This window comes from Oryctolagus cuniculus, chromosome 13 (genome assembly GCF_051225735.1).
Source record: "Oryctolagus cuniculus isolate XC-2025 breed Fujian yellow rabbit chromosome 13, ASM5122573v1, whole genome shotgun sequence".
Classification (NCBI taxonomy): Eukaryota; Metazoa; Chordata; class Mammalia; order Lagomorpha; family Leporidae; genus Oryctolagus; species Oryctolagus cuniculus.
The window spans coordinates 69,882,027-69,952,633 of NC_142879.1; the positions used below are offsets into that span (position 1 = coordinate 69,882,027).

The 70,607-nt window shown below is 47.8% G+C and overlaps 2 protein-coding genes and 1 long non-coding RNA gene across 3 annotated transcripts; all 3 read left to right on the forward strand.

Annotated features, from left to right (window-relative positions):
* The first annotated feature begins 1,383 nt into the window (after positions 1-1,383).
* Positions 1,384-19,139, forward strand: LOC127488880 (phytanoyl-CoA dioxygenase, peroxisomal). The gene is made up of 9 exons (XM_070055684.2): positions 1,384-2,414; positions 2,910-2,968; positions 5,231-5,341; positions 5,936-6,104; positions 9,539-9,620; positions 11,221-11,402; positions 14,734-14,883; positions 17,543-17,677; positions 18,823-19,139. The coding sequence occupies exons 1-9, from the start codon at positions 2,340-2,342 to the stop codon at positions 18,874-18,876; spliced, it is 1,017 nt and encodes a 338-aa protein (XP_069911785.1). The 5' UTR covers positions 1,384-2,339; the 3' UTR covers positions 18,877-19,139.
* A 29,256-nt stretch (positions 19,140-48,395) lies between these two features.
* On the forward strand, positions 48,396-53,710 carry LOC149122655 (phytanoyl-CoA dioxygenase, peroxisomal-like). The gene is made up of 3 exons (XM_089311259.1): positions 48,396-48,572; positions 51,908-52,057; positions 53,687-53,710. The coding sequence occupies exons 1-3, from the start codon at positions 48,480-48,482 to the stop codon at positions 53,708-53,710; spliced, it is 267 nt and encodes an 88-aa protein (XP_089167385.1). The 5' UTR covers positions 48,396-48,479.
* A 976-nt stretch (positions 53,711-54,686) lies between these two features.
* LOC149122656 (uncharacterized) lies at positions 54,687-56,615 on the forward strand. The gene is made up of 2 exons (XR_016219336.1): positions 54,687-54,821; positions 56,298-56,615. It is a non-coding gene; the product is annotated as an uncharacterized LOC149122656 (long non-coding RNA).
* The last annotated feature ends 13,992 nt before the right edge of the window (positions 56,616-70,607 follow it).

The window sequence follows — 70,607 nt, forward strand, 5'->3', positions numbered from 1 at the left end:
ATCCTTTGTTGAGGGGGGGTGTGGTCGGTGCTGTGGCATAGTGGGTAAATCTGCCACCTGCAGTACCGGCATCCCAAATGGGCGCCGGTTCAAGTCCTGGCTGCTCCACTGCCAATCCAGCTCTCTGCTATGGCCTGGGAAAGCAGTAGAAGATGGCCCAAGTCTTTGGGCCTCTGTACTCAGGTGGGAGACGGGGAAGAAACTCCCGGCTCCTGGCTTCGGATCACCGCAGCTCTGGCCGTTGCAGCCAACTGGGGAGTGGCCCAGCGGATGGAAGACCTCTCTCTTTCTCTCTCTGCCTCTGCCTCTCTGGAACTCTGCCTTTCAAATAAATAACTAAGAAAGAGAGAGAGAGAAAGAAAAGAAATCCTAGAGGCAATATGATGTAGACCATTGGTGACGGGGTCTGGAGTTCAGCATCCGGCTCGCTTGCTTTGCCACTCAAATTTAAATAAATAATTATTAAACACTTCATTTTTTACATTTATTTGACTGATAGAGTTAGACAGTGAAAGAGAGACAGAAAGTTCTTCCTTCCTTGGTTCACCCCCCAAATGGCCGCTATGGCCGGAGCTAAGCCAATCCGAAGCCAGCAGCCAGGTGCTTCCTCCTGGTCTCCCATGCGGGTGCAGAGCCCAAGCACTTGGGCCATCCTCCACTGCCCTCCCGGCCCATAGCAGACAGCTGGACTGGAAGAGGAGCAACCAGGACTAGAACCCGGGGCCCATATGGGATGCCGGTGTTGCAGGTGGAGGATTAACCAAGTGAGCCACGGTGCCGGCCCCCACTTCATTTATTTTTAATAAAGGTTTATTTATTTTATGTGAAAGTCAGAGTTGCACAGAGAGAGAAAGAGAGGCAGGGAGAGAGAGAGAGTCTTCCATCTGCTGGTTCACTCCCCAAGTGGCCGCAACGGCCAGAGCTGGGACGATCTGAAGCCAGGATCCTACCAGGAGCTTCTTCCAAGTCTTCCATGTGGGTGCAGGGGCCCAAGGGCCTAGGCCATCTTCTACTGCTTTCCCAGGCCATACAGAGAGCTAGATTGGAAGTGGAGCAGCCAGGTCTCGAATTGGTTCCCATATGGGATGCCGGCACTGCAGGCAGCGGCTTTACCTGCTACCCACAGCACTGGCCCCAGATAAACACTACAGTTCCTGAAGATGCTTACTCAGGAAATGTCCAAGTAGTCCAAATTGCTGCTTAAGAATGCAAATAACATCAACCAAATGACCCCTTTATTTAAAAAATTGTTTTAATTCCCCATGGGTTCGTAAATGAACACATTTGTTTAAAAATTGTTTTTTAAGAAATGTCTTTGAGAGGAACAGAGAAGGAGAGTGTTCCCATTGGATGTTTCACTCCCCCAAATTCCCACAAAGGCATGGGTTGCGCTGGCTCAAGTCAGAAACTCAATCCAAGACTGCCACAGTCCAGATACCCAGTGTGGAGGGCAGGGACCCAACCACTGGGGCCGTCGCCGCCTCTCAGGAAGCTGGAGACAGGAGCTGACGCTGGGAATTGAACCCAGGCACGCCCATGTGGTATGCAGGCATCTGAACTCCTAGGCTCAACACCTGCCTCCAACTGGAAGGAAGGAAGGAAGGAAGGAAGGAAGGAAGGAAGGAAGGAAGGAAAAGAACATCCCTTGGAGTTTAAACAGATGAAGGACGATTGTAGATGTTCAACGATTTTCTTCCTCTTGCGGTAACAATCATACATTGAAACATAATCTTAAAAAATGTTTTAACAGAGCCGAGGCGGGGATCTTCACACACCTGCTCAACGAGGGCATTTGAGAGCAGCATAACCAGTGCAGGTCTAAGTAGTGGGAAAGCAGTCACTGCCAGGCCCAGTGCGGGCCAGGTCTGAGCTCCAAGTAGGTGACAGGTGAGCCGCATTCATATTTTTAGTTTGGTTTTTTCTCTTCTTAGCAGTTCCTACCGCTCACCAGGCGAGGGCGGTAGGGAGACACCAGTTGGTCCGCTCCCCATCTGGTAGTTGCTCCTCCAAGGCTCAGCCTCTGAAGTGGGGCTCAAAAGCCAGGTGAGCCTCTGGGATCCCAGCCTGCCAGCTGAAGGATCAGGATCTTGCATGGGGTAACCGGGGCGGCGGCGGAGGTTAACAGGGAGTAAGGCAAGGAGCAGGCCTGAGGTCCTCTCCCCCCGGTCGCTGGGAGGACGTCCCCGCAGCCCGGTGGCCCGGCCAGCCCACGCCGGGGCGGCGAACCAGGGATCCCTAGTGCCGCGCGAGTCCACGCCCCGGTCTTGGGCGGGGCCGCCCCGCCTCCGGTGCTGCCTGCAGAGTTAAGTCCTAGGCCATGGGGTCTCAGCACCGCCGTCATGGATCAGCTGCGCGCTGGCGCCCGCCTGAGGATCGTGCTGGGACACCTCGGCCACCCCTCGGCCGCGGCCATCGTATCCTTGTGCCTGCGCGCGCTGCTCGGGCCCGGGCCCGGGGCGATGGCCTGCGTGCGCTTGTCCCCTCTAGGTCACTTTTCCCCCAGAGCGAGCCGGGCAGCGGGGAGGAGGCCATGTCTCTGCTCCATCCTCCGTGCGCCCTTAGGGGCTCCTTTTCTTGCTTTGCGGTCTCGGGAGGTGATCCGGAGGAGGACTTTGCCATTTTCTCTGAGGCTGCCCAGAGCCCTGCTCACAAATGCCAAAGCGGGGGGTGCTGCATCTTCCGGCCACCTCTAGGGTCCTTGTGAAGATGAAGTGAGGTGGTAGAGGCCAAAGCGCCTTAGCCGCGGTGTGCACCTGTCCGAGGAGGAGTGAAGTCAGAGCTCCCGCGTCTGTTCAGGAAGATGCCTGTCTCCTGAGAACTGAACTAGCACGGAGGGGTGGGGGGTGGGGCTATTTCTCGGAACGGCTTGCTCCTCGGTTTTACCTTATTTGCCTTAATTCACGTCCTAGGTAGCCCACCCCACTTCAGGGACATCTTCCCCTGCCAGTTTCCAGCCTCAGCAATTCCAGTAAGTAGATCTAACTGTGATTTTTTATTTTTTTTAAACGATTTATTTTATTTGAAAGAGGTACACAGAGAGAGAAGGAGACGCAGAGAGAGAGAGAGAGAGAGAGGTCTACCATCCGTTGGTTCAGTCCCCAGTTGGCCGCAACAGCACGACCTGTGCCGATCCGAAGCCAGGAGCCAGGAGCCAGGAGCTTCTTCGGGTTCCCAAGAGGGTTCTGGGGCCAAGCACTTGGGCCATCTGCTACTACTTCCCCGGGCCATCAGCAGGCAGCTGGTTTGGAACTGGAGCTGCTGGTATTCGAACCGGTGCCTATATGGGATGCTGGTGTCACAGGCAGATGCTTAACCTACTATACCACAGCACCAGTCCTCCAGAACTAGTTCTAATCAGTAAAGTTGGGGAAAATGTTTCGTGTGTTGACTTTAATTTTCTATATGTAAATTTCAGAAGGAAGGAACAGCATCAGAAACTACATAACTAATAACCCAGGCATGATATATATTACATTTAAATTAGCTTGTAGTTATATTGACATATTAGCTAGCTAGCATCTCTGGCATATCTTAAGTCACTTTTGATAGAGAAAGCTTTGACCTTCATAAATATTCTTCTTGTAATAAATATTATTAGCAATAATTCCAATTTTTAAATTGCTGGTTAAGATTTATACTTATTTATGGGATATGATATTGAATTTGATACATGTATGCAATATAAAATGATCAAATGGGGTAATTAGTTTTTCTACCTCTCAGATACCATTTCTTCTGCTCTACGTGGTTTCAAGTGCATAATTAATTGCTCTAGAGTCCAGGTACCCTGCTGTGTTACAGAGCAGAAGGGCTCACGTCAAGGAGTGGGTTATGTAGCTTGAGTCTGTGGACATGCTGTGTACTTACTTGGATGTTGTCACTTTGATTACTTCTACGAATGCACCAACCAGAAAATTAAAAGTGTATTGAATTGTTTCCCATCTGAAAAACCACATATATTCATTACACCAAAAATCTTATATACTCATCTATAATTCCATTGCTGAAAGGCACTCACTCTTACAAATTATTTTTGATATATTGTTGCAAGTTTTAAACTTTTCTTCTAAGTTTTTATTGATGTATTTTCATTTTATCTGAAAGGGAGAGAGAGAGAGAGAGAGAAAGACAATGGCAAAAAAAGAGAGAGTGAGCTACCACCCCCTGGTCACTCTCCAGAGGAACACAGTAGTTGAGACTAGGCCGAGGCTGAAGCCAGGAGCCCAGAATTCCTTCCAAGTCTCTGACGTGGGTGCAGGAATCCAAGCCGCTGAGCCATCATCTCTTGCCTCCCAGGATGCACATTAAGAGGAAGTTGGATCAGAGATGGAGTAGCCAAGACTCGAACCAGGCACTCAGGAATGGGATGTAGGTGTCTCAGGGGATGACTTACGCTGCTGCTCCAAACACCTGCCCCTGCAGTCTTTCCACAAGTAGTGTCTTGGCTTTACATCACGGTCCTCATATCGTATTAGAAGAAACATCATCCAAACTATCATATGCCCTTTATTTTTAATATTTATTTATTTGAAAGAGTTACACACAGAGAGGAGAGGCAGAGAGAGAGAGAGAGAGAGAGAGAGAGAGAGAGAGGTCTTCTACCCACTGGTTCACTCCCCAGTTGGCCACAATGGCTGGAACTGTGCCAATCCAAAGCCAGGAGATTCCTCTGGATCTCCCACTTGGGTTGGTTGTGGGGGCCCAAGGACTTGGACCATTTTCTGCTGCTTTCCCAGTGCATAGCAGAGAGCTGGATCAGAGGTGGAGCAGCTGGGTCTCAAACTGGCATCCATATGGGATACCGGCACTACAGGCAGTGGCTTAACCCGCTATGCCACAGCACTGGCCCCATGCCTTTTATTTTTAATGCTGGAGTCATAAACTATTGAGTGGATATACCGGGGTGTTCAAAAAGTCTGTGGAAAATCTAGACTGTGAAAATACTCTGCATAGATTTCAAAAAAATTCTTTGTACCTCAATAAACTTGTATTTTTACTCTATTTCCCTCAAACTGTTTGAAGTACACTCATAATGTCGGATAATTTTTCTTCTATTACTGCAGTTTTTTGGGGGGTTAATTACAGTCCTTGCTTTTTAGGTTGTTTTAGATTAGTTCCTTACAGTGAGGAACAGAAATAACAGATTGGAGAGTAGAGTATGAATCTTTCTTAGGTTCTTGATACATGTTGTTTTCTTATAAGGATATTATGGAAATCTTTTCTTCTTTAGGTATACTCTGGATAATAATGTTCTAAGCCTAGAACAGAGAAAATTTTATGAAGAAAACGGGTATCTGGTCATTAAGAATCTGGTGTCCGATGCTGACATTCAGCGCTTCAGGTACGGTAGCCCTGTTTGTTCGTTATGAACTGTGTGTTCTGTGGCATGAGGACCCGAGTCAAGACCCACCTCTCCCTGATCCGTGTTTGCAGTGATTCACTTTGTTAGGAGCTGGGTATGAGCTCTGGGCTAGACTGAGGGCCGCGTCCTGGGCCATCTGCCTAGGTTTCCGCGACTCCGTGTCCCCTCCCTGCTACATTTCATCTGTGCAATGGCCATCGGGACAGTGCCGCCATCCCAGTGGCTAAGACTAAGTACAGTGACAAGTAAGGAAAACGTAGCAAGTGGGGGCTGGCACGCGGTGAACGCGACTGGCGTGTGGCCATCATTTTTACCCTGCAACCAAAAGCACAAAACTGTTTCCCTGCAGGTTTGCCAAGCTGAGCAATGTTTTCATTGTGGTAGGGTGATCCCTGCCTGGCAGTAAGGAGGCTGGCACGTCTGAGGTGGCCGTGTCCCCTCCCTGTTGCCAGGACTATTCTGTTGTAGTGCAGGGAAACCCATCCTGGAGTCTGTAGGTTCCTCTGGAGGGCGGGGCCGGACAGGTGCTGGGAGCCCGCCTTCATGACACCGGATGCAAATTTATTTTCCTAGGAGTGAGTTTGAAAGAATCTGCAGAAAGGAGGTGAGACCACCGGGCTTAATGGTGATGAAAGATGTGGCCATTGTGAAATCGGAGCATAACCTGAGTGAGAAATCAGTTACCAAGGTCCAGGACTTCCAGGAAGACGAGGAGCTCTTCAGATACTGCACCCTGCCCGAGGTCAGAGGCTCTGTGTGCTGGGCTTGTGTGTGGCATCACCGGGCTGTAAGCCTGCACCCCTGCCCCCAGATCTGCTGCTCCTGCCCCTTCCCACATGTGGCTCTAAGCGCTGTAGTCTGCAGCTGGAGGTGCTTTGGGCCCCCAGTGGGTATTTGGCGGTTTTTGGTTGGCTCCCGTTGGCTTCTCCTGGGTGCGAGCCAGGGATGCCGCAGTAGCGGGGCTCAGCCACGCTACAGTGCCCAGAGCCAGAGCAGCCCCCTCCCCAGACAGAGAATGACCCCACCCCCAGCGCCAGGGATGGCAGCCTTGAGGAGCCATGTGTCTGTTGAGAAGGAACAGAATTCTGGGTGAACGGGACACAGCCCTTCCAAGACAACGGGCGTGAAGTTACTGGGGCCATGATACGTAAACTCATGTATTTTTTTTCTTTGGATTATTTACTTGAGAGATAGAAGTTACAGAATGAGAGAGGGAGAGACAGAGGTCTTCCATCTGCCGGTTCCCTCCCCAAATAGCCGCAACAGCTGGAGCTGGGCGCATCCGAAGCTATGAGCTAGGAGCTTCTTCCGGGGCTCCCATGTGGGTTCAGGGGCCCAAGGACTTGGGCCATCTTCCACTGCTTTCCCAGGCCATAGCAGAGAGCTGGATTGGAAGTGGAGGCCCTGAGACTTGAACCGGCGCCCATATCGGAATCTGATGCTGCAGGCGGCAGCTTTACCTGCTATGCCACAGCACTGGCCCCAGGATGCTTTGATTTAAAAATCAGATTTCTTTTTTTTTGAAAAAGAGTATTCTTTTTTTTTTTGACAGGCAGAGTTAGACAGTGAGAGATGGAGAGACAGAGAGAAAGGTCTTCCTTTCGTTGGTTCACCCCTCAAATGGCTGCTGCAGCCGGAGTGCTACACCCATCTGAAGCCAGGAGCCAGGTTCTTCCTCCTGGTCTCCCATGTGGGTGCAGGGCCCAAGCACTTGGGCCATCCTCCATTGCCTTCCTGGGCCACAGCAGAGAGCTAGACTGGAAGAGGAGCAACCAGGACAGAATCCGTCGCCCCAACTGGGACTAGAACTCAACGTACCGGAGCCACAGGCAGAGGATTAACCAAGTGAGCTGCGGCACCATCCAAGAGTATTATTCTTTAAGCATGAACCATATTTACAAAAAAGATCTAAACAGGCCAGCCCCTCGGCTCAGTAGGCTAATCTTCCACCTGCGGCACTGGCACACCGTGTTCTAGTCCCGGTCGGGGCGCCGGATTCTGTCCCGGTTGCTCCTCTTCCTGTCCAGCTCTCTGCTGTGGCCTGGGTGTGTGTAGTGGAGGATGGCCCAAGTGCTTGGGCCTTGCACCCGCATGGGAGACCAAGAGAAACACCTGGCTCCTGGCTTTGGATCAGCGTGGTACGCCGGCCGAGCGTGCTGTCCACAGCGGCAATTGGAAGGTGAACCAACGGAAAAGAAAGACCTTTCTCTCTGCTTCTCTCTCACTGTCCACTCTGCCTGTCAAAAATAAATAAATAAATAAATAAATAAATAAATAAATCAAATTAAAAACAAATAAGAAAAGGTCTAAGCAGTACACAAAGACATGAAGCAAAAAGGAGTGACCCCAGCTCCCCGGAACCTCGCTCCCTGTTGAGTGTATACGTCGGGAATTCTCTCACTTGTACACCTCCTGCCTGTGTCGGGGATCAGGAACCTCCTGGCTGTCACCTTGTGTTTTTCACTTACAGTGGGTGCCTGTCATCCTCCCATAGCCCTCTGCATGGAGCCACCTGGTAACTTTCAAACTGCAGTATACCAGGGTCTTAGTTTCCGAGCCATTTGTTGGAATGGCTCAGCAGGAGGCTTCCCAGGGAGTATAGGAATTATAAGCAGGTGCTGTTAGAGAGCTTGGTTCCCAGAGGTGGGCTGTACAGGGATGCCACCTGTGCCGTCACGTCCAGGTCCCAGACAGAGGACCAAGGGGAAGCGGCCCCCTGGACTGTCGTGCAGTCCTGTGCTGGAGATGGAACTCGGCTGCGGGATGGTGGGTGACAACTTGTGGTTGGCGAAACGCTGCTGTGAATACCTTGGGTGAATATTGGCAGTTCCTGTAGCGCCCTCAGGAGGTACGAGTTACGTGAATGGTTACTTCTCTGTCCATGTGTTGGGAAGCATCACCAGCACATCGAACTCAACGATTTTCAGGAAGTTAGTACTCGGGATAAGATTTAGAAGGAAGCTGATGTAATTGAGGCAAGTGACTGGCTAAAGAACAGTCCGGAAGACAGCAGGGATGGTGGGGATGGCTCTCAGCCGTGGGGGTTTATAAGCGCGAGCCCAAGTGAAGGTGCACAGTCCCAGGCTTGGTGTAGATGGAACCGTGAGGCCTGCCTCTCGAGCTGTTTGTACATTTCAAGTGTTTCAGGCTGTAACTGCCAACATTCCCGACCTAGCAGAGATCAGGCTGTGAGGAGGAGCGGGCCCTGCCTCCTGTTTTGGAATCAGACCCGGCCACGCTTGAATGCCGTCTTCTTCCCTGATCTGACTTCACCCTTGGCCGTGCACCCACAATGCTCCCAGGTCATGATTGAGTCAGTATCTTGATTCTCACGGGACCTCCAACTGCACAGGCACAGGACCTGCTTTTCTTGTCCACTGCTGCACGCTTGCTTCCTGTGACTGGGCCTGCTTCCCGCCTATGTGAAGACGTGGAGGGGAGGGCACACTGGTTGTGCAGTGTCCTCTGAGCCGCTGCCCTGCTCTGACCTGGCCGTAGCTGACAGCAGCGAATCCTGCTGAGCTCTTCCTTTCTTCTCTTACTGTCTGAGAGGCAGACTGATGGAGAAATCTCCACTCACAATTCTACTCCACAGATGCCCATAAGTGTCCAGGGCTGGGCCTGCCAAAGGTGGGTGCTGGAACTCAATCCAGGTCTCCCACGTGGGTGGCAAGAACCCAGCGACTTGAGCCATCAGCTGCTCCCTCCCAGCGTGTGCACGAGCAGGGAGCTGGAATTGGGCACAGAGCTGGGACTCAAACCCAGCTGCCGGGCCAGATGCTCCCCTTGGGCCCACTTAGGCAGGGTCGTTCTTGTGCAGGGTCTCCAAGAAGAAAAAGGAAGCCGTTTCTCCCTGGGCACTGTCTGTGGCTTTGGGTGGCAGAAGGGCTGGTCCTGGCCTTCTAGGCTGATACCTTACAGAAACGCACCCCTTTCTTGTAGAAGAGAAACAGGTTATATTCCCAGCTACTCAGACAAGCCTGCCCAATTCAACGGGTTGTAGATTTAGAGTGGTTTCCAGTTTCTGGATTTTCCGCCATGCTTTGTTCGCAGTGTTGTGAAATACTGACTGTTACCATCTTGCCTGTCATAGAGGAGTTGGCCTTGGTGCCACTGGTCTGTACTTCTGATTGCCCATGAAACTTTGTTCCTCCCCCTCCCCCTTATTTTTCTTAGATCTTGAAATACGTGGAGTGCTTCACCGGACCCAATATTATGGCCATGCACACAATGCTGATTAACAAACCTCCAGATGTTGGTAAAGGACTCTTCTTATTTTTTTTTAATTTAATTTTATTTTTTTTAAACTTTTATTTAATAAATATAAATTTCAAAAGTAGAGTTTTGGATTATAGCGTTTCCCCCCCGTAACCTCCCTCCAACCCTCTTTCTTTTTTTTTTTTAACTTTTATTTAATGAATATAAATTTCCAAAGTACAGCTTATGGATTACAATGGCTTCCCCCCCATAACGTCCCTCCCACCCGCAACCCTCCCCTTTCCCACTCCCTCTCCCCTTCCATTCTCATCAAGATTCATTTCCGTTTCTCTTTATATACAGAAGATCAGTTTAGCATATATTAAGTAAAGATTTCAACAGTTTGCTCCCACACAGAAACATAAAGTGAAAAATACTGTTTGAGTACTAGTTATAGCATTAAATCACAATGTACAGCACACTAAGTGCAAAGATCCTACATGAGGAGTAAGTGCACAGTGACTCCTGTTGTTGACTTAACAAATTGACACTCTTGTTTATGACATCAGTAATCACCCTGGGCTCTTGTCATGAGCTGCCAAGGCTATGGAAGCCCCCTGAGTTCACTGGTGGGTGGCAGGGGTCCAAGCACTTGGGCCATCTTCTGCTGCCTTCCCAGGTGCATCAGAAGGGAGCTGCGTTGGAAGTGCAGCATTCAGGACTCGAACCAGCGCTCATAAAGGATGCCAGCATTGTAGGTGGTACTTAACCAGCGGTGCCACCACAGTACTCCAGGACTCTTCTTATTAAGGAGAAGCAAGAAAAAATTGTTCAATTAACATATGTGAGGTTGATGTTCTGACCTTGGTGGTGCAGAACTTCCAGGCTTCTGGCTTCAGACTGGCTTTGCTCCTGCAGTTGTAGTGGCTGGTTCACTCCCCAGATGGCCACAATGACCAAAGCTGGGCCGATCCAAAGCCAGGAGCTTCTTCTGGGTCTCCTACGCAAGTGCAGGGGCCCAAGGACTTGGGCCACAGTAAACTGCTTTCTCAGGCCATTGCACAGAGCTGGATCGGAAGTGGAGCAGCCAGGACTGAAACCCCCACCCATACGGGATGTGGCACTGCTACTCCACAGTACTGGCCCCTTCGCATTTGATTTGACATCCAGTTGGTTGCTTCTCTCTCAAGGTTGATTTTTCTGTAGTTTTGTTTCATTTCCTGGGGATAGTTCATTTTTCTGGTTTTCTAGGCAAAGGATAAGGAATTCTGAGACTTGGACAAATGTCTTTTTAAGACATTAGATTTAATTTGATTATTTATTTAAAATTAAAAAAAATTTGTCTGAGAAGAAAAGAGAGAGAGCGAGAGCCCTCTCAAGAAAGAGCCCATCTTCTGATTCACTCCCTGATACTTGCAATGCCTGGGGCTGGGCCAGGAACTCAATCCAGGTACCCACCTGGGTGGCAGGAACTAAGGTACTTGAACCATCTTCACCTAGTGCCTTCCAGGGTGCAGAGTGGCAAGAAACTGGAGTTAGGAGCCAGGACTGAGTATCACACCCAGGCATCTGAATGGGGATGCAGATGTCCTCACCAGTGTCTTAACCACGGGGCCTCTTGTCTGCCCTTGAACATCTATTAACAGCAGGTTCTCTTTCAGGCAAGAAGACGTCCCGTCATCCCTTGCACCAGGATCTGTACTATTTCCCCTTCCGGCCCAGCAATCTCATTGTTTGTGCTTGGACCGCGATGGAGCACATTGACCGGAACAATGGTTGTCTGGTGGTGCTCCCCGGCACCCACAAAGGCCCCCTGAAGCCGCACGACTACCCGCAGTGGGAGGTAGGTCTATCTGGGAGCCGAATCTCCTTCCCGGTTTTAAATTTCACTCAGCATCCATAAAGAGCATACAGGGGAGAGGGCACTGCCTTTCTTAGCCAAGCGCTGTCCTGAGACTTAGAAGTGTGATCAGTTGGAGGATGTCAGAGCAAACACCCAGTGTAGTTGTCCTTTGAACACGTGTTTGAAAACCGGCCCAGGTGGGGAACTTGAGCAGGTGCTGCGGAGGGCCCGAGATGGCATGGCCTAATCGCAGAGGAAGACGTAAGCACTTCAGCCCTGGATGTGGGTGATACGTGCCCCCCGAGTCTGCTCGCTGACCGTGGCTCTGAGAGCGGAGAAGAGGAAGGGATCGTGTGCTCCAACTGCAAAGGCCAGCAGGGCTCTTCGGAGGGCTGGTCGGAGGAGAATGGTCCAAGCAGAGAGGCCTGGTTTAAAGGGCAGAGAGACAGAAAGAGAGGGGAAGGGTGGGGGGGGGAGAGGGTGCGAGAGAGAGAGAGAGAGAGAGCTCCTCCATCTGCAAATTCACTCCCCAAATGATCACAACAGCCAGGGCTTGGACAGGTGTCCCCAGTAGGTGGCAGGGACACACTGTACTTGTCACCTGCTGTGTCGCAGGATGTGCGTCAGCAAGAAGCTGGGTCCAGAAGCCTAGGAACCAGGACTCAAACCAGGCATTCTGATGTGGCATGTGGGTTTCCCAGTCATCATCTTTGCCCCAAACTGAGCATATTTTGAGTGTATAACATGATCACTTTGATACACACACACACACACACACACGCACCCCTGTGCAATCCCCACCACAATCGAGATAAGCTCTCTTAATCACAGGTAAACACTGAGTTACTTTCTGGCTTTGTTCATCCGTGCAGCTGTAGATGCTGGGGACTGGTATGCTCCTTTAAGCCAATGAGTGGCGGCATCAGATCGGTCCTTGAGGAAGAATAGGCTGACACTCTGGCCCAGGATGCACTAGAGCTGTGGGCGTCCAGAGCCAGAGGAACCAGAAGGAGATCATGAGCATTTGAGGCGTAAGATGAGGAGGTCGGGAAGGCCTGAGAGATGGTTGGGCTGGAAGAGCACCTGCGGCAGGAAGTGGGGGTTGTAGGTCTTTAGAAGTGAAGAACCTCTGAACGTTCGTCTCGTTAGTTAGAATTCTTGCACGGATAATTAGTGTCACGTGAAAATGTTTGAGTCTGATCCTGTTAGAAAAACTTGGAATTGTGAGATCATCCATGCAGTTCCGGTTTTGGTGAGAGTTAGTGCAAGTAAGCAGCAGGAGAGGCTCTGGATGCCTTAGGCCGAGGGATGTCTGTAGGACTCCAGGGCCAGGCTGGGGCTGTCCCCTCTGTGGGGCTCAGAGTGGTGGCAGCTGCAGGGCTGGGGGTCTGACTCGCTGAGCCTGGGTCACGTTTCCACCTTTTGCCAGAAGAGAAGGGCACTGGGTCAAGGTTCACCACTCTGCAGCAGGGAAGTGGGCGCAGACAGAGGCATGGGATTTGGGATCCCTTGGGAAGCTGAATGGGTGCTCCTGCCTCCCTGCCCCCCAGTGACCCATGTAAACTCCCACACTGTGAACTTTATTGTCTTTCTCGCTGTCTGTCTTTCCTCTCTCCCTTCCTTCCCTCCTCCCTCTCTTTCCCTCGCTGTCTCCCTCCCTCCCTCTGTCCCTTCCTTCCTTCTCTTTTTCTTTCAGAGACAAACACAGCGCATGCATGCACTCCCATCTACTGGTTCACGCTCCCCAGAAACCCGCAGTGGCAGAGACCAAGGAGCTGGGAGCTCAGGCCAGGTCTCTCATGTGGGTGGCAGGAACCCAAGTAATTTTTTAAAATAGGAGCTTACAGCTTATTATTTTATTTATTTTTAAGATATTTTTATTTATTTGAAAGGCAGAGTTACAGAGAGAGGTAGAGTCTGAGAGAGACAGGTCTTCCATCCACTAGTTCACTCCCCAGATGGCCACAATGGCTAATGCTGTGCAGATCCGAAGTCAGGAGCCAGGAGCTTTTTCTGGGTCTCCCATGTGGGTGCAGGGGCCCAAGGACTTGGGCCATCCTGCACTGAACTCCTGGAGCACAGCAGAGAGCTGTTCCGAAGAGGAGCAGTCGGGACTAGAACTAGCACTCATATGGGATGCTGGTTCTGGCTCTTCAGGCCAAGGCTTTAACCCACTGTGCCATAGCACCGGCCCCAGGAACCCAAGTACTTGCCCCATATTCTGCTGCCTCGCAGGGTCGGCATTAGTTGAAGCTGGAGGCGGGTATGGAACTCAGGCCCCTCATGTGGAGTGTAGGCATCTACACAGCTAAGCCAAACCACACCCTGAGGCTTGCAAGCTTTACATGCTTCTCACTTGTGTTTCTGCAATAAAGAAGCAACCCATTACCTAAAGCGATAACTTGCTTTGGAAACAGTTTTAAACAAACACCAACTGTATTCTTTTTGTTTTTTTCTTACTAAGGACGTGACATAAATGGTTTTGAGCAAAAAGTAAATAAAGTACAAATTGAGCATTTCCACCCTGCCCCTATTTCAGAAGGACTGGCTTCTCAGAGACGCGCCCCTGTAATGGAGAAGAATGTTCGCGAGCTCTGGGAGAGGACACTGCTGGCAAAGACTGTTACAGAGTCAGCTGGCAGGGTCAGGAGGAGGGCGGATAAGGGTGACCCCTGTACTGATCCAAAAGGCAAAGCCCGTCTGAGGCTTCCTGTTTGACTCAGTCATGAAATTTCAAAGATTTTAATACCAACACATGACTTCTCAAACCAGGCACCGAGAGGCTTTTGTGTATGGAAAACTTTGTCTTTCTGTTTTTTTTTTTTTTTTAAAGGTTCTTTTATTTATTTGAAAGGCAGAGATACACACACACACACACACACACACACAGAGCGCGAGAGAGAGTGAGAGGGAGCGACAGGGAGTGAGAGGGAGTGAGAGAGCACTTCCATCTGCTGGTTCCCTCCCCAAGGGCTGGGGTTGGGCCAAGCTAAAGCCGGGAGCTTCTTCCTGGTCTCCCACATTGGTGCAGGCACCCAGGTTCTTGGGCCAACATCTGTTGCCTTCTCAGACACATTAGCAGCAAGCTGGATTGGAAGTGGAGCAGCCAGGACTCGAACTGGCGCCAATATGGGATGCGAGCATTATAGGCCAAAGCTTAACCCATGTACCACAGTGCTGGCCCCTGAAAACTTTTCCAAGACTGATTCAGATGTCTTTTTCTCTTGGAAGAACAGAGTGCGCCCGTGCTCCCGTGGTGAGCCGTTGAACAAGTTTTTACTGATGCTGCTGCTTCCTCGTGTTTAGCTGTGTCTTCTCTTGTGTGTCGCAGGGAGGAGTTAATTTAATGTACCACGGGATCCAGGACTACGAGAAGAACAACGCCCGCGTGCACCTTGTGATGGAGAAGGGGGACACAGTTTTCTTTCATCCTTTGCTCATCCATGGATCCGGGCGGAACAGAACCCAAGGCTTCCGGAAGGTATAAGTTCACATTGCTGCAGCTCTCAGAGATGATGAGTTAGAAACAAACATTTTAAGATATATGAAAATGTGAAGGGTGTGGGAGTTTTAACTAAACTGGACTTTAGTCCAGTTTGTTTACCAGGAAATCAATTTCTGGGCCTTGTGCCTTTTTGGCTCTTATCAGTGAGAAGCCAGAGGACCTCAGGATCCTAATCATGTGGATATTACTACTGACACATGAACGTGCTCGGGATTGCTTCTTCTGGGGCTAAAATGTGGAATTTAGATGCTTGTGTAAATGATAACTGGAGGGAACTTCATGTTAATATTACTGCTGGGAAAGCAGTATTGATCCAATACACGTTGTATTGATTCTGAATTGATTGCCCTGAAGCCAGAATGAACTTCAGCCATACATATGTATCTATATATATTTATATCTATATAGATATAGAGATATATATAGAGATATATATGCATCTTTTTAATCCCTTGGCCTTAGAAGATTTTAATTTCATTGCTTGCATTCAAAAGGGAATGAGGATCCTCACACACCCCGGATGGTTGACTTCTTGGTCTCACAGACTGACGGTCCCGTGGGTGCACATTCTCCCAGGGTAACATGCTGTCCACACCCAATACTGGAGCTCCTTTGGGGCCCAGTGGGGCTTTCCAGTTCATGATGCTGTTCCCACCAATCCCTGAAGCCTCTCTGAGGCCAAAGGTCAGGGGTCACATTTCATGTTCCATCCATTCATTTTCTTCCCCGGGCTCAGTAGGGCCCAGATTGGGCTGAGGCAAGTTGAGGCAGCCTCCCCAGGGGCAAAATTTAAGGGGATGAGGCCAGCGCTGTGGTGTAGTAGACTAAGCCTGTGCTTGTGGTGCTGGCATCCGATATGGCTGTTGGTTCATGTCCCAGCTGCTCCTCTTCCAATCCAGAGTCTGCTATGGCTGGGAAAGCAGTGGAAGATGGCCCAAGTACTTGGGTCCCTCCACCCACATGGGAGACCCGGATGAAGCTCCTGGCTTTGGCCTGGCCCAGCTCTGGCCATTGTAGCCATTTGGGGAGTGAACCAGCAGATGGTGGATCTTTCTGTCTTTCTCTGTCTCTGTACTTGACCTCTCAAAAAAAAAAAAAAAAAAAAACTTAAAAAAATTGAGAGGATTCCAATAAAACCTCAGCAATCAAGGTCCCTTACATTTTTCCCAAGTCACAACGAACACAAACAACCTATCCTGTGCAACAATGCCAGAATCTTAAATAGAAGATGGGATTGGACTCTGCACTCACACAGCCCTCCGAGCCACAGGAGTGAGGAGGTGCAGGGACAGTTATGCAAATGTCGCTGTGGGTTTTACTACCTGACTGTGCAGTGTTCCTCCAGGATGTTTTCAGTAGCCTTAATGCCCTGGAAAAATATTAATCATCATGACATAACAATGTGAATGCCAGCGCACACATGTTTGCCTTTGCCTGGGGCTCTGCTGTGGCTACATGGGGGCTCACCTAAGGAAATGGAGTTTGTCACTCCACTCTCTGGAAGCTCCATGTGTTGGGCAAAGTAGTAAGTCCTCCTGCAGGGTGCAGTCACCTTAAGATATCTGACCTGTGGCAAAGACAGTGAGTTTTAACGTTGCTTTGCCACTTAGGTCTGTGTATAAGTTTTTCTGGAACGGGAAGAACCACATAACTTAAGCCTTTGCCTTGAAGGAAACACGGCCTTGGCCTTGAAGTGTTCCCTCTGATTTGCGAGGAGGTGGGCATGGGTTTTCTTTCCACGGTGTCTTCAGTTTTCATGCTTGCCATCAGAATACTAACCCTCCCAAATTTGGCAGGGGGCCTAGCCTTGGAACTAAGAAGATGACGGGCTACTTGGGATACCTGGCTTTGTGGGGCTTAGGAAAATCCCATGGCAAAGTTCTCTCACCTAGGGGATTGTGTTTCCTGTCCCCTCTATACCTTTTCTTTTCTTAAAGATGTATTTTTTATTTAAAAGGCAAAGTGACAGAGAAAGAGAGAGAGAGAGAGAGAGAGAGAGAGAGAATCTTTGATGCACTGGTTCACTCCTCAAATGGCTGCAATAGCCAGAGCTGGGCCAGGCTGAAAGCAGAATCCTGGAAGTCTGGTGGGGCAAGGACCCAAGTGCTTTCCCAAGAGAGGTCTTCCATCCACTGGTTCCCTCCCCAATTGGCTGCAATGGCCAGAGCTGGGCTGATCTGAAGCCAGGAGCCAGGAGCTTCTTCCAAGTCCACACATGGGTGCAGGGGACCAAGTAATTAGGCCATCTTCTACTACCTTCCCAGGCCCTAGCAGAGAGCTGGATTGGAAGAGGAGCAGCCAGGACATGAACCAGTGCCCATATGGGATGCTGGTGATATAGGCAAAGGCTTAGTTCACTATGCCACAGCACCAGCCCCCCATCTACACCTTTTAAAAAACAATGATGGGCTCAGCTGCCTCAGTTATCACACCTGGTTCAAACCATTTGTAAATTTTCAGTTAGCCTTTAACTGGGGTCCTGGGAGAGGGATGGAGCTGAGCTACAGAGACACTGATTTTGTGTCCCATGGAGCAGGCTTCCAGTGTAGAATTGGCTGGGTAAGAGAAGGCCTCCCTGCCTGGTTGGTTGCTGGCAGCAATGGGATGTGTTTCTCAATTTCACCACTCTCTATAGGCCATTTCCTGCCATTACGCCAGTGCCGACTGCCACTACATTGATGTGGAGGGCACCAGCCAAGAAAACATTGGGAAGGAAGCTTCACGAATGGCGGATAAATTCCAGGGCTATGAGGGCACCGTGGACTTGAAGGTACGCTTGTGAAAAATTAGGTACAGGTGTCAGGTGTGTCTTCAGATGCTTCATGGTTCTCCCACCCAGGTTAATTCTGGGAGGTGCAGAGTGCACCTTCTGAAGTAGCTTCCCAGCATGAGAATCTTCTTCCTTCATTACCTGCAGGTGTGACCCCAGCTGGCAGGTCTTGGCATTTTTCCCACGAAATCTTGTCCCTTGCCTTTTGTTCAGTCCTTAAAATGCCTCACACAGACAACCTAATCTGTCCACTGGGACTTATATCTGACACCCTGAATTTTAACACAGGATAAACACAGTATGCAGTCAGCTCTGCTTAATTGCAAGTTCTGCGTCTGTAGAGTCAATCATCCAATGTATAAAAGACAAGCAGAAACATTTGAAAAAATATTCCACTTGTTCTGAATACATACAGACCTGTTCCTTATTAACGAGCAGGCAGTCAAAGCTACCGGTGACCAGCAGACAAATTGTCTGTGTCATTAGTCCCTGAATGATCCAGAACAGCTGTTTACATAGCATAGTCATTGTACTAATATTATGAAGACTCTAAAGATGACTTGAAGTAGGCAGGAGGATGTGCACAGGTTAGATTCAGGTTTTATACACTACTTGATACTCAGATGAGGGACTGGAGCAGCCTTAGATGTTGTATTCCCTGGGGGTCCTGGAACCAGTGCCCTGAAGATATGATGAGGTCCAGCTGCACATATGTTTGAATTCAGCAAGGCTATGCTGAATAAATGCCTCCTATATTTAATTGAGTTATCGAGCAGGTCATTGTTCCTCAGGCTTACTGGGAATGGCGGTACTAATTGTTGTGATCTGCTTTATAATTCTTTGTGAGGTATCAAAGCACGTTCATGTCCATTCTCCTGTTTTCTTCTCCCAGCCCTAGCGTTACGAGACATTCCCTGCAGTTAGCAGGTGCACCACCTCAGCCAGGGCTGGCGATGTGGGGCCCCCACTGACTTAGTGTGGTGGCACTATTTTAGATATTACATTAATTGGAGTCTGAGAACATGGTTTACTTACTAACCAGTGTAGCAATTATGGGGAATTTTCCCCCTATTTAACCCTATGTAGATGGTGAGTAGGCAAATAGAAGTGTTCCATAAATTCCTTCTGTTTGGCCTTATTTCCAGGATATTTTTATATTTCGAAGTCGACTTGTGAAGGGGGAACGAGTCAACCTTTGAAACCACCCTTTGCTAAAACTCTCCTACAGGAACGCAAACAAAAACAGGTGTCAGAAGAAAACCCTTCCCTTGTGATGGTGTCATCTGTGCTATCACTCGTTAACAAAATCACAAACCATGGCTCAGGTACTTGATTGCATACAGTTAATTCTGCAGTGCAATGAGGGTGTGGTGATGGAAGTAAAAACAGTAAAAGTCAAATAGTATTGTCTCAAGGAAAATCATCTGGGGTTACAACAAGATTAATAAAGATAGTTGACATAATTTCAGTGTGTGAAGTCGGTTATTTCGTTCAGTTGCTGAAATGAATGCTTTGGAACTCAGGAAGAGCTGAAGTTTGCATTTCTGTCCTGATAAACCCACAACCTACCAATTTCCTGTCGTGACAGATGCTTCTCCAATTAAGAACACCATATAACACATTGACCTTTTATTAAAGGCTTCAGGAGGACATAATAAAGACACAGTAAGGGTCTGATACAGGCCTTCTTGCACAACTTGCTCAACCCAACTGTCCTCCTTAAGAAACCCACCTGGTATTTCTGTTCTTTTAAAAATTAGTTTATTTGTTTGAGAGGCAGAGTTACAGACAGAGAGGGGGAGAGACAGAGAGATCTTCTATGCACTGCTTACTCCCTACGTGGCCAAAGACAGGAGCCAGGAGCATCTTCTGGGTCTCCCATGTGAGTGAAGTGGCCCAAGGACTTGGGCTATCTTCCACTGCTTTCCCAAGTCATGAGCAGGGAGTTGGATTGGAAGTGGAGCAGCCAGGACTTGAACCAGCATTCACACGGGATGCCTGCACTGCAGGTGGTGGCTTAGCCTACTATTGCCACAGCGCCAGCTCCTATCTCTGATCTTTTCCTCTGTTCAGATGGTGTGTTCTATTGGGCAGGGCAGTCCAAAGCCTTGAGCATTTATGAATGAAACACCACTTCCTTCATTGTACAGAGAAAGTTTTAGGTACTTTTGCCTGGATTGGAAGTATCCATGGACTGGAGAGGACTTCACCACAGCACCATATTTCTGGACCAGTGGAGGGCAGCAAGGAAACACAGTCTTGATTTTTAAAATTGTAGTTAGGACTTTAGTGAGAAAAAATAACAAAGGGTCGCTTTCTTGCCATTCTGCTAAGCAGAAATGTCCCCAAATCTAGCATCACCTTTCTGGTCGGTTTCTTTGTAGGGACACCTTGTTTAGGACTTGTTCCATCTGGAAACCAGGGTTGCCAAGGGACTCCTGGGGAGGATCTGAGCAGACTGGATTGTGGAATGGCGCTAAAATGTAAAGAAGGAATGCCAGTGTGAATAGCTAGCACTTAGGCAACACTGTTTTGTTCTGGACTAAACTTCCCAAGCTGGTTTCAAACGTCAGTGTTAAAAAAAGGGTGTGTGTGTGTGTGTGTGTGTGGCATTGTGGCATAGTGGGTGGAGCTTGTTTGAAAAGAGTGGATTTGGGGCCGGTGCTGTGGCGTAGTGGGTAAAGCCGCCGCCTTCAGTGCTGGCATCCCATATGGGTGCTGGTTGAAGTCCTGGCTGCTCCATTTCTGATCCAGCTCTCTGCTATGGCCTGGGAAAGCAGTAGAAGATGGCTCAAGTCCTTGGGCCCCTGTACCTGCATGGGAGACCCTGAAGAAGCTCCTGGCTCCTGGCTTGGATTGGCAGACTCTGGCTGTTGTGGCCATTTGGGGAATGAACCAGTATATGGAAGACTTTCTTTCTCTCTCTCTCTCTCTCTGCCTCTGTAACACTGGCTTTCAAATAAATAAGTACATTAAAAAATAAAGACAAAAAAAAAAAACTTCTGTAGGAAAAGTAGATAGCACAAGATGTTTCTGTCCATGTGTATTTGTGAGTGAAAGCCAACCAATCAGGACGTCACATTTTATCCACGGTTTTGTCCATGAAGGAAAAGAACAGCTGAGGAAATGGGCAATGCTCGTCGTCCGTGTGGATCCCAGGCGAGTGGAGGAGTGAGGAGGAGCTATAAAGGGGATGGCACTGGTGCTTGGCAGAATGAGGGCTGCCTGGTGCCTCAGAGGCTGGGCTTGGCCTGGGCTGCTGTTCCTTTCAGCAGAGACTAATCTAGAAGTTAATGCTCAAACAAAGCACAAAACGAAACAAAAGGAAAGGCTTCCCTTGTATGAATTTTGGGACTCCCAGCTTAGGAAAACCAAAGGTCTTTGCTCACTGTCTATACTGCAAGCCTTCCTCGACTCACCTTTGATTCCTGTGTCCTTTTTTTTTTTAATAGTAAAATACCCCTAATGGAAACTCTTCCACATAAATCAGGTTTGTTTTTTCCATAACTTTTGTTTAAAAAAGACTCATTTTATTTATTTGAAAGGTAGAGTTACAGTGAGAGAAGTAGAGAGAGAATCTTCCATCTGCTGGTTCACTCCCCAATGGCCATAATGGCTGGAGCTGGACCAGTCCAAAGCAAGGAGCTTTTCTGGGTCTCACATATGGGTACAGGGACCCAAACACTTGGGCCATCTTCTGCTGCTTTCCCAGGCACATTAGCAGGGAGCTGGATCAGAAGTGGAGTAGCAAGGACTCAAGTTGGTGCTCATATGGGATGCCGGTGCTGCAGGCAACAGCTTAGCATGTTATACCACAACACCAACCCAACATAAACTGTTTTTTTATTTAAGATTTACTTATTTGAGAGGCAGAGTTAGAGAGAGGTAGAGACAGAGAGAGAGAGAGGTCTTCCATCCACTGGTTCACTCCACAAATGGCTGCAACGGCTGAAGCTGAGCCAATCCGAAGCCAGCAGCTTCTTCGGGGTCTCTCATGCAGGTGCTGGGGCCCAAGGACTTGGGCCATCCTCTGCTGCCCTCCCAGGCCATAGCAGAGAACTGGATCAGAAGTGGAGCAGCAGAGACCCGAACTGGTGCCCATAGAGGATGCTGGCACTGCACGCCAAGGCTTTAATCCACTGTACCACAGCGTCAGCACCCATATGCCATTTTTTAAAAAGATTGATTTTATTTATTTGAAAGAGTTACAGAGAGAGGTAGAGACAGAGAGAGAGGTCTTCTGTCTGCTGGTTTCCTCCCCAGATGACTGCAACGTCCAGAGCTTCTCGATCCGAAGCCAGGAGCCAGGAGCTTCTTCAGGGTCTTCCATGCAGGTGCAGGGGCCCAAGGACTTGGGCCATCTTCTACTGCTTTCCCAGGCCATAGCAGAGAGCTGGATCAGAAATGGAGCAGCCAGGACTAAAACCAGCGCCATATAGGATGTTGGCGCTTCAGGCCAGGGCGTTAACCCGCAGATTGTTTATTACAGTTGGAACCACATGTTATATAGCCAAGACCAGCCAATCTGGTCAAGGGGTGGTCTATGCCCCAACCAATCACAGCCTGTTGCCAGGCAGCTTCTAAAGCCAGGTGGGTTTCAAAGCCATTCCTGAGTAACTGACGCTCGCTTGCCAGTGGCCACCTTGGCATGGCCTTCTCATTCCAACACAGACTGTGACTTCACAATGACTCCAATGAATGCACCTGTTTGGGCTCAAGTTAGATTGAAGCCTGGAAGCTTAGAGAAACCTAATGAAGGAGTTGGTGAAGAGGCTGAGGAGACGTTAAAAAGCCGTTTTCCGTGCTCATGAGGGCCACGTTGATAAATCAGGAGAGATCTTGGCAGGCTCTAAGGAGGAACGCCTCGTAAATGAAGCCCTGGGGCAGCCTTCCCGTGGACCTCCTTCCCTGAAGGTCGCCAGGCCTGCAGGCTGGATGCTTTGCAAGAGGAAGGGTTTCACACAACAGCAGAGGCTGTGCGACCCCAGGCCCACCAATTCCCAGCAAGCTGACCTCTCGGAGCCTGTTTCCTCATCTATAAAGTATCTACAATATGACTGCTCTGTAGGCTGTTTGTACGGGACTCACAGGATGATATATTGCGGCGAGGGTGGGGTGGGGTGGGGAGTGCTGCACAGCCCAGATTCCTCTCAGTAATACAGAACACAATTCCTGCCGCTGCTAGGACTGTCAGTAAACAGCCTTCAAATGCCAGCCTCTTTGGGAATGGCCTCCGCGGCAGAGCTGCCTCCACCAAGGTCACGCCCTTTCCCCTGTGACTGACCAACGTGGAGGCAGAAAGCCTTGGCCAGGGGCTGGCATTGTGGCACAGCAGGTTAAGCCACTGCTTGCAAGGCTGGCATCCCATGTAAATGCTGGCTTGAGTCCTGGGTGCTCTATATCTGATGCAGCTTCCTAGTGAGGCGCCTATGAAGGCAGTGGAGGATGGCCCAAGGGCTTGGGCCCCTGTCACCCACACAGAAGATCCCTGTGGAGTTCCCGGCTCCTGGCTTCAGCCTGGCCCGACCCTAGCAGTGTGGTCAACTGGGGAGTGAACCAGCAGATGGAAGATTCTCATTCTCTCTCTCTCTCTCTCTCTCTGATTCTGCCTGTGAAATAAATAAGTCTTTAAAAAAAGTCATTAAAAAAAAGTCATGGGGACCAATATTGTGGCGTAGCAAGTAAAGCAGCCACCTGCATTACTGGCTTACCATATGGGTCATGGTTTGAGTCCTGAGTGCTGCATTTCCTATCTAGCTCCCTGCTAATGTCCCTGGGAAAGCAGTGGAAGATGGCCCATGTACTTGGACTCCAGCACCTATGTGGGAGACCCAGATGAAGCTCCTGGTACCTGGCTTTGGCCTTGCCCTGCCCTGGGTGTTGCAGCCATCTGAGAAATAAACCATAAGATGGAAGGCCTTTCTCTTTGTTAGGAGCCAGGAGCTTCTTTCAGGTCTTCACACTGGGGGTAGGGGCCCAGGTGTTATAGGAGTTTGGAGTTGGGCCTTTGTCTCACCACAAGGAAGAATCATGATGTGGACAGCAAATAGGGTGAGAAAAGTAAGTTTAAGCTGATTTTATTGAGAAGCAGACTTCCATTTTTCAGGAGGGGTCCTCCAGGGAGGGGTCCATCCAGGTCTGGGTATTAGGAACTTATATAGGAAGTGCACAGCAACCGATCAGTTCTTCTACACAGTTTGAATACACCATGGGTCTGCTTTGTTTTTTTCTATGTCTCTTGCATAGGGGTCATGGTTTCTGACTGGGACAGAATCCAGCACCCCGACCGGGACTAGAACCCGGGGTGCCAGTGCCGCAGGCGTAAGATTAGCCTAGTGAGTTGCAGCGCTGGCCTTTTCTTCTTCTTCTTCTTCTTCTTCTTCTTCTTTTTTAGGACTTTTTGTATTCCTTTGATTTTCATGTAAATCACACAAATGTGTAGAAACTAAAATGAATTTTTAAATTGAAACAATGAACAGGGTGGCCAATGTTGTGGTGTAGCTGGTGAAGTGGCTACTTCTAGTAGCAGGTTCGAGTCCCTGATGCTCTGCTTCTGACCCAGCTTCTTGCTATCTACCTTGGATGGCAGCAGAAGACAGCCCAAGTACTTGGGCCCCTGTCATCCGTGTGGGAGACCCGGATGGAGCCCCAGCCTTCCAGTTTTGCCTGGCCCTGACCAGGCTGTTGAGGCCATCTGGAGAGTGAGCCAGTGTCTCTCCCTCTCTCCTCTCCATCACTCTGCCTTTCCAATAAATAAACAACTCTCCAGAGAAAAAGAAAAAGAGACAATAAACAGGAAGAAATTTAGAGCAACAGAGAATGGACCCAGGACAACGAAAGTCCTTTAAAAAAAGTGGGTAGAAAATGGAAATAAAACACATGTATTTGGGTGCCACAATTTGAAATCCATGTGCCCTGTTTTCATAACATGCATTTTCTATGAACCTTGTGAAGACCCTCTGGTACAAGCAGAACTTTCCATCGAGTCAGGTGCATACTTGGGCCCTGGGTCAGGAGCCTGCAAGCTTGTCCTGTCAAGACCCGGATGGTCAGTATTTTCCCCCATGCAGCCCAGGCCACATCTGCTGCATTGATTCCACTCTGCCGTTGGGGCAGGAAGGCTGCCAGAGACAACAGGACCTCAAGGAGCGTGGCTGGGACCCAACAAAACTCTATTTACAAAGAGGCCGTCTGCCAGGCCTGAGGCTGGGGCTCTGGTCTGCCTGCTCTGCTCTAGATGAACATACAACTTCAGCAAAGCAAACAGCCCTGCACCTTGGCAAGCAGCACCCCCACCTGAGGAGCGGTGCTTTGGGGGACCCGTTCCTCACTGCTCTTACAAATGGGCAGAAGGTTCTGCCAGCCTCTCCCTCTGTACACCCTCCTGGGTGTACAGAACGGCTCCTTTTGTTTTCTTGAAGTGGCCGGTTTTGAATTGAGTTGCGTGGAGTCACCTGTTAAGCCCCATCCTTTGCCAGTTCTGTGTCATTGCTGCCCAGAAGGGAACTGCTTGAAGGCACGAGGGGAGATGTGATCTCTTCATGGATTCTGGGTAAGCGTGTATGTCAGGAGCAGTCAGCTGTTTTGGTTGCAAACATCAGAAGCTGACCCAGACCCTGAGAACAGAAAATGGACTTTGTTGTTTGCAGATGTTCTGGGGCACAGGGATTTGCCCCAAATGAGGCTGGGAGCCAGGGGTGCAGAGCGGGTGGGCACAGTGCAAAGGGACAGGCTGGGCTATGACTGTTGGGATCTGTGAGATCTCTAATCCCCAGCCCTGTCCCTGAGGCCCCTGTGCTGGCTAGGGCCTCTGCTGGATGCTGGTTCACTCCCTAATGGCTGCAGCAGCCGGGGCTGGGCCAGGCTGAAGCCAGGAGCCAGGAGCTTCCTTGGGGTCTCCCACATGGGTACAAGGGCTCAAGCACTTGGACCATCATCTGCTGCTTTCCCAGGTGCATTAGCAGGGAGCTGGATTGGAAGTGGTGCATGGGAAGTGGAGGTGGGACTTGAACTGGCGACCATATGGGATGCCAGCATTGTAGGCCAGGGCTCTAACCTGCTGTGCCTGCCCTTTTGTCTCCTTTCAAGGGATTAGAATCCTTTCTTTATATTTGTTTCTTTGTAAAAACTAAGAACTAAGAAACCTTTCCCCAAATCTCATACACCCCATAAGGTTCCTTCCTCCACACCATCAAGTTCATGCACCCCTTGTTAAATCAATGATTAGCAAGGGGACTTACTTAACTGAGTTGACTCATCAAGCCCTACCCCAGGGGCTGGAGATGGGTCGAGATGCACATGGTTGGCAGATACTTGGATGACATCTCAGCTCTGCTGCCAGAGAAGGGAGTGGCACGTGCCATTGCTGTGCTGAGCCCTGCTTGTGGGCTTTCGGTGGAGGGACAATGTGATCTGATTTGCATTGTGGACAGATGACTCCGGAAACAGTTTACAGGATGCTAAGGGGGAGAAAACGGGCACTCCCGACAGGGAAAGCAGCATGGGAGGGTTTGAAATGACAGCCTCAGCCATAGCAAATGCAGAATGCAGGAATGGACACAGTGGACCTTGTTGAAGACACAGAAGCAGCGGAGTTAGATGTGATGGTGAGAGGAAGAGAGGAGGCCAGGGTGACCCCAGAACATGAGGGGTACTCTCTCTTCTCTGCCGATTGACCCCACCAAACCTACTCTGAGGACCCCTGAAAGAAGGTGTTTCCAAGGCCATAAAGACCCCACTGAGAGTCAGTGCCCAGGTTCCCCAGATGTGCGGGATGCCTCCTGCCAGCAACTCATCTCCCTGGCCCTCCCCTGCGGGCTCTCAACCCCACTCTCCTAGAGCCTCCGGGGGGTTCCTTCTCAGTCTCCTTTGCTGGTTCTCTTCCTGTCCTTGATGTCTAACTCTGTGCACGCTTTGCCTTCTCAGACCTTCTCTCTTCTTCCTACGCCTTCCCGAGGTCAGAGAGGGAGGTGTCTGTGAAGTCTCTGCAGGTGCAGTGGCCCTGGTTTTGAGCACCAAGTTCTCGCTCAATCTCCATCCACTCTTTCCTGAAACTGTTCTGACATGTGCCCAGGGACGGAGGAGGTGTGGGCTTTCCAATCCTTTCCACTTTTTAACATAAGACAAGCAGCACAGTGTAAATCAAATCCTCATACCCAGTAGGTTATGTCTGGTAAAAAAAAAAAATAAAAGAGAGAGAGAGTAACAAGTGGCTTAACCTGCTGCATCACCACGGCTGCCCCATAACATACACTATATTGTTCAGCCTAAACAAGGAAGGAAACTCTGACACAGGCTCTGAGGTGGATGAACCTTGAGTTTATGCTTAGTGAAATACGCCAGACACAAAAGAACAAATACTATCTAATTCTACTTACATGAGGTGCCTAGAGTAGTCCAATTCCTAGACAGAACATGGAATGGTGGCTGCTGGTTCTTGGGAGGTGTAATGGCAAGCTATTGTTGATGGGTGCAGGGCTCAGTTTTACAAGCTGGAAAGAAAAAGAGCTCTGGGGATAGGTAGCAGTGGTGGTTGTGCAATGTGAGGAATGCATGCAATGCTGCTGAACTGTGCACTTACCGGTAGCTCAGACCAGAGTGGGAGTTTCGCCTCACTGCTAAAACACTGCATTCCATATCCGCCTCCAGCTTCCTGCCAATGCACTCCCTGGGAAGCAGCAGGTGTTGGCTGAAATGCTTGGGGCCTTGGCATCCACATGGTAGACCTGGATTGAATTCTAGGCTCTTGGCTTTGGCCTGGCCCATTTAGGAAGTGAACCAGAAGATGGAAGATCTCTGTCTCTCTCTCTCTTGGCCTTTCAAATAAGTAAAAATAGGGACTGGCGGATGCAGGTCCTGGCTCCCGGCCCAATCCTCGCTATTGCAGGCATTTGGGGAGTGAACCAGAAGGTGGAATATTTCTCTTTCCCCCTCACCCAATCTTTTGCAGATGAATAAATAAATCTTTAAAATAATTTAAAAAACATTGGAAGAAAAAGACAAACAGCTCTTCCTCCAAGCCCCCAATGTATGGACCTCATCAAGGTTCATTCCTCAAGGGAGTGAAAACCTCCAGGTGGATGTTCTTCCGATGACAAAGTCGGGTGACAACAGAGTAAGGAAGCAGCAGTGAGAAAACCTTCAAGCAACGGAGCTGACTGCAGCCCCGAGAGAAACTGACAGCAAGGCGCTGTGCCTGCCTATTTGTCTTTGAAGTTGGAGGTGACATGATTGTCTCAGTGGGTGTATTTGCAGGTTAATTGTATTTGCAGGTTGACCTGAAAAATAAAGTCAGATTTCTGATGATAGGAAGTCTTGTGGGCTGATTTGATTTTATAATAAAACCGAACCCACAATGTAGTTGGGTGACGAGTTTTCCTCTAGGCACCAGTGTTGTGGCGTAATGGGCAAAGCCACTGCTTGCAAGTGCCAGCATCCCATATGGGCACCAGTTAGAGACCAGGCTGCTCACAGGCTTCGGGATCCTGGGCCACACACAGAACCTAGCCAAGCAGCAGAGGAACGAGGTGTCATTTGTGATCCACAACCTTCCTGTGCTGGCCAAGATGGCTGCTGTGAGCAAGGCCTGTCAAACATGTTTGGCCTCATGCATGGGACCTGCCTGGAAACATCAGGACAAGGGTGTGGGCCCAGTCTGTGCATGTGACCCCACTTTGAGGTCAGTCTCCTGTGGCCGTGGCAGCCTCCTGCTGTGTATGGGCTTCCAGGCCCAGCAGCCTGTGTGTGACTGAGCTGCTTCATTGGGACTGTCCTGTGTTCTTTTTGACATCAGAATCTGGTGATGGGTGGGAGAGGGCGAATATTAGGAGGAATAATGGTCTGGACTAGAATTTAGGTGCGTGGTGGCATATACTCATGAAAGAGTCTTAAATTAAAAAAAAAAAACCGCCAGAATACATTCGTGGTTAAGATGAGGAATCCTCTTGTTTGTATGGACTTCAGTGTAGCTCCCTTACTCCTATGTAGCATTAATCATTCACAGATTGATTGTTTTCATCATTTTTCGTTTTTGTTGTAGAAGTGGTTTTTAATTAATAAAGTGGAGCTGACTGAGAACTTGCTGAACCGCTGTTCAGGACAGACCCGGCATCTGAGCTGAATGGAAGGCGCAGCTTGCTGCAGGCCCAGTGAGGCGCTGGTCTGGGTGGGAGTGTCTGTAGACACACAGAGGTGGAGAGCTGCTCTTGTAGTGTCACAGCTAATGGTCCCTCTTTATTCCTTTGCCAGGAGGCCTCCTAATCTGTTTACTACGTGAGCAAGCAGCTCGGTTCTGTGCAGAGATAAAGTCCCCCAAATATGGTGAAGGTCACCAAGCATGGATTATTGGGATTGTAGAGAAGGGCAACCGTACCACCAGGATCATAGACCAGGCCCGGATCATCGAAGTCGCACCGCAAGTGGCCACTCAAAATATGAACCCCACACCTGGTGCCACCTCTTAATTTAGACAGCAGTAGCTACTCGGTTTTGTTTTTAAAAAGATCTATTTCCTTTCTCATCACTTCAATTAAAGACTATAAGCAACAACAAAAATCTCATTGTGTCTACACATCTGGTGACCTGAGGTCGATTTGTGAGTGGGTACAATTAATAAAATAAAATCCATGGCCTTTTTTCCTGTTACATTAACTGAAGATGCACCTGCTCTTGAGGCGGTTTCTGAGTTGAGAATTATGTTGTTATCCAATACTGTTGATTCATTTTGAATCTTTAGACACTTATCTCTCGCCGCATAGGCTCTTTCTAAAGGTGCTTTCACACAGCACAGACGTTACCAGTAGTGGTGTCAGGTAGCGGTTCCTGTCTTTTCATTTGATGTGTATTTATCATATAAGCCTGATCTTTTTTCAAGCATCTTGAATGGCGTCTGGAAAGATGGAATTGGTAAGTGAGAATGACGGCTTCTGAGCTGCAGGAGGGTTGCATGGTTCCTTTGAGTCTTATCATCCTAGAGCATGTCTTTGGCCCAGGACATTCTCCAATAGTGCATTCAGTTCCACAAGTCGAGTGCTTCCCTCTGCATGGAAAGCACTTAGAAGACAAAAAAAGAAATTTTATTTCTTTTTTTTTTAGCCTTCTTGATATTTACAGTAGCATCATTAACTGTTTTCTTTGTTGACAGCCAAAAAAGGATACTTTTTGCTATGTAATTAGATGTTCTATAGTGCAACAAGGAATTGCCTTCCCGAAGGGAGTTCATGTATAATACTCATTTACAATTCAATATATAATTACGCAAATAATTCTTAAATAAAATCAGTAATAAGACTGTTGTGTGGATGGTAGTATTTAATACATTTTATATGGGGAGGGAGGCAAGATGGCGGAATCATGAGGGCGTGCACTGATAGTCCGGGAAAAGATAGTTTAATAAAAGTGGAGATACTGTAGTTTCAGGGAAAGGTTCAGGAAAAAAACTGCGGAGGAAACTCTTCTGGAATTAGGGGGCTTGGTGGACCTACCTGGAGGGCAAGGTGCCCACGGCTCGGGAGCCCAGGCGTGGAGTCTACGCACTAGCGCTGGAAAGGAAGATGTAACTATTATCAAGGTATATGCACCTAATTACAGGGCACCGGTTTATTGAAAACATATGCTAAGGGACTTACAGGGAGATGTAGTCTCCAATACAATAGCACTGGGGGACTTCAATACTCCACTCTCAGAAATAGACAGATCAAACGGACAGAAGATCAACAAGAAAACAGCAGATTTAATTGACACTATAGCCCAAATGGATCTAACAGATATCTACAGAACTTTCAATCCTACACTTAAAGAATTTACATTCGTCTCAGCAGTGCATGGAACCCACTCTAGGATTGACCACATACTAGGCCATAAAACAAGTCTCAACAAATTCAAAACATTAGAATCATGTGATGCAGCTTCTCAGACCACAGTGGAATGAAGTTGGAAATTAGCAACTCAGGAATCCCTAGAGTGTATGCAAACACACGGAGACTGAACCACAAGCTCCTGAATGAACACTGGGTCATAGAAGAAATCAAAAGAGAAATCAAAAACTTTCTGGAAGTAAATGAGGATAACAATACAACATATCAAAACTTATGGGATACGGCAAAAGCAGTGTTAAGAGGAAACTTTATAGCAATAGGTGCCTACATCAAGAAATTGGAAAGGCACCAAATAAATGAGCTTTCAGTGCATCTCAAGGATCTAGAACAACTGCAGCAAACCAGACCCAAATCTAGTAGGAGAAGAGAAATAATTAACATCAGAGAAGAAATCAACAGGATTGAACCTAAAAAAAAATTACAAAAAATCAGCCAAAAAGCTGATTTTTGAAAAAATAAACAAAATTGACACCCCTTGGCCCAACTGACTAAAAAAATAAAGAGAAAAGACCCCAAAAAAATAAAATCAGAGATGAAAAAGAGAAAGTGACAACAGACATCACAGAAATAAAATGAATCATCAGAAATTACTACAAGGACTTGTATGCCAGCAAACAGGGAAACCTATCAGAAATGGATAGATTCCTGGACACAGGCAACCTACCTAATTTGAACCATGGAGACATAGAAAACCTAAGCAGACCCATAACTGAGACAGAAATTGAAACAGCAATAAAGGCCCTCCCATCAAAGAAAAGCCCAGGACCAGATGGATTCACTGCTGAATTCTACCAGACATTTAAAGAAGAACTACACCATTTCTTCTCAAACTACTTAGAACAATCAAAAAAGAGGGAATCCTCCCAAATTCTTTCTATGAAGCCAGCATCACTTTAATCCCTAAGCCAAAAAAGATGCAACATTGAAAGAAAATTACAGACCAATATTCCTGATGAACATAGACACAAAAATTGTCAATAAAATTCTGGCCAATAGAATGCAACAACACATCAGAAAGATCGTCCACCCAGACCAAGTGGGATTTACCCCTGGTATGCAGGGATGGTTCAATATGTGCAAATCAATCAATGTGATACACCACATTGACAGACTGCAGAATAAAAACGATACGATTATCTCAATAGATGCAGAGAAAGAATTTGATAAAATACAACACCCTTGGCTGGCGCCGCGGCTCACTAGGCTAATCCTCTGTCTTGCAGTGCCAGCACACCGGGTTCTAGTCCCGGTCCGGGCTCCGGATTCTGTCCCGGTTGCCCCTCTTCCAGGACAGCTCTCTGCTGTGGCCAGGGAGTGCAGTGGAGGATGGCCCAAGTGCTTGGGCCCTGCACCCCATGGGAGACCAGGAGAAGTACCAGGCTCCTGCCATCGGATCAGCGTGGTGCGCCAGCCGCAGCATGCTGGCCGTGGTGGCCATTGGAGGGTGAACCAATGGCAAAGGAAGACCTTTCTCTCTGTCTCTCTCTCTCTCACTGTCCACTCTGCCTGTCAAAAAAAAAAATTAAAAAAAAAATTAAAAAAAAATACAACACCCTTTCATGATGAAAACTCTAAGGAAATTGGGTATAAAAGGAACATTCCTCAATATAATCAAAGCAATTTATGAAAAACCCATGGCCAGCATCCTATTGAATGGGGAAAAGTTGGAAGCATTTCCACTGAGATCTGGTACCAGACAGGGATGCCCACTCTCACCACTGCTATTCAATACCATTCTGGAAGTTTTAGCTAGAGCCATTAGGGAAGAAAAAGAAACTAAAGGCATAGAAATTGGGAAGGAAGAAGTCAAACTATCCCTTTTTGCAGATGATAAGATTCTTTATGTAGGGGATCCAAAGAACTCTACTAAGAGACTATTGGAACTCATAGTAGAGTTTGGCAAAGTAGCAGGATATAAAATCAATGCACAAAAATCAATAGCCTTTGGATACACAGGCAATGCCACGGCTGAGGAAGAACTTCTAAGATCAATCCCATTCACAATAGCCACAAAAACAAACAAATACCTTGGAATAAACTTAACCAAGGACCTTAAAGATCTCTACGATGAGAATTACAAAATCTTAGGGAAAGCAATATAAGAAGATCCCAAAAAATGGAAAAATCTTCCATACTCATGGATTGGAAAAATCAACATCATCAAAATGTCCATTCTCCCAAAAGCAATTTATAGATTCAATGTGATACCAATCAAGACACCAAAGACATTCTTCCCAGATCTAGAAAAAAAAATGATGCTGAAATTCATATGGAAGCACAGAACTCGAATAGCTAAAGCAATCTTGTACCACAAAAACAAAGCTGGAGGCATCACAATACCAGATTTCAGGACATACTACAGGGCAGTTGTAATCAAAACAGCATGGTACTGGTACAGAAACAGATGGATAGACCAATGGAACAGAATAGAAACACCAGAAATCAACCCAAACATCTACAACCAACTTATATTTGATCAAGGATCTAAAACCAATTCCTGGAGCAAGGACAGTCTATTCAATAAATGGTGCTGGGAAAACTGGATTCCACGTGCAGAAGCATGAAGCAAGACCCCTACCTTACGCCTTACACAAAAATCCACTCAGCATGGATTAAAGCCCTAAATCTATGACCTGACACCATCAAATTATTAGAGAACATTGGAGAAACCTTGCAAGATATAGGCACCGGCAAAGACTTCTTGGAAAAGACTCCGGAAGCACAGGCAGTCAAAGCCAAAATTAACTATTGGGATTGCATCAAATTGAGAAGTTTCTGTACAGAAAAAAAGAAAAAAAAAACAGTCAGGAAAGTGAAGAGGCAACCGATAGAATGGGAAAAAATATTTGCAAACTATGCTAGAGATAAATGATTAACAACCAGAATCTACAAAGAGATCAAGAAAACTTCATAACAACAAAATAAAGAACCCACTTAAGAGATGGGTCAAGGACCTCAATAGACATTTTTCAAAAGAGGAAATACAAATGGCCAACAGGCACAGGAAAAAATGTTTGTGATCACTAGCAATCAGGGAAATGCAAATCAAAACCACAATGAGGTTTCACCTCACCCCGGTGAGAATGGCTCACATACAGAAATCTACCAACAACAGACTCTGGTGAGGATGTGGGGAAAAAGGGACACTAACCCACTGTTGGTGGGAATGCAAACTGGTCAAGCCACTATGGAAGTCAGTCTGGAGATTCCTTAGAAACCTGAATATAACCCTTCCATACAGCCCAGCCTTCCCACTGCTTGGAATTTGCCCAAAGGAAATTAAATGGGCAAACAAAAAAGCGGTCTGCACCTTAATGTTTATTGCAGCTCCATTCACAATAGCTACGACCTGGAATCAACCTAAATGCCCATCAACGGTAGACTGGATAAAGAAGTTATGGGACATGTACTCTATAGAATACTATCAGCAGTAAAAAACAATGAAATCCAGTCATTTGCAACAAAATGGAGGAATTTGGAAAACATCATGCTGAGTGAATTAAGCTAGTCCCAAAGAGACAAATATCATGTGTTCTCCCTGATCGGTGACAACTAACCGAGCACCAAAAAGGAAACCTGTTGAAGTGAAATGGACACTATAGAAACAATGACTTGATCAGCCCTTGTCCTGACTGTTGATGTACAACTTAATACTTTATTCCTTTTACTATTTTTTTGTTCTACTTAATACTATTGGTTGAACTCTGTAATTAACACATAATTATTCCTAGGTGTTTCAATTTAACTGAAAATTGATTTCTGTTAAATCTAAGAGTGTGAATAAGAGAGGGAGAAGATGTGCAATTTGGAACAAGCTCAAGCTGACTTGCCCCAGATGGTTAGTTAGAAACCTGCCTGGGGATTCCAATTCAATCCCATCAAGGTGGCATGTACCAACGCCATCTCACTAGTCCATGTGATCAATTTCAGTTCACAATTGATCATACTGATAGGTCTAAGGTCAAAGGGATCACATAAACAAGACTAGTGTCTGAAAATACTGATAGAATTAAAAAGGGAGAGAACGATCCAACATGGGAAGCAGGGTACACAGCAGACTCATAGAATGACAGATGTCCTAAACAGCACTCTGGCCTCAGAATCAGCCCTTAAGGCATTCGGAAAGGCTGAAGAGTCCATGAGAGTATTTTAGGCATGGAAAGCAAAGACACCCTGGGAAAAAAAAATAAACCTAAATGAAAGATCTCTATGAGTGAGATACCAGTGGAAAGAACAGGCCATCAAAGAAGGAGGTACCTTTCTCTGAAGGGAGGAGTGAACTTCCACTTTAACTATGACCTTGTCTAAATAAGATCGATGTCAGCAGACTCAAAAGGCTTCCATAGCCTTGGCAACTCATGACAAGAGCCTAGGGAGATTACTGACACCATAAACAAGAGTGTCAATCTGTTAAGTCAACAACAGGAGTCACTGTGCACTTACCCCTCATGTAGGATCTCTGTCCTTAATGTGTTGTTCAATGTGAACTAATACTATAACTAGTACTCAAACAGTATTTTATACTTTATGCTCTGTGTGGGTGCAAACTGTTGAAATTTCTACTTAATATATGCTAAATTGATCTCATGTGTATAAAGATAATTGAAAATGAATCTTGATGTGAATGGAATGGGAGAGGGATTGGGAGTTGGGAGGGTTGTGGATGGGAGGGAAGTTATGTGGGGGGAAAGCCATTGCAATTCATAAGCTGTACTTTGGAAATTTATATTTATTAAATAAAAGTGAAAAAATACATTATATATTTTGTATAATGATTGCAAGCCTTTTGTTAAAATCAGTAGCTATTTAGCCTAATTCTTAGCATTATTTTGCCCTTGGCACCAGTCCTTTTTTCGTGCATGCTTTTTGTGATCTGTGTTAAAAATCGGCATTGCTAACATTACAGCTTGAACTTAAACTTGTTATTCAAATAAACATTTAATTTTTTTAATTGCTCTTGTATTATCAGATGCCCCTTTTAGTATTATTTTAGAAGCATCGGGAGGGTTTTGCCTAAAGTACAATTTATCGGGGAAAACTAGATTTTAGTTTTATAAAACTTTAAGTCTTTCATGGGACCTATTTTTCTTGAATTGAATTTTGTAGTTCTAGAAACAATAGGCTATTTAACAGGTGTTGACTGTCTAGCTTAAAATCGGAGGCTTCCTTATATTTTCACCCAGTAAACAAGCAGGGGCGATTCCTGTGGGGTGAACCGTGGGTGAAGCGTGGGGCACTGAGCCCCTGAGTGTCTGTCGTCGGAGAAAGCGCCGCGTCTCTCCCAGGGCCTGAACACTTCCTGCTCATGGCACCAGAGCTGCACTTGCACACGTATCCACTTGCTGCCCAAGGCTCCATCACAGGGAAGGGGAGGCTCCCTGGAAGAGGCATTACCTGGCCGAGCCCTCCCATAGGAACCGAGGCAGCCCCTCTGCACCAGCGCCTGGACTGTAGCCGTGTGTGGCGGCTGGTGCGTGAGAGGCTGCTGCAGAACTGAAGTTAACAGGACGTTTCACAGGCATTTATACAGACATTGGTCCTCGAGCCGCAGGCCAGTGGTCTGCAAAATAAAGTGTGCTGGAAACCTCTGAGTAAGCAAGCGTCCTGTTGAGCTTTCTTTGTTAATGGGTCGCTGAGTCTGAACTACTTGGAGTTACAGTGTTTGGTGGAGGGCCCCACCCGCAACCCTCCCCTTTCCCGCTCCCTCTCCCCTTCCATTCACATCAAGATTGTTGTCTTAAAACCACTGTGTATGGCTTAGTTGTGTTTGTGCTATTGGAAATGTCTTTATCCTGGTTTTTCTTTTTAATTATTCTTACATGAGAATACCTCAATTTTTGTTGCAGAACTGAAATTGTAATTCAGATCTAAAGGAATGGCAGTAAACGGGAAGCATATGTGTTGTGTGTGCAAGTGTGTGAGTGTGCATGAGTGTGACTTTTCCCTCCTTAGTCCCTTCCTCCCCATCCCTTCTTCACCACCAAATACCACAGATCCACCATTCTCAACACGATGGGGGTGGGGTGGGGAGCAGGGGCATGTCAAATCACCCAGAGAGATTTTTGTTATGGTTGTGTTAGATTTAGTGCCTCCCAGTGGCCTAGCCCCAATGGTCCCAGCCTGAGTTTATCTCAGGACCCTGAATCTGAAAGGAAAAAAAACAGACCATGTTTCCACACAAGGCCACACTCACCTTTTCCTGGGGACTAGGATGTGAACATATCTTCCAGCAAGGGAGACACCATCTTTTGGAGGTGTCAGGGATCCTTTGTTGAGGGGGGTGTGGTCGGTGCTGTGGCATAGTGGGTAAATCTGCCACCTGCAGTGCCAGCATCCCAAATGGGCGCCGGTTCAAGTCCTGGCTGCTCCACTGCCAATCCAGCTCTCTGCTATGGCCTGGGAAAGCAGTAGAAGATGGCCCAAGTCTTTGGGCCTCTGTACTCAGGTGGGAGACGGGGAAGAAACTCCTGGCTCCTGGCTTCGGATCACCGCAGCTCTGGCCGTTGCAGCCAACTGGGGAGTGGCCCAGCGGATGGAAGACCTCTCTCTTTCTCTCTCTGTCTCTGCCTCTCTGGAAATCTGCCTTTCAAATAAATAACTCTTTAAGAAAGAAAGAGAGAGAGAGAGAAAGAAAGAAAAGAAATCCTAGAGGCAATATGATGTAGACCATTGGTGACGGGGTCTGGAGTTCAGCATCCAGCTCGCTTGCTTTGCCACTCAAATTTAAATAAATAATTATTAAACACTTCATTTTTAAAATTTGTTTGACAGATAGAGTTAGACAGTGAAAGAGAGACAGAAAGGTCTTCCTTCCTTGGTTGATCCCCTAAATGGCCGCTATGGCCGGAGGAACGCCGATCCGAAGCCAGCAGCCAGGTGCTTCCTCCTGGTCTCCCATGCGGGTGCAGAGCCCAAGCACTTGGGCCATCCTCCACTGCCCTCCCGGCCCATAGCAGACAGCTGGACTGGAAGAGGAGCAACCAGGACTAGAACCCGGGGCCCATATGGGATGCCAGTGTTGTAGGTGGAGGATTAACCAAGTAAGCCACGGTGCCGGCCCCCACTTCATTTATTTTTAATAAAGGTTTATTTATTTTATGTGAAAGTCAGAGTTGCACAGAGAGAGAAAGAGAGGCAGGGAGAGAGAGAGAGTCTTCCATCTGCTGGTTCACTCCCCAAGTGGCCGCAACGGCCAGAGCTGGGCCGATCTGAAGCCAGGATCCTACCAGGAGCTTCTTCCAAGTCTTCCACGTGGGTGCAGGGGCCCAAGGGCCTAGGCCATCTTCTACTGCTTTCCCAGGCCATACAGAGAGCTAGATTGGAAGTGGAGCAGCCAGGTCTCGAATTGGTTCCCATATGGGATGCCGGCACTGCAGAGAGCGGCTTTACCTGCTACCCACAGCACCGGCCCCAGATAAACACTACAGTTCCTGAAGATGCTTACTCAGGAAATGTCCAAGTAGTCCAAATTGCTGCTTAAGAATGCAAATAACATCAACCAAATGACCCCTTTATTTAAAAAATTGTTTTAATTCCCCATGGGTTCGTAAATGAACACATTTGTTTAAAAATTGTTTTTTCAGAAATGTCTTTGAGAGGAACAGAGAAGGAGAGTGTTCCCATTGGATGTTTCACTCCCCCAAATTCCCACAACGGCATGGGTTGCGCTGGCTCAAGTCAGAAACTCAATCCAAGACTGCCACGGTCCAGATATCCAGTGTGGAGGGCTGGGACCCAACCACTTGGGGCCGTCGCCGCCTCTCAGGAAGCTGGAGACAGGAGCTGACACTGGGAATTGAACCCAGGCACTCCCATGTGGAATGCAGGCATCTGAACTCCTAGGCTCAACACCTGCCTCCAACAGGAAGGAAGGAAGGAAGGAAGGAAGGAAGGAAGGAAGGAAGGAAGGAAGGGAAGGAAGGAGGGAAGGAAGGAAGGAAGAAAGGAAGGAAGGAAGGAAGGGAGGGAGGGAGGAAGGAAAAGAACATCCCTTGGAGTTTAAACAGATAAAGGACGATTGTAGACGTTCAAGGATTTTCTTCTTCTCCCGGTAACAATCATACATTGAAACATAATCTTAAAAAAATGTTTTAACAGAGCCGAGGCGGGGATCTTCACACACCTGCTCAACGAGGGCATTTGAGAGCAGCATAACCAGTGCAGGTCTAAGTAGGTGGGAAAGCAGTCACTGCCAGGCCCAGTTCGGGCCAGGTCTGAGCTCCAAGTAGGTGACAGGTGAGCCGCATTCATATTTTTAGTTTGGTTTTTTCTCTTCTTAGCAGTTCCTACTGCTCACCAGGCGAGGGCGGTAGGGAGACACCAGTTGGTTCGCTCCCCATCTGGTAGTTGCTCCTCCAAGGCTCAGCCTCTGAAGTAGGGCTCAAAAGCCAGGTGCGCCTCCGCGATCCCAGCCTGCCAGCTAAAGGATCAGGATCTTGCATGGGGTGACCGGGGCGGCGGCGGAGGTTAACAGGGAGTAGGGCAAGGAGCAGGCCCGAGGTCCTTCTGCTACCTCGGGGGCTCTGGGGGAGGAGGGGTCACAGGCCAAAGGTCTCAGGCATGTGACTTGCACGGGTGAACCTTTGACTTTGCGTGCGCTCTGCAGTTAGTGGAAGGAGAGCCACGTGGGGTTAAACGGATTGGGTCCCTTCTCCGCTCAGCCACGGGTCACTGGAGGGCCTCCGTCCAGTCCCTGGCCCCCAAGTCTGGGTGCTGCCGGGAGGACCCCCTCTCCCCCCTGGTCGCTGGGAGGACGTCCCCGCAGCCTGGTGGCCCGGCCAGCCCACACCAGGGCGCAGCTGCCAGGGATCCCTAGAGGCTCGCGCCTCCATGCCCAGGCCTTGGGCGGGGCCGTCCTGCCTCTGGTGCTGCCTGCAGTGTTAAGTCCGGGTCTTGGGGTCTCAGTGCTGCCATCACGGATCAGCTGCGCGCAGTCGCCCGCCTGAGGATCCTGCTGGGACACCTCGGCCACCCCTCGGCCACGGCCATCGTATCCTTGCGCCTGCGTGGGCCGCTCGGGCCCGGGCCCGGGGCGATGGCCTGGGTGCGCTCATCCCTGCTAGGGTCACTTTTCCCCCAGGGCGAGCCGGGAAGCGGGGAGGAGGCCGTGTCCCGGGACGCGGGTGGCCCCGGCGGGCCTCGCTGGCCTCTGTGGCTTTGCTCCATTGTCCGCGCGCCCTTAGGGGCTCGGTTTCTTGCTCTGGGGTCTGGGCAGCTGATTCCGAAGAGGACTTTGCCATTTTCTCTGAGGCCGCCCAGAGCCCTGCTCACAAATCCCAAAGCGGGGGGTGCTGCATCTTCCAGCCACCTCTAGGGTCCTTGTGAAGATGAAGTGAGGTGGTAGAGGCCAAAGCGCCTTAGCCGCGGTGTGCACCTGTCCGAGCAGGCGTGAAGTCAGAGCTCCCGCGTCTGTTCAGGAAGATGCCTTTCTCCTGAGAACTGAACTAGCACGGGGCGGGGGGGGGGGGGGGGGGGGCTATTTCTCGGAACGGCTTGCTCCTCGGTTTTACCTTATTTGCCTTAATTCACGTCCTAGGTAGCCCACCCCACTTCAGGGACATCTTCCCCTGCCAGTTTCCAGCCTCAGAAATTCCAGTAAGTAGATCTAACTGTGATTTTTTTATTTTTTAAAAAGATTTATTTTATTTGAAAGAGGTACACAGAGAGAGAAGGAGACGCAGAGAGAGAGAGAGAGAGGTCTACCATCCGTTGGTTCAGTCCCCAATTGGCCGCAACAGCACGACCTGTGCCGATCCGAAGCCAGGAGCCAGGAGCCAGGAGCTTCTTCGGGTCTCCCAAGAGGGTTCTGGGGCCCAAGCACTTGGGCCATCTGCTACTACTTCCCCGGGCCATCAGCAGGCAGCTGGTTTGGAACTGGAACTGCTGGTATTCGAACCGGTGCCTATATGGGATGCTGGTGTCACAGGCAGATGCTTAACCTACTATATATACCACAGCACCAGTCCCCCAGAACCAGTTCTAATCAGTAAAGTTGGGAAAATATTTCACATGTTGACTTTAATTTTCTATATGTAAATTTCAGAAGGAAGGAACAGCATCAGAAACTACATAACTAATAACCCAGGCATGATATATATTACATTTAAATTAGCTTCTAGTTATATTGACATATTAGCTAGCTAGCATCTCTGGCATATCTTAAGTCACTTTTGATAGAGAAAGCTTTGACCTTCATAAATATTCTTCTTGTAATAAATATTATTAGCAATAATTCCAATTTTTAAATTGCTGGTTAAGATTTATACTTATTTATGGGATATGATATTGAATTTGATACATGTATGCAATATAAAATGATCAAATGGGGTAATTAGTTTTTCTACCTCTCAGATACCATTTCTTCTGCTCTACGTGGTTTCAAGTGCATAATTAATTGTTCTAGAGTTCAGGTACCCTGCTGTGTTACAGAGCAGAAGGGCTCACGTCAAGGAGTGGGTTATGTAGCTTGAGTCTGTGGACATGCTGTGTACTTACTTGGATGTTGTCACTTTGATTACTTCTACGAATGCACCAACCGGAAAATTAAAAGTGTATTGGATTGTTTCCCATCTGAAAAACCACATATATTCATTACACCAAAAATCTTATATACTCATCTATAATTCCATTGCTGAAAGGCACTCACTCTTACAAATTATTTTTGATATATTGTTGCAGGTTTTAAACTTTTCTTCTAAGTTTTTATTGATGTATTTTCATTTTATCTGAAAGGGAGAGAGAGAGAGAGAGAGAAAGACAATGGCAAAAAAAGAGAGAGTGAGCTACCACCCCCTGGTTCACTCTCCAGAGGAACACAGTAGTTGAGACTAGGCCGAGGCTGAAGCCAGGAGCCCAGAATTCCTTCCAAGTCTCTGACGTGGGTGCAGGAATCCAAGCCGCTGAGCCATCATCTCTTGCCTCCCAGGATGCACATTAAGAGGAAGTTGGATCAGAGATGGAGTAGCCAAGACTCGAACCAGGCACTCAGGAATGGGATGTAGGTGTCTCAGGGGATGACTTACGCTGCTGCTCCAAACACCTGCCCCTGCATCTTTCCACAAGTAGTGTCTTGGCTTTACATCACGGTCCTCATATCGTATTAGAAGAAACATCATCCAAACTATCATATGCCCTTTATTTTTAATATTTATTTATTTGAAAGAGTTACACACAGAGAGGAGAGGCAGAGAGAGAGAGAGAGAGAGAGAGGTCTTCTACCCACTGGTTCACTGTCCAGTTGGCCACAATGGCTGGGACTGTGCCAATCCAAAGCCAGGAGATTCCTCTGGATCTCCCACTTGGATTGGTTGTGGGGGCCCAAGGACTTGGACCATTTTCTGCTGCTTTCCCAGTGCATAGCAGAGAGCTGGATCAGAGGTGGAGCAGCTGGGTCTCAAACTGGCATCCATATGGGATACCAGCACTACAGGCAGTGGCTTAACCCACTATGCCACAGCACTGGCCCCATGCCTTTTATTTTTAATGCTGGAGTCATAAACTATTGAGTGGATATACTGGGGTGTTCAAAAAGTCTGTGGAAAATCTAGACTGTGAAAATACTCTGCATAGATTTCAAAAAAATTCTTTGTACCTCAATAAACTTGTATTTTTACTCTATTTGCCTCAAACTGTTTGAAGTACGCTCATAATGTCGGATAATTTTTCTTCTATTACTGCAGTTTTTTGGGGGGTTAATTACAGTCCTTGCTTTTTAGGTTGTTTTAGATTAGTTCCTTACAGTGAGGAGCAGAAATAACAGATTGGAGAGTAGAGTATGAATCTTTCTTAGGTTCTTGATACATGTTGTTTTCTTATAAGGATATTATGGAAATCTTTTCTTCTTTAGGTATACTCTGGATAATAATGTTCTAAGCCTAGAACAGAGAAAATTTTATGAAGAAAACGGGTATCTGGTCATTAAGAATCTGGTGTCGCATGCTGACATTCAGCGCTTCAGGTACGGTAGCACTGTTTGTTCGTTATGAACTGTGTGTTCTGTGGCATGAGGACCCGAGTCAAGACCCGCCTCTCCCTGATCCGTGTTTGCAGTGATTCACTTTGTTAGGAGCTGGGTATGAGCTCTGGGCTAGACTGAGGGCTGTGTCCTGGGGCCATCTGCCTAGGTTTCCGCGACTCCGTGTCCCCTCCCTGCTACATTTCATCTGTGCAATGGCCATCGGGACAGTGCTGCCATCCCAGTGGCTAAGACTAAGTACAGTGACAAGTAAGGAAAACGTAGCAAGTGGGGGCTGGCACGCGGTGAATGCGACTGGCGTGTGGCCATCATTTTTACCATGCAACCAAAAGCACAAAACTGTTTCCCTGCAGGTTTGCCAAGCTGAGCAATGTTTTCATTGTGGTAGGGTGATCCCTGCCTGGCAGTAAGGAGGCCGGCATGTCTGAGGTGGCCGTGTCCCCTCCCTGTCGCCAGGACTATTCTGTTGTAGTGCAGGGAAACCCATCCTGGAGTCTGTAGGTCCCTCTGGCAGGGCGGGGCCGGACAGGTGCTGGGAGCCCGGCTTCATGACACCGTATGCAAATTTATTTTCCTAGGAGTGAGTTTGAAAGAATCTGCAGAAAGGAGGTGAGACCACCGGGCTTAATGGTGATGAAAGATGTGGCCATTGTGAAATCGGAGCATAACCTGAGTGAGAAATCAGTTACCAAGGTCCAGGACTTCCAGGAAGACGAGGAGCTCTTCAGATACTGCACCCTGCCCGAGGTCAGAGGCTCTGTGGGCTGGGCTTGTGTGTGGCATTGCCAGGCTGCGAGCCTGCACCCCTGCCCCCAGATCTGCTGCCCCTGCCGCTTCCCGCATGTGGCTCTAAGCGCTGTAGTCCGCAGCTGGAGGTGCTTTGGGCCCCCAGTGGGTATTTGGGGGGGTTTTGGTTGGCTTGTGGTGGCTCCTCTGGGTGGGAGCCGGGGATGCTGCAGTAGTGGGGCTCAGCCATGCTATAGTGCCCAGAGCCAGAGCAGCCCCCTCCCCAGACAGAGAATGACCGCACCCGCAGCGCCAGGGATGGCAGCCTTGAGGAGCCGTGTGTCTGTTGAGAAGGAACAGAATTCTGGGTGAACAGGACACAGCCCTTCCAAGACAACGGGCGTGAAGTTACTGGGGCCATGATACGTAAACTCATGTATTTTTTTTCTTTGGATTATTTACTTGAGAGATAGAAGTTACAGAATGAGAGAGGGAGAGACCGAGGTCTTCCATCTGCCGGTTCCCTCCCCAAATAGCCGCAACAGCTGGAGCTGGGCGCATCCGAAGCTATGAGCTAGGAGCTTCTTCCGGGGCTCCCATGTGGGTTCAGGGGCCCAAGGACTTGGGCCATCTTCCACTGCTTTCCCAGGCCATAGCAGAGAGCTGGATTGGAAGTGGAGGCCCTGAGACTTGAACCGGCGCCCATATCGGAATCTGATGCTGCACGCGGCAGCTTTACCTGCTATGCCACAGCACTGGCCCCAGGATGCTTTGATTTAAAAATCAGATTTCTTTTTTTTTGAAAAAGAGTATTCTTTTTTTTTTTTTTTTTTGGACAGGCAGAGTTAGACAGTGAGAGATGGAGAGACAGAGAGAAAGGTCTTCCTTTCGTTGGTTCACCCCACAAATGGCTGCTGCAGCCGGAGTGCTACACCCATCTGAAGCCAGGAGCCAGGTTCTTCCTCCTGGTCTCCCATGTGGGTGCAGGGCCCAAGCACTTGGGCCATCCTCCATTGCCTTCCTGGGCCACAGCAGAGAGCTAGACTGGAAGAGGAGCAACCAGGACAGAATCCGTCGCCCCAACTGGGACTAGAACCCAACGTACCGGAGCCACAGGCAGAGGATTAACCAAGTGAGCTGCGGCGCCATCCAAGAGTATTATTCTTTAAGCATGAACCATATTTACAAAAAAGATCTAAACAGGCCAGCCCCCCGGCTCAATAGGCTAATCTTCCACCTGCGGCACTGGCACACCGTGTTCTAGTCCCGGTCGGGGCGCCGGATTCTGTCCCGGTTGCTCCTCTTCCTGTCCAGCTCTCTGCTGTGGCCTGGGTGTGTGTAGTGGAGGATGGCCCAAGTGCTTGGGCCCTGCACCCGCATGGGAGACCAAGAGAAACACCTGGCTCCTGGCTTTGGATCAGCGTGGTGCGCCGGCCGAGCGTGCTGTCCACAGCGGCAATTGGAAGGTGAACCAACGGGAAAGAAAGACCTTTCTCTCTGCTTCTCTCTCACTGTCCACTCTGCCTGTCAAAATTAAATAAATAAATAAATAAATAAATAAATCAAATTAAAAACAAATAAGAAAAGGTCTAAGCAGTACACAAAGACATGAAGCAAAAAGGAGTGACCCCAGCTCCCCGGAACCTCGCTCCCTGTTGAGTGTATACGTCGGGAATTCTCTCACTTGTACACCTCCTGCCTGTGTCGGGGATCAGGAACCTCCTGGCTGTCACCTTGTGTTTTTCACTTACAGTGGGTGCCTGTCATCCTCCCATAGCCCTCTGCATGGAGCCACCTGGTAACTTTCAAACTGCAGTATGCCAGGGTCTTAGTTTCCGAGCCATTTGTTGGAATGGCTCAGCAGGAGGCTTCCCAGGGAGTATAGGAATTATAAGCAGGTGCTGTTAGAGAGCTTGGTTCCCAGAGGTGGGCTGTACAGGGATGCCACCTGTGCCGTCACATCCAGGTCCCAGACAGAGGACCGAGGGGAAGCGGCCCCCTGGACTGTCGTGCAGTCCTGTGCTGGAGATGGAACTCGGCTGCGGGATGGTGGGTGACAACTTGTGGTTGGCGAAACGCTGCTGTGAATACCTTGGGTGAATATTGGCAGTTCCTGTAGCGCCCTCAGGAGGTACGAGTTACGTGAATGGTTACTTCTCTGTCCATGTGTTGGGAAGCATCACCAGCACATCGAACTCAACGATTTTCAGGAAGTTAGTACTCGGGATAAGATTTAGAAGGAAGCTGATGTAATTGAGGCAAGTGACTGGCTAAAGAACACTACGGAGGACACAGGGATGGTGGGGATGGCTCTCAGCCGTGGGGGTTTATAAGCGCCAGCCCAAGTGAAGGTGCACAGTCCCAGGCTTGGTGTAGATGGAACCGTGAGGCCTGCCTCTCGAGCTGTTTGTACATTTCAAGTGTTTCAGGCTGTAACTGCCAACATTCCCGACCTAGCAGAGATCAGGCTGTGAGGAGGAGCGGGCCCTGCCTCCTGTTTTGGAATCAGACCCGGCCACGCTTGAATGCCGTCTTCTTCCCTGATCTGACTTCACCCTTGGCCGTGCACCCACAATGCTCCCAGGTCATGACTGAGTCAGTATCTTGATTCTCACGTGACCTCCAACTGCACAGGCACAGGACCTGCTTTTCTTGTCCACTGCTGCACGCCTGCTTCCTGTGACTGGGCCTGCTTCCTGCCTATGTGAAGACGTGGAGGGGAGGGCACACTGGTTGTGCAGTGTCCTCTGAGCCGCTGCCCTGCTCTGACCTGGACGCAGCTGACAGCAGCGAATCCTGCTGAGCTCTTCCTTTCTTCTCTTACTGTCTGAGAGGCAGACTGATGGAGAAATCTCCACTCACAATTCTACTCCACAGATGCCCATAAGTGTCCAGGGCTGGGCCTGCCAAAGGTGGGCGCTGGAACTCAATCCAGGTCTCCCACGTGGGTGGCAAGAACCCAGCGACTTGAGCCATCAGCTGCTCCCTCCCAGCGTGTGCACGAGCAGGGAGCTGGAATTGGGCACAGAGCTGGGACTCAAACCCAGCTGCCGGGCCAGATGCTCCCCTTGGGCCCACTTAGGCAGGGTCGTTCTTGTGCAGGGTCTCCAAGAAGAAAAAGGAAGCCGTTTCTCCCTGGGCACTGTCTGTGGCTTTGGGTGGCAGAAGGGCTGGTCCTGGCCTTCTAGGCTGATACCTTACAGAAACGCACCCCTTTCTTGTAGAAGAGAAACAGGTTATATTCCCAGCTACTCAGACAAGCCTGCCCAATTCAACGGGTTGTAGATTTAGAGTGGTTTCCAGTTTCTGGATTTTCCCCCATGCTTTGTTCGCAGTGTTGTGAAATACTGACTGTTACCATCTTGCCTGTCATAGAGTAGCTGGCCTTGGCGCCACTGGCCTGTACTTCTGATTGCCCATGAAACTTTGTTCCTCCCCCTCCCCCTTATTTTTCTTAGATCTTGAAATACGTGGAGTGCTTCACCGGACCCAGTATTATGGCCATGCACGCAATGCTGATTAACAAACCTCCAGATGTTGGTAAAGGACTCTTCTTATTTTTTTTATTTAATTTTATTTTTTTAAACTTTTATTTAATAAATATAAATTTCAAAAGTACAGTTTTGGATTATAGCGTTTTCCCCCCCGTAACATCCCTCCAACCCTCTTTCTTTTTTTTTTTTTTATCTTTTATTTAATGAATATAAATTTCCAAAGTACAGCTTATGGATTACAATGGCTTCCCCCCCATAATGTCCCTCCCAACCACAACCCTCCCCTTTCCCACTCCCTCTCCCCTTCCATTCTCATCAAGATTCATTTTCGTTTCTCTTTATATACAGAATATCAGTTTAGCATACATTAAGTAAAGATTTCAACAGTTTGCTCCCACACAGAAACATAAAGTGAAAAATACTGTTTGAGTACTAGTTATAGCATCAAATCACAATGTACAGCATACTAAGGACAAAGATCCTACATGAGGAGTAAGTGCACAGTGACTCCTGTTGTTGACTTAACAAATTGACACTCTTGTTTATGGCATCAGTAATCACCCTGGGCTCTTGTCATGAGCTGCCAAGGCTATGGAAGCCCCCTGAGTTCACTGGTGGGTGGCAGGGGCCCAAGCACTTGGGCCATCTTCTGCTGCCTTCCCAGGTGCATCAGAAGGGAGCTGCGTTGGAAGTGCAGCATTCAGGACTCGAACCAGCGCTCATAAAGGATGCCAGCATTGTAGGTGGTACTTAACCAGCGGTGCCACCACAGTACTCCAGGACTCTTCTTATTAAGGAGAAGCAAGAAAAAATTGTTCAATTAACATATGTGAGGTTGATGTTCTGACCTTGGTGGTGCAGAACTTCCAGGCTTCTGGCTCAGACTGGCTTTGCTCCTGCAGTTGTAGTGGCTGGTTCACTCCCCAAATGGCCACAATGACCAAAGCTGGGCCGATCCAAAGCCAGGAGCTTCTTCTGGGTCTCCTACGCAAGTGCAGGGGCCCAAGGACTTGGGCCACAGTAAACTGCTTTCTCAGGCCATTGCACAGAGCTGGATCGGAAGTGGAGCAGCCAAGACTGAAACCCCCACCCATATGGGATGTGGCACTGCTACTCCACTTACTGGCCCCTTCGCATTTGATTTGACATCCAGTTGGTTGCTTCTCTCTCAAGGTTGATTTTTCTGTAGTTTTGTTTCATTTCCTGGGGATAGTTCATTTTTCTGGTTTTCTAGGCAAAGGATAAGGAATTCTGAGACTTGGACAAATGTCTTTTTAAGACATTAGATTTAATTTGATTATTTATTTAAAATTAAAAAAAATTTGTCTGAGAAGAAAAGAGAGAGAGCGAGAGCCCTCTCAAGAAAGAGCCCATCTTCTGATTCACTCCCTGATACTTGCAATGCCTGGGGCTGGGCCAGGAACTCAATCCAGGTACCCACCTGGGTGGCAGGAACTAAGGTACTTGAACCATCTTCACCCAGTGCCTTCCAGGGTGCAGAGTGGCAAGAAACTGGAGTTAGGAGCCAGGACTGAGTATCACACCCAGGCATCTGAATGGGGATGCAGATGTCCTCACCAGTGTCTTAACCACGGGGCCTCTTGTCTGCCCTTGAACGTCTATTAACAGCAGGTTCTCTTTCAGGCAAGAAGACGTCCCGTCATCCCTTGCACCAGGATCTGTACTATTTCCCCTTCCGGCCCAGCAATCTCATTGTTTGTGCGTGGACCGCGATGGAGCACATTGACCGGAACAACGGTTGTCTGGTGGTGCTTCCCGGCACCCACAAAGGCCCCCTGAAGCCGCACGACTACCCGCAGTGGGGGGTAGGTCTGTCTAGGAGCCGAATCTCCTTCCCGGTTTTAAATTTCACTCAGCATCCATAAAGAGCATACAGGGGAGAGGGCACTGCCTTTCTTAGCCAAGCGCTGTCCTGAGACTTAGAAGTGCGATCAGTTGGAGGATGTCAGACCAAACACCCAGTGTAGTTGTCCTTTGAACACGTGTTTGAAAACCGGCCCAGGTGGGGAACTTGAGCAGGTGCTGCGGAGGGCCCGAGATGGCACGGCCTAATCGCAGAGGAAGACGTAAGCACTTCAGTCCTGGATGTGGGTGATACGTGCCCCCCGAGTCTGCTCGCTGACCGTGGCTCTGAGAGCGGAGAAGAGGAAGGGATCGTGTGCTCCAACTGCAAAGGCCAGCAGGGCTCTTCGGAGGGCTGGTCGGGGGAGCATGGCCCAAGCAGAGAGGCCTGGTTTAAAGGGCAGAGAGACAGAAAGAGAGGGGAGGGGTGGGGGGGGAGAGGGTGCGAGAGAGAGGGAGAGAGAGAGAGAGCTCCTCCATCTGCAAATTCACTCCCCAAATGATCACAATAGCCAGGGCTTGGACAGGTGTCCCCAGTAGGTGGCAGGGACACACTGTACTTGTCACCTGCTGTGTCGCAGGATGTGCGTCAGCAAGAAGCTGGGTCCAGAAGCCTAGGAACCAGGACTCAAACCAGGCATTCTGATGTGGCATGTGGGTTTCCCAGTCATCATCTTTGCCCCAAACTGAGCATATTTTGAGTCTATAACATGATCACTTTGATACACACACACACACACACACACACGCACCCCTGTGCAATCCCCACCACAATCGAGATAAGCTCTCTTAATCACAGGTAAACACTGAGTTACTTTCTGGCTTTGTGCATCCGTGCAGCTGTAGATGCTGGGGACTGGTATGTTCCTTTAAGCCAATGAGTGGCGGCATCAGATCGGTCCTTGAGGAAGAATAGGCTGACGCTCTGACCCAGGATGCACTGGAGCTGTGGGCGTCCAGAGCCAGAGGAACCAGAAGGAGATCATGAGCATTTGAGGCGTAAGATGAGGAGGTCGGGAAGGCCTGAGAGATGGTTGGGCTGGAAGAGCACCTGCGGCAGGAAGTGGGGGTTGTAGGTCTTTAGAAGTGAAGAACCTCTGAACGTTCGTCTCCGTTAGTTAGAATTCTTGCACGGATGATTAGTGTTACGTGAAAATATTTGAGTCTGGATCCTGTTGGAAAAACTTGGAATTGTGAGATCATCATTGAAGTTCCGGTTTTGGTGAGAGTTAATGCAAGTAAGCAGCAGGAGAGGCTCTGGATGCCTTAGGCCGAGGGATGTCTGTAGGTCTCCAGGGCCAGGCTGGGGCTGTCCCCTCTGTGGGGCTCAGAGTGATGGCAGCTGCAGGGCTGGGGGTCTGACTCGCTGAGCCTGGGTCACGTTTCCACCTTTTGCCAGAAGAGAAGGGCACTGGGTCAAGGTTCACCACTCTGCAGCAGGGAAGTGGGCGCAGACAGAGGCATGGGATTTGGGATCCCTTGGGAAGCTGAATGGGTGCTCCTGCCTCCCTGCCCCCCAGTGACCCATGTAAACTCCCACACTGTGAACTTTATTGTCTTTCTCGCTGTCTGTCTTTCCTCTCTCCCTTCCTTCCCTCCTCCCTCTCTTTCCCTCGCTGTCTCCCTCCCTCCCTCTGTCCCTTCCTTCCTTCTCTTTTTCTTTCAGAGACAAACACAGCGCATGCATGCACTCCCATCTACTGGTTCACGCTCCCCAGAAACCCGCAGTGGCAGAGACCAAGGAGCTGGGAGCTCAGGCCAGGTCTCTCATGTGGGTGGCAGGAACCCAAGTAATTTTTTAAAATAGGAGCTTACAGCTTATTATTTTATTTATTTTTAAGATATTTTTATTTATTTGAAAGGCAGAGTTACAGAGAGAGGTAGAGACTGAGAGAGAGAGGTCTTCCATCCACTAGTTCACTCCCCAGATGGCCACAATGGCTAAAGCTGTGCAGATCCGAAGTCAGGAGCCAGGAGCTTTTTCTGGGTCTCCCATGTGGGTGCAGGGGCCCAAGGACTTGGGCCATCCTGCACTGAACTCCTGGAGCACAGCAGAGAGCTGTTCCGAAGAGGAGCAGTCGGGACTAGAACTAGCACTCATATGGGATGCTGGTTCTGGCTCTTCAGGCCAAGGCTTTAACCCACTGTGCCATAGCACCGGCCCCAGGAACCCAAGTACTTGCCCCATATTCTGCTGCCTCGCAGGGTCGGCATTAGTTGAAGCTGGAGGCGGGCATGGAACTCAGGCCCCTGATGTGGAGTGTAGGCATCTACACAGCTAAGCCAAACCACACCCTGAGGCTTGCAAGCTTTACATGCTTCTCACTTGTGTTTCTGCAATAAAGAAGCAACCCATTACCTAAAGCGATAACTTGCTTTGGAAACAGTTTTAAACAAACACCAAATGTATTCTTTTGGTTTTTTTCTTACTAAGGACGTGACATAAATGGTTTTGAGCAAAAAGTAAATAAAGTACAAATTGAGCATTTCCACCCTGCCCCTATTTCAGAAGGACTGGCTTCTCAGAGACGCGCCCCTGTAATGGAGAAGAATGTTCGCGAGCTCTGGGAGAGGACACTGCTGGCAAAGACTGTTACAGAGTCAGCTGGCAGGGTCAGGAGGAGGGCGGATAAGGGTGACCCCTGTACTGATCCAAAAAGCAAAGCCCATCTGTGGCTTCCTGTTTGACTCAGTCATGAAATTTCAAAGATTTTAATACCAACACATGACTTCTCAAACCAGGCACCGAGAGGCTTTTGTGTATGGAAAACTTTGTCTTTCTTTCTGTTTTTTTTTTTTTTTAAAGGTTCTTTTATTTATTTGAAAGGCAGAGATACACACACACACACACACACAGAGCGCGAGAGAGAGTGAGAGGGAGCGACAGGGAGTGAGAGGGAGTGAGAGAGCACTTCCATCTGCTGGTTCCCTCCCCAAGGGCTGGGGTTGGGCCAAGCTAAAGCCAGGAGCTTCTTCCTGGTCTCCCACATTGGTGCAGGCACCCAGGTTCTTGGGCCAACATCTGTTGCCTTCTCAGACACATTAGCAGGAAGCTGGATTGGAAGTGGAGCAGGCAGGACTCGAACTGGCGCCAATATGGGATGCGAGCATTATAGGCCAAAGCTTAACCCATGTACCACAGTGCTGGCCCCTGAAAACTTTTCCAAGACTGATTCAGATGTCTCTTTCTCTTGGAAGAACAGAGAGTGCCCGTGCTCCCGTGGTGAGCCGTTGAACAAGTTTTTACTGATGCTGCTGCTTCCTCGTGTTTAGCTGTGTCTTCTCTTGTGTGTCGCAGGGAGGAGTTAATTTAATGTACCACGGGATCCAGGACTACGAGAAGAACAACGCCCGCGTGCACCTTGTGATGGAGAAGGGGGACACAGTTTTCTTTCATCCTTTGCTCATCCATGGATCCGGGCGGAACAGAACCCAAGGCTTCCGGAAGGTATGCGTTCACGTTGCTGCAGCTCTCAGAGCTGATGAGTTAGAAACAAAAATTTTAAAATATATGAAAATGTGAAGGGTGTGCGAGTTTTAACTAAACTGGACTTTAGTCCAGTTTGTTTACCAGGAAATCAATTTCTGGGCCTTGTGCCTTTTTGGCTCTTATCAGTGAGAAGCCAGAGGACCTCAGGATCCTAATCATGTGGATATTACTACTGACACATGAACGTGCTCGGGATGGCTTCTTCTGGGGCAAAAATGTGGAATTTAGATGCTTGTGTAAAGGATAACCAGAGGGAACTTCATGTTAATATTACTGCTGGGAAAACAGTATTGATCCAATACACGTTGTATTGATTCTGAATTGATTGCCCTGAAGCCAGAACGAACAGCAGCCATATATATGTATCTATATATATTTATATCTATATAGATATAGAGATATATCTAGAGATATATATGTATCTTTTTTAATCCCTTGGCCTTAGAAGGTTTTAATTTCATTGCTTGCATTCAAAAGGGAATGAGGATCCTCACACACCCTGGATGGTTGACTTCTTGGTCTCACAGACTGACGGTCCCGTGGGTGCACATTCTCCCAGGATAACATGCTGTCCACACCCAATACTGGAGCTCCTTTGGGGCCCAGTGGGGCTTTCCAGTTCATCATGCTGTTCCCATCAATCCCTGAAGCCTCTCTGAGGCCAAAGGTCAGGGGTCACATTTCCTGTTCCATCCATTCATTTTCTTCCCTGGGCTCAGTAGGGCCCAGATTAGGCTGAGGCAAGTTGAGGCAGCCTTCCCAGGGGCAAAATTTAAGGGGATGAGGCCAGCGCTGTGGTGTAGTAGACTAAGCCTCTGCTTGTGGTGCTGGCATCCGATATGGCTGCTGGTTCGTGTCCCAGCTGCTCCTCTTCCAATCCAGAGTCTGCTATGGCTGGGAAAGCAGTGGAAGATGGCCCAAGTACTTGGGTCCCTCCACCCACATGGGAGACCCGGATGAAGCTCCTGGCTTTGGCCTGGCCCAGCTCTGGCCATTGTGGCCATTTGGGGAGTGAACCAGCAGATGGTGGATCTTTCTGTCTCTCTCTGTCTCTGTACTTGACCTCTCAAAAAAAAAAAAAAAAAAAAAACTTAAAATTGAGAGGATTCCAATAAAACCTCAGCAATCAAGGTCCCTTACATTTTTCCCAAGTCACAATGAACACAAACAACCCATCCTGTGCAACAATGCCAGAATCTTAAATAGAAGATGGGATTGGACTCTGCACTCACACAGCCCTCCGAGCCACAGGAGTGAGGAGGTGCAGGGACAGTTATGCAAATGTCGCTGTGGGTTTTACTACCTGACTGTGCAGTGTTCCTCCAGGATGTTTTCAGTAGCCTTAATGCCCTGGAAAAATATTAATCATCATGACATAACAATGTGAATGCCAGCGCACACATGTTTGCCTTTGCCTGGGGCTCTGCTGTGGCTACACGGGGGCTCACCTAAGGAAATGGAGTTTGTCACTCCACTCTCTGGAAGCTCCATGTGTTGGGCAAAGTAGTAAGTCCTCCTGCAGGGTGCAGTCACCTTAAGATATCTGACCTGTGGCAAAGACAGTGAGTTTTAACATTGCTTTGCCAGAACGGGAAGAACCACATAACTTAAGCCTTTGCCTTGAAGGAAACAGCGGCCTTGGCCTTGAAGTGTTCCCTCTGATTTGCGAGGAGGTGGGCATGGGTTTTCTTTCCACGGTGTCTTTTGTTTTCATGCTTGCCATCAGAATACTAACCCTCCCAAATTTGGCAGGGGGCCTAGCCTTGGAACTAAGAAGATGACGGGCTACTTGGGATACCTGGCTTTGTGGGGCTTAGGAAAATCCCATGGCAAAGTTCTCTCACCTAGGGGATTGTGTTTCCTGTCCCCTCTATACCTTTTCTTTTCTTAAAGATGTATTTTTTATTTAAAAGGCAAAGTGACAGAGAAAGAGAGAGAGAGAGAGAGAGAGAGAATCTTTGATGCACTGGTTCACTCCTCAAATGGCTGCAATAGCCAGAGCTGGGCCAGGCTGAAAGCAGAATCCTGGAAGTCTGTGTGGGGCAAGGACCCAAGTGCTTTCCCAAGAGAGGTCTTCCATCCACTGGTTCCCTCCCCAATTGGCTGCAATGGCCAGAGCTGGGTTGATCTGAAGCCAGGAGCCAGGAGCTTCTTCCAAGTCCACACATGGGTGCAGGGGACCAAGTAATTAGGCCATCTTCTACTACCTTCCCAGGCCCTAGCAGAGAGCTGGATTGGAAGAGGAGCAGCCAGGACATGAACCAGTGCCCATATGGGACGCTGGTGATATAGGCAAAGGCTTAGTTCACTATGCCACAGCACCAGCCCCCCATCTACACCTTTTAAAAAACAATGATCGGCTCAGCTGCCTCAGTTATCACACCTGGTTAAAAACCATTTGTAAATTTTCAGTTAGCTTTTAACTGGGGTCCTGGGAGAGGGATGGAGCTGAGCTACAGAGACACTGATTTTGTGTCCCATGGAGCAGGCTTCCAGTGTAGAATTGGCTGGGTAAGAGAAGGCCTCCCTGCCTGGTTGGTTGCTGGCAGCAATGGGATGTGTTTCTCAATTTCACCACTCTCTATAGGCCATTTCCTGCCATTACGCCAGTGCCGACTGCCACTACATTGATGTGGAGGGCACCATCCAAGAAAACATTGGGAAGGAAGCTTCACGAATGGCGGATAAATTCCAGGGCTATGAGGGCACCGTGGACTTGAAGGTATGCTTGTGAAAAATTAGGTACAGGTGTCAGGTGTGTCTTCAGATGCTTCATGGTTCTCCCACCCAGTTTAATTCTGGGAGGTGCAGAGTGCACCTTCTGAAGTAGCTTCCCAGCATGAGAATCTTCTTCCTTCATTACCTGCAGGTGTGACCCCAGCTGGCAGGTCTTGGCATTTTTCCCACGAAATCTTGTCCCTTGCCTTTGTTCAGTCCTTAAAATGCCTCACACAGACAACCTAATCTGTCCACTGGGACTTATATCTGACACCCTGAATTTTAACACAGGATAAACACAGTATGCAGTCAGCTCTGCTTAATTGCAAGTTCTGCGTCTGTAGAGTCAATCATCCAATGTATAAAAGACAAGCAGAAACATTTGAAAAAATATTCCACTTGTTCTGAATACATACAGACCTGTTCCTTATTAACGAGCAGACAGTCAAAGCTACCGGTGACCAGCAGACAAATTATCTGTGTCATTAGTCCCTGAATGATCCTGAACAGTTGTTTACATAGCATAGTCATTGTACTAATATTATGAAGACTCTAAAGATGACTTGAAGTAGGCAGGAGGATGTGCACAGGTTAGATTCAGGTTTTATACACTACTTGATACTCAGATGAGGGACTGGAGCAGCCTTAGATGTTGTATTCCCTGGGGGTCCTGGAACCAGTGCCCTGAAGATATGATGAGGTCCAGCTGCACATATGTTTGAATTCAGCAAGGCTATGCTGAATAAATGCCTCCTATATTTAATTGAGTTATCGAGCAGGTCATTGTTCCTCAGGCTTACTGGGAATGGCGGTACTAATTGTTGTGATCTGCTTTATAATTCTTTGTGAGGTATCAAAGCACGTTCATGTCCATTCTCCTGTTTTCTTCTCCCACACTGAAAGGAGCAGTCAGCACAGCTCCATGCTGTGTAGGAGAACATAAGAGTCAGGTGGTTGGTGCAAGTTTCCTTAGCAACATAAGATTTCAGAGGCCTAATTCTAAAATCATTCTTTCCACCATACCTTGCTGTTTGCCCGGAAATAAATACTAAACAAGGAGGTTCAAACTGTGTCATCAAAAAACAAAGGGAAAAAAAAGCAACAAAAATTAGTAACCCAAGACACTGGTTTTCCCTGTCAGGGTGTAATCAGGAGTAGAATGTTCTAGATGGCTCAAGCAGTCAGCATAAAGGGCGGCAGGGAAGTGCAGAGGAAACTCTTCAGGAACTGGTGATGTTACGAGACATTCCCTGCAGTTAGCAGGTGCACCACCTCAGCCAGGGCTGGCGATGTGGGCCCCCACTGACTTAGTGTGGTGGCACTATTTTAGATATTAGATTAATGGAGTCTCAGAACATGGTTTACTTACTAACCAGTGTAGCAATTATGGGGAAATTTTTCCCCTATTTAACCCTATGTAGATGGTGAGTAGGCAAATAGAAGTGTTCCATAAATTCCTTCTGTTTGGCCTTATTTCCAGGATGTTTGGATATTTCGAAGTCGACTTGTGAAGGGGGAACGAGTCAACCTTTGAAACCACCCTTTGCTAAAACTCTCCTACAGGAACCCAAAACAAAACCAGGTGTCAGAAGAAAACCCTTCCCTTGTGATGGTGTCATCTGTGCTATCACTCGTTAACAAAATCACAAACCATGGCTCAGGTACTTGATTGCATACAGTGAATTCTGCAGTGCAATGAGGGTGTGGTGATGGAAGTAAAAACAGTAAAACTGAAATAGTATTGTCTCAAGGAAAATCATCTGGGGTTACAACAAGATTAATAAAGATAGCTGACATAATTTCAGTGTGTGAAGTCGGTTATTTCGTTCAGTTGCTGAAATGAATGCTTTGGAACTCAGGAAGAGCTGAGGTTTGCATTTCTGTCCTGATAAACCCACAACCTACCAATTTCCTGTCGTGACAGATGCTTCTCCAATTAAGAACACCATATAACACATTGACCTTTTATTAAAGGCTTCAGGAGGACATAATAAAGACACAGTAAGGGTCTGATACAGGCCTTCTTGCACAACTTGCTCAACCCAACTCTCCTCCTTAAGAAACCCACCTGGTATTTCTGTTCTTTTAAAAATTAGTTTATTTATTTGAGAGGCAGAGTTACAGAGAGAGAGGGGGAGAGACAGAGGGATCTTCTATGCACTGCTTACTCCCTACGTGGCCAAAGACAGGAGCCAGGAGCATCTTCTGGGTCTCCCATGTGAGTGAAGTGGCCCAAGGACTTGGGCTATCTTCCACTGCTGTCCCAAGCCATGAGCAGGGAGTTGGATTGGAAGTGGAGCAGCCAGGACTTGAACCAGCATCCACACGGGATGCCTGCACTGCAGGTGGTGGCTTAGCCTACTATTGCCACAGCGCCAGCTCCTATCTCTGATCTTTTCCTCTGTTCAGATGGTGTGTTCTATTGGGCAGGGCAGTCCAAAGCCTTGAGCATTTATGAATGAAACACCACTTCCTTCATTGTACAGAGAAAGTTTTAGGTACTTTTGCCTGGATTGGAAGTATCCATGGACTGGAGAGGACTTCACCACAGCACCATATTTCTGGACCAGTGGAGGGCAGCAAGGAAACACAGTCTTGATTTTTAAAATTGTAGTTAGGAGACTTTACTGAGAAAAATAACAAAGGGTCGCTTTCTTGCCATTCTGCTAAGCAGAAATGTCCCCAAATCTAGCATCACCTTTCTGGTCGGTTTCTTTGTAGGGACACCTTGTTTAGGACTTGTTCCATCTGGAAACCAGGGTTGCCAAGGGACTCCTGGGGAGGATTTGAGCAGACTGGATTGTGGAATGGCGCTAAAATGTAAAGAAGGAATGCCAGTGTGAATAGATAGCACTTAGGCAACACTGTTTTGTTCTGGACTAAACTTCCCAAGCTGGTTTCAAACGTCAGTGTTAAAAAAAAGGGTGTGTGTGTGTGTGGCATTGTGGCATAGTGGGTGGAGCTTGTTTGAAAAGAGTGGATTTGGGACCGGTGCTGTGGCATAGTGGGTAAAGCCGCCACCTTCAGTGCTGGCATCCCATATGGGTGCTGGTTGAAGTCCTGGCTGCTCCATTTCTGATCCAGCTCTCTGCTATGGCCTGGGAAAGCAGTAGAAGATGGCTCAAGTCCTTGGGCCCCTGTACCTGCATGGGAGACCCTGAAGAAGCTCCTGGCTCCTGGCTTGGATTGGCAGACTCTGGCTGTTGTGGCCATTTGGGGAATGAACCAGTATATGGAAGACTTTCTTTCTCTCTCTCTCTCTCTCTCTGCCTCTGTAACACTGGCTTTCAAATAAATAAGTACATTAAAAAATAAAGACCAAAAAAAAAAAAAACTTCTGTAGGAAAAGTAGATAGCACAAGATGTTTCTGTCCATGTGTATTTGTGAGTGAAAGCCAACCAATCAGGACGTCACATTTTATCCATGGTTTTGTCCATGAAGGAAAAGAACAGCTGAGGAAATGGGCACTGCTCATCGTCCGTGTGGATCCCAGGCGAGTGGAGGAGTGAGGAGGAGCTGTAAAGGGGATGGCACTGGTGCTTGGCAGAATGAGGGCTGCCTGGTGCCTCAGAGGCTGGACTTGGCCTGGGCTGCTGTTCCTTTCAGCAGAGACTAATCTAGAAGTTAATGCTCAAACAAAGCACAAAACGAAACAAAAGGAAAGGCTTCCCTTGTATGAATTTTGGGACTCCCAGCTTAGGAAAATCAAAGGTCTTTGCTCACTGTCTACAGTGCAAGCCTTCCTCGACTCACCTTTCATTCCTGTGTTCTTTTTTTTTTTTCAATTGTAAAATGCCCCTAATGGAAACTCTTCCACATAAATCAGGTTTGTTTTTTCCATAACTTTTGTTTAAAAAAGACTCATTTTATTTATTTGAAAGGCAGAGTTACAGTGAGAGAAGTAGAGAGAGAATCTTCCATCTGCTGGTTCACTCCCCAATGGCCATAATGGCTGGAGCTGGACCAGTCCAAAGCAAGGAGCTTTTCTGGGTCTCACATATGGGTACAGGGACCCAAACACTTGGGCCATCTTCTGCTGCTTTCCCAGGCACATTAGCAGGGAGCTGGATCAGAAGTGGAGTAGCAAGGACTCAAGTTGGTGCTCATATGGGATGCCGGTGCTGCAGGCAACAGCTTAGCATGTTATACCACAACACCAACCCAACATAAACTGTTTTTTTTATTTAAGATTTACTTATTTGAGAGGCAGAGTTAGAGAGAGGTAGAGACAGAGAGAGAGAGGTCTTCCATCCACTGGTTCACTCCACAAATGGCTGCAACTGCTGAAGCTGAGCCAATCCGAAGCCAGCAGCTTCTTCGGGGTCTCTCATGCAGGTGCTGGGGCCCAAGGACTTGGGCCATCCTCTGCTGCCCTCCCAGGCCATAGCAGAGAACTGGATCAGAAGTGGAGCAGCAGAGACCCGAACTGGTGCCCATAGAGGATGCTGGCACTGCACGCCAAGGCTTTAATCCACTGTACCACAGCGTCAGCACCCATATGCCATTTTTTAAAAAGATTGATTTTATTTATTTGAAAGAGTTACAGAGAGAGGTAGAGACAGAGAGAGAGGTCTTCTGTCTGCTGGTTTCCTCCCCAGATGACTGCAACGTCCAGAGCTTCTCGATCCGAAGCCAGGAGCCAGGAGCTTCTTCTGGGTCTCCCATGCAGGTGCAGGGGCCCAAGGACTTGGGCCATCTTCTACTGGTATCCCAGGCCATAGCAGAGAGCTGGATCAGAAATGGAGCAGCCAGGACTAAAACCAGCGCCATATAGGATGTTGGCGCTTCAGGCCAGGGCGTTAACCCGCAGATCGTTTATTACAGTTGGAACCACATGTTATATAGCCAAGAGCAGCCAATCTGGTCAAGGGGCGGTCTATGCCCCAACCAATCACAGCCTGTTGCCAGGCAGCTTCTAAAGCCAGGTGGGTTTCAAAGCCATTCCTGAGTAACTGACGCTCGCTTGCCAGTGGCCACCTTGGCATGGCCTTCTCATTCCACCACAGACTGTGACTTCACAATGACTCCAATGAATGCACCTGTTTGGGCTCAAGTTAGATTGAAGCCTGGAAGGTTAGAGAAACCTAATGAAGGAGTTGGTGAAGAGGCTGAGGAGACGTTAAAAAGCCGTTTTCCGTGCTCATGAGGGCCACGTTGATAAATCAGGAGAGATCTTGGCAGGCTCTAAGGAGGAACGCCTCGTAAATGAAGCCCTGGGGCAGCCTTCCCGTGGACTTCCTTCCCTGAAGGTCGCCAGGCCTGCAGGCTGGATGCTTTGCAAGACGAAGGGTTTCACACAACAGCGGAGGCCGTGCAACCCCAGGCCCACAATTCCCAGCAAGCTGACCTCTCGGAGCCTGTTTCCTCATCTATAAAGTATCTACAATATGACTGCTCTGTAGGCTGTTTGTACGGGACTCACAGGATGATATATTGCAGCGAGGGTGGGGTGGGGTGGGGAGTGCTGCACAGCCCAGATTCCTCTCAGTAATACAGAACACAATTCCTGCCGCTGCTAGGACTGTCAGTAAACAGCCTTCAAATGCCAGCCTCTTTGGGAATGGCCTCCGCGGCAGAGCTGCCTCCACCAAGGTCACGCCCTTTCCCCTGTGACTGACCAACGTGGAGGCAGAAAGCCTTGGCCAGGGGCTGGCATTGTGGCACAGCAGGTTAAGCCACTGCTTGCAAGGCTGGCATCCCATGTAAATGCTGGCTTGAGTCCTGGGTGCTCTATATCTGATGCAGCTTCCTAGTGAGGCGCCTATGAAGGCAGTGGAGGATGGCCCAAGGGCTTGGGCCCCTGTCACCCACACAGAAGATCCCTGTGGAGTTCCCGGCTCCTGGCTTCAGCCTGGCCCGACCCTAGCAGTGTGGTCAACTGGGGAGTGAACCAGCAGATGGAAGATTCTCATTCTCTCTCTCTCTCTCTCTCTCTGATTCTGCCTGTGAAATAAATAAGTCTTTAAAAAAAGTCATTAAAAAAAAGTCATGGGGACCAATATTGTGGCGTAGCAAGTAAAGCAGCCACCTGCATTACTGGCTTACCATATGGGTCATGGTTTGAGTCCTGAGTGCTGCATTTCCTATCTAGCTCCCTGCTAATGTCCCTGGGAAAGCAGTGGAAGATGGCCCATGTACTTGGACTCCAGCACCTATGTGGGAGACCCAGATGAAGCTCCTGGTACCTGGCTTTGGCCTTGCCCTGCCCTGGGTGTTGCAGCCATCTGAGAAATAAACCATAAGATGGAAGGCCTTTCTCTTTGTTAGGAGCCAGGAGCTTCTTTCAGGTCTTCACACTGGGGGTAGGGGCCCAGGTGTTATAGGAGTTTGGAGTTGGGCCTTTGTCTCACCACAAGGAAGAATCATGATGTGGACAGCAAATAGGGTGAGAAAAGTAAGTTTAAGCTGATTTTATTGAGAAGCAGACTTCCATTTTTCAGGAGGGGTCCTCCAGGGAGGGGTCCATCCAGGTCTGGGTATTAGGAACTTATATAGGAAGTGCACAGCAACCGATCAGTTCTTCTACACAGTTTGAATACACCATGGGTCTGCTTTGTTTTTTTCTATGTCTCTTGCATAGGGGTCATGGTTTCTGACTGGGACAGAATCCAGCACCCCGACCGGGACTAGAACCCGGGGTGCCAGTGCCGCAGGCGTAAGATTAGCCTAGTGAGTTGCAGCGCTGGCCTTTTCTTCTTCTTCTTCTTCTTCTTCTTCTTTTTTAGGACTTTTTGTATTCCTTTGATTTTCATGTAAATCACACAAATGTGTAGAAACTAAAATGAATTTTTAAATTGAAACAATGAACAGGGTGGCCAATGTTGTGGTGTAGCTGGTGAAGTGGCTACTTCTAGTAGCAGGTTCGAGTCCCTGATGCTCTGCTTCTGACCCAGCTTCTTGCTATCTACCTTGGATGGCAGCAGAAGACAGCCCAAGTACTTGGGCCCCTGTCATCCGTGTGGGAGACCCGGATGGAGCCCCAGCCTTCCAGTTTTGCCTGGCCCTGACCAGGCTGTTGAGGCCATCTGGAGAGTGAGCCAGTGTCTCTCCCTCTCTCCTCTCCATCACTCTGCCTTTCCAATAAATAAACAACTCTCCAGAGAAAAAGAAAAAGAGACAATAAACAGGAAGAAATTTAGAGCAACAGAGAATGGACCCAGGACAACGAAAGTCCTTTAAAAAAAGTGGGTAGAAAATGGAAATAAAACACATGTATTTGGGTGCCACAATTTGAAATCCATGTGCCCTGTTTTCATAACATGCATTTTCTATGAACCTTGTGAAGACCCTCTGGTACAAGCAGAACTTTCCATCGAGTCAGGTGCATACTTGGGCCCTGGGTCAGGAGCCTGCAAGCTTGTCCTGTCAAGACCCGGATGGTCAGTATTTTCCCCCATGCAGCCCAGGCCACATCTGCTGCATTGATTCCACTCTGCCGTTGGGGCAGGAAGGCTGCCAGAGACAACAGGACCTCAAGGAGCGTGGCTGGGACCCAACAAAACTCTATTTACAAAGAGGCCGTCTGCCAGGCCTGAGGCTGGGGCTCTGGTCTGCCTGCTCTGCTCTAGATGAACATACAACTTCAGCAAAGCAAACAGCCCTGCACCTTGGCAAGCAGCACCCCCACCTGAGGAGCGGTGCTTTGGGGGACCCGTTCCTCACTGCTCTTACAAATGGGCAGAAGGTTCTGCCAGCCTCTCCCTCTGTACACCCTCCTGGGTGTACAGAACGGCTCCTTTTGTTTTCTTGAAGTGGCCGGTTTTGAATTGAGTTGCGTGGAGTCACCTGTTAAGCCCCATCCTTTGCCAGTTCTGTGTCATTGCTGCCCAGAAGGGAACTGCTTGAAGGCACGAGGGGAGATGTGATCTCTTCATGGATTCTGGGTAAGCGTGTATGTCAGGAGCAGTCAGCTGTTTTGGTTGCAAACATCAGAAGCTGACCCAGACCCTGAGAACAGAAAATGGACTTTGTTGTTTGCAGATGTTCTGGGGCACAGGGATTTGCCCCAAATGAGGCTGGGAGCCAGGGGTGCAGAGCGGGCGGGCACAGTGCAAAGGGACAGGCTGGGTTATGACTCTTGTGATCTGTGAGATCTCTAATCCCCAGCCCTGTCCCTGAGGCCCCTGTGCTGGCTAGGGCCTCTGCTGGATGCTGGTTCACTCCCTAATGGCTGCAACAGCCGGGGCTGGGCCAGGCTGAAGCCAGGAGCCAGGAGCTTCCTTGGGGTCTCCCACATGGGTACAAGGGCTCAAGCACTTGGACCATCATCTGCTGCTTTCCCAGGTGCATTAGCAGGGAGCTGGATTGGAAGTGGTGCATGGGAAGTGGAGGTGGGACTTGAACTGGCGACCATATGGGATGCCAGCATTGTAGGCCAGGGCTCTAACCTGCTGTGCCTGCCCTTTTGTCTCCTTTCAAGGGATTAGAATCCTTTCTTTATATTTGTTTCTTTGTAAAAACTAAGAACTAAGAAACCTTTCCCCAAATCTCATACATACCCCACTGAGAATCAGTGCCCAGGTCCCCCAAATATGGTGAAGGTCACCAAGCATGGATTATTGGGATTGTAGAGAAGGGCAACCGTACCACCGGGATCATAGACCAGGCCCGGATCATTGAAGTCGCACCACAAGTGGCCACTCAAAATGTGAACCCCACACCTGGTGCCACCTCTTAATTTAGACAGCAGTAGCTACTCGGTTTTGTTTTTAAAAAGATCTATTTCCTTTCTCATCACTTCAATTAAAGACTATAAGCAACAACAAAAATCTCATTGTGTCTACACATCTGGTGACCTGAGGTCGATTTGTGAGTGGGTACAATTAATAAAATAAAATCCATGGCCTTTTTTCCTGTTACATTAACTGAAGATGCACCTGCTCTTGAGGCGGCTTCTGAGTTGAGAATTATATTGTTATCCAATACTGTTGATTCATTTTGAGTCTTTAGACACTTATCTCTCGCCGCATAGGCTCTTTCTAAAGGTGCTTTCACACAGCACAGACGTTACCAGTAGTGGTGTCAGGTAGCGGTTCGTGTCTTTTCATTTGATGTGTATTTATCATATAAGCCTGATCTTTTTTCAAGCATCTTGAATGGCGTCTGGAAAGATGGAATTGGTAAGTGAGAATGACGGCTTCTGAGCTGCAGGAGGGTTGCATGGTTCCTTTGAGTCTTATCATCCTAGAGCATGTCTTTGGCCCAGGACATTCTCCAATAGTGCATTCAGTTCCACAAGTCGAGTGCTTCCCTCTGCATGGAAAGCACTTAGAAGACAAAAAAAGAAATTTTATTTCTTTTTTTTTAGCCTTCTTGATATTTACAGTAGCATCATTAACTGTTTTCTTTGTTGACAGCCAAAAAAGGATACTTTTTGCTATGTAATTAGATGTTCTATAGTGCAACAAGGAATTGCCTTCCCGAAGGGAGTTCATGTATAATACTCATTTACAATTCAATATATAATTACGCAAATAATTCTTAAATAAAATCAGTAATAAGACTGTTGTGTGGATGGTAGTATTTAATACATTTTATATGGGGAGGGAGGCAAGATGGCGGAATCATGAGGGCGTGCACTGATAGTCCGGGAAAAGATAGTTTAATAAAAGTGGAGATACTGTAGTTTCAGGGAAAGGTTCAGGAAAAAAACTGCGGAGGAAACTCTTCTGGAATTAGGGGGCTTGGTGGACCTACCTGGAGGGCAAGGTGCCCACGGCTCGGGAGCCCAGGCGTGGAGTCTATGCACTAGCGCTGGAAAGGAAGATGTAACTATTATCAATGTATATGCACCTAATTACAGGGCACCGGTTCATTTAAAACATATGCTAAGGGACTTACAGGGAGATGTAGTCTCCAATACAATAGCACTGGGGGACTTCAATACTCCACTCTCAGAAATAGACAGATCAAACGGACAGAAGATCAACAAGAAAACAGCAGATTTAATCGACACTATAGCCCAAATGGATGTAACAGATATCTACAGAACTTTCAATCCTACACTTAAAGAATTTACATTCGTCTCAGCAGTGCATGGAACCCACTCTAGGATTGACCACATACTAGGCCATAAAACAAGTCTCAACAAATTCAAAACATTAGAATCATGTGATGCAGCTTCTCAGACCACAGTGGAATGAAGTTGGAAATTAGCAACTCAGGAATCCCTAGAGTGTATGCAAACACACGGAGACTGAACCACAAGCTCCTGAATGAACACTGGGTCACAGAAGAAATCAAAAGAGAAATCAAAACTTTCTGGAAGTAAATGAGGATAACAATACAACATATCAAAACTTATGGGATACGGCAAAAGCAGTGTTAAGAGGAAACTTTATAGCAATAGGTGCCTACATCAAGAAATTGGAAAGGCACCAAATAAATGAGCTTTCAGTGCATCTCAAGGATCTAGAACAATTGCAGCAAACCAGACCCAAATCTAGTAGGAGAAGAGAAATAATTAACATCAGAGAAGAAATCAACAGGATTGAATCTAAAAAAAAAATTACAAAAAATCAGCCAAAAAGCCGATTTTTGAAAAAATAAACAAAATTGACACCCCTTGGCCCAACTGACTAAAAAAAAAGAGAAAAGACCCAAAAAAAATAATCAGAGATAAAAAAGAGAAAGTGACAACAGACATCACAGAAATAAAATGAATCATCAGAAATTACTACAAGGACTTGTATGCCAGCAAACAGGGAAACCTATCAGAAATGGATAGATTCCTGGACACAGGCAACCTACCTAAATTGAACCATGAAGACATAGAAAACCTAAGCAGACCCATAACTGAGACAGAAATTGAAACAGCAATAAAGGCCCTCCCATCAAAGAAAAGCCCAGGACCAGATGGATTCACTGCTGAATTCTACCAGACATTTAAAGAAGAACTAACACCATTTCTTCTCAAACTACTTAGAACAATCCAAAAAGATGGAATCCTCCCAAATTCTTTCTATGAAGCCAGCATCACTTTAATCCCTAAGCTGAAAAAGATGCAACATTGAAAGAAAATTAGCCGGCGCCGTGGCTCAATAGGCTAATCCTCCACCTTGCGGCGCCGGCACACCGGGTTCTAGTCCCGGTTGGGGCGCCGGATTCTGTCCCGGTTGCCCCTCTTCCAGGCCAGCTCTCTGCTATGGCCAGGGAGTGCAGTGGAGGATGGCCCAGATGCTTGGGCCCTGCACCCCATGGGAGACCAGGAAAAGCACCTGGCTCCTGGCTCCTGCCATCGGATCAGCGCGGTGCGCTGGCTGCAGCGGCGGCCATTGGAGGGTGAACCAACGGCAAAGGAAGACCTTTCTCTCTCTGTCTCTCTCTCTCACTGTCCACTCTGCTTGTGAAAAAAAAAAAAAAAAAAAAGAAAGAAAGAAAATTACAGACCAATATTCCTGATGAACATGGACACAAAAATCCTCAATAAAATTCTGGCCAATAGAATGCAACAACACATCAGAAAGATCATCCACCCAGACCAAGTGGGATTTACCCCTAGTATGCAGGGATGGTTCAATGTGTGCAAATCAATCAATGTGATACACCACATTGACAGACTGCAGAATAAAAACGATACGATTATCTCAATAGATGCAGAGAAAGAATTTGATAAAATACAACACCGTTGGCTGGCGCCGCGGCTCACTAGGCTAATCCTCTGTCTTGCAGTGCCAGCACACTGGGTTCTAGTCCCGGTCCATTCTCCGGATTCTGTCCCGGTTGCCCCTCTTCCAGGACAGCTCTCTGCTGTGGCCAGGGAGTGCAGTGGAGGATGGCCCAAGTGCTTGTGCCCTGCACCCCACGGGAGACCAGGAGAAGTACCAGGCTCCTGCCATCGGATCAGCGCGGTGCGCCAGCCGCAGCATGCTGGCCGCGGTGGCCATGGAGGGTGAACCAATGGCAAAGGAAGACCTTTCTCTCTGTCTCTCTCTCTCTCACTGTCCACTCTGCCTGTCAAAAAAAAATTAAAAAAATTATAAAAAAATACAACACCCTTTCATGATGAAAACTCTAAGCAAATTGGGTATAAAAGGAACATTCCTCAATATAATCAAAGCAATTTATGAAAAACCCATGGCCAGCATCCTATTGAATGGGGAAAAGTTGGAAGCATTTCCACTGAGATCTGGTACCAGACAGGGATGCCCACTCTCACCACTGCTATTCAATACCATTCTGGAAGTTTTAGCTAGAGCCATTAGGGAAGAAAAAGAAACTAAAGGCATAGAAATTGGGAAGGAAGAAGTCAAACTATCCCTTTTTGCAGATGATAAGATTCTTTACGTAGGGGATCCAAAGAACTCTACTAAGAGACTATTGGAACTCATAGTAGAGTTTGGCAAAGTAGCAGGATATAAAATCAATGCACAAAAATCAATAGCCTTTGGATACACAGGCAATGCCACGGCTGAGGAAGAACTTCTAAGATCAATCCCATTCACAATAGCCACAAAAACAAATACCTTGGAATAAACTTAACCAAGGACCTTAAAGATCTCTACGATGAGAATCACAAAATCTTAGGGAAAGCAATAGAAGAAGATCCCAAAAAATGGAAAAATCTTCCATGCTCATGGATTGGAAGAATCAACATCATCAAAATGTCCATTCTCCCAAAAGCAATTTATAGATTCAATGTGATACCAATCAAGACACCAAAGACATTCTTCCCAGATCTAGAAAAAATGATGCTGAAATTCATATGGAAGCACAGAACTCGAATAGCTAAAGCAATCTTGTACCACAAAAACAAAGCTGGAGGCATCACAATACCAGATTTCAGGACATACTACAGGGCAGTTGTAATCAAAACAGCATGGTACTGGTACAGAAACAGATGGATAGACCAATGGAACAGAATAGAAACACCAGAAATCAACCCAAACATCTACAACCAACTTATATTTGATCAAGGATCTAAAACCAATTCCTGGAGCAAGGACAGTCTAATCAATAAATGGTGCTGGGAAAACTGGATTTCCATGTGCAGAAGCATGAAGCAAGACCCCTACCTTACGCCTTACACAAAAATCCACTCAGCATGGATTAAAGCCCTAAATCTATGACCTGACACCATCAAATTATTAGAGAACATTGGAGAAACCTTGCAAGATATAGGCACCGGCAAAGACTTCTTGGAAAAGACTCCGGAAGCACAGGCAGTCAAAGCCAAAATTAACTATTGGGATTGCATCAAATTGAGAAGTTTCTGTACAGAAAAAAAAAGTCAGGAAAGTGAAGAGGCAACCGATAGAATGGGAAACAATATTTGCAAACTATGCTAGAGATAAATGATTAACAACCAGAATCTACAAAGAGATCAAGAAAACTCCACAACAACAAAATAAAGAACCCACTTAAGAGATGGGTCAAGGACCTCAATAGACATTTTTCAAAAGAGGAAATACAAATGGCCAACAGGCACAGGAAAAAATGTTTGGGGTCGCTAGCAATCAGGGAAATGCAAATCAAAACCACAGTGAGGTTCCACCTCACCCCGGTGAGAATGGCTCACATACAGAAATCTACCGACCTGGTGAGGATGTGGGGAAAAAGGGACACTAACCCACTGTTGGTGGGAATGCAAACTGGTCAAGCCACTATGGAAGTCAGTCTGGAGATTCCTTAGAAACCTGAATATAACCCTTCCATACAGCCCAGCCTTCCCACTGCTTGGAATTTGCCCAAAGGAAATTAAATGGGCAAACAAAAAAGCGGTCTGCACCTTAATGTTTATTGCAACTCCATTCACAATAGCTACGACCTGGAATCAACCTAAATGCCCATCAACGGTAGACTGGATAAAGAAGTTATGGGACATGTACTCTATAGAATACTATCAGCAGTAAAAAACAATGAAATCCAGTCATTTGCAACAAAATGGAGGAATCTGGAAAACATCATGCTGAGTGAATTAAGCTAGTCCCAAAGGGACAAATATCATGTGTTCTCCCTGATCGGTGACAACTAACCGAGCACCAAAAAGGAAACCTGTTGAAGTGAAATGGACACTATAGAAACAATGACTTGATCAGCCCTTGTCCTGACTGTTGATGTACAACTTAATACTTTATTCCTTTTACTATTTTTTTGTTCTACTTAATACTATTGGTTGAACTCTGTAATTAACACATAATTATTCCTAGGTGTTTCAATTTAACTGAAAATTGATTTCTGTTAAATCTAAGAGTGTGAATAAGAGAGGGAGAAGATGTGCAATTTGGAACAAGCTCAAGCTGACTTGCCCCAGATGGTTAGTTAGAAACCTGCCTGGGGATTCCAATTCAATCCCATCAAGGTGGCATGTACCAATGCCATCTCACTAGTCCATGTGATCAATTTCAGTTCACAATTGAGTGAGATCCCAGTGGAAAGAACGGGCCATCAAAGAAGGAGGTACCTTTCTTTGAAGGGAGGAGTGAACTTCCACTTTAACTATGACCTTGTCTAAATAAGATCGAAGTCGGCAGACTCAAAAGGCTTCCATAGCCTTGGCAACTCATGACAAGAGCCTAGGGAGATTACTGACACCATAAACAAGAGTGTCAATCTGTTAAGTCAACAACAGGAGTCACTGTGCACTTACCCCTCATGTAGGATCTCTGTCCTTAATGTGTTGTTCAATGTGAATTAATGCTATAACTAGTACTCAAACAGTATTTTATAGTTTATGCTTTGTGTGGGTGCAAACTGTTGAAATTTCTACTTACTATATGCTAAATTGATCTCATGTGTATAAAGATAATTGAAAATGAATCTTGATGTGAATGGAATGGGAGAGGGAGTGGGAGTTGGGAGGGTTGTGGGTGGGAGGGAAGTTATGTGGGGGGAAAGCCATTGCAATCCATAAGCTGTACTTTGGAAATTTATATTTATTAAATAAAAGTGAAAACATACATGATATATTTTGTATAATGATTGCAAGCCTTTTGTTAAAATCAGTAGCTATTTAGCCTAATTCTTAGCAGTATTTTGCCCTTGGCACCAGTCCTTTTTTTGTGCATGCTTTTTGTGATCTGTGTTAAAAATCGGCATTGCTAACATTACAGCTTGAACTTAAACTTGTTATTCAAATAAATATTTAATTTTTAATTGCTCTTGTATTATCAGATGCCCCTTTTAGTATTATTTTAGAAGCATCTGGAGGGTTTTGCCTAAAGTACAATTTATGGGGGAAAACTAGATTTTAGTTTTATAAAACTTTAAGTCTTTCACGGGACCTATATTTTCTTGAATTGAATTTTGTAGTTCTAGAAACAATAAGCTATTTAACAGGTGTTGACTGTCTGGCTAAAAAACGGAGGCTTCCTTATATTTTCACCCAGTAAACAAGCAGGGGCGATTCCTGTGGGGTGAACCGTGGGCGAAGCGTGGGGCACCGAGCCCCTGAGTGTCTGTCGTCGGAGAAAGCGCCGCGTCTCTCCCAGGGCCTGAACACTTCCTGCTCACAGCACCAAAGGTGCACTTGCACACCCATCCACTTTTTGCCCTAGGCTCCGTCACGGGGAAGGGGAGTCTCCCTGGAAGAGGCATTACCTGGCCGAGCCCTCCCGTGGGAACCGAGGCAGCCCCTCTGCACCAGCGCCTGGACTGTAGCCGTGTGTGGCGGCTGGTGCGTGAGAGGCTGCTGCAGAACTGAAGCTAACAGGACGTTTCACAGGCATTTATACAGACGTTGGTCCTCGAGCCGCAGGCCAGTGGTCTGCAAAATAAAGTGTGCTGGAAACCTCTGAGCAAGCAAGCGTCCTGTTGAGCTTTCTTTGTTAATGGGTCGCTGAGTCTGAACTA

Coding starts and splice junctions, on each gene's coding strand:
- LOC127488880 (XM_070055684.2), top strand. CDS start 2,340: ATGGATCAGCTGCGCGCTGGCGCCCGCCTGAGGATCGTGCTGGGACAC. Junction 5,342..5,935: donor GCTGACATTCAGCGCTTCAG/GTACGGTAGCCC, acceptor TTATTTTCCTAG/GAGTGAGTTTGAAAGAATCT. Junction 11,403..14,733: donor ACGACTACCCGCAGTGGGAG/GTAGGTCTATCT, acceptor TGTGTGTCGCAG/GGAGGAGTTAATTTAATGTA.
- LOC149122655 (XM_089311259.1), top strand. CDS start 48,480: ATGGAGCACATTGACCGGAACAACGGTTGTCTGGTGGTGCTTCCCGGC. Junction 48,573..51,907: donor ACGACTACCCGCAGTGGGGG/GTAGGTCTGTCT, acceptor TGTGTGTCGCAG/GGAGGAGTTAATTTAATGTA. Junction 52,058..53,686: donor GAACCCAAGGCTTCCGGAAG/GTATGCGTTCAC, acceptor TTGCTTTGCCAG/AACGGGAAGAACCACATAAC.